Genomic DNA, 72089 nt, shown 5'->3' on the forward strand with positions numbered 1-72089 from the left:
TTCTGTTTCCATCTTTGCCTGTCACTGAGAATATGATACCTATCACCTGATTTTTCTCTCTGGGCTACAAATGGTAAAACAATATCATAAAACAAGATCAGTAGATGCCTACTATTTTAAAATATAAGGATCTCTCAGTCATATTTTCTCTGCATTGATTTAATTCTCACTAAAAATAAACTTCAAAATAAAAGATAATTTGATTTTCAATTAATCCATTTTTTTTCTTTTCAGAAGAAGACAAATCAATGTACTTTGATTGCTTTGACATTTTTACCAAATGTAAATTTGGTTAAATCTACCCTGTCAACTGATGTATTCTGATCAAAAAGACATGAAAACTAAAAGCAAAGTTCCTGGTCAAGTTAACCTGTTAAATAGCTTGCAATTATTTATTTGTCTCTAATGAAAGCAGTTAGCTTTACTGACTGTTGAACATATGCTGCACTTTAAATTTAGTTGCTTAAATACATTTGCACTGAAACCCCATGCAGAGACTGGAATAGGAATATCTACATCACCTTCCCACCCCCATCCTCCCAAATTTTTTCCCTGGTAGACAGGCACATAAAGAGCATTTTCCAGCATGGCAATCCCTATGTCTAATCCTGTTTGGGGTGGGTCTGGCTCTGTGGTCCAGCCAACTTCCACATGGGACACAGGAGTCAGGTGGAGCTGGGTGCAGCACTGTCCCGGGGATCCCTACCCGGAGCTCCTCCAGCAGGCCCCGAGGCTCAGCACCCCAAAGGAAGACAAGGAGATGCGGGAGAGCGGCTGGCATGGCTCGGCTGCCCTCGTGTCCCTTCTCTGTGCACAATGGCATCACAAAGCTGTTGATGGGGACGTCCCTCCCATTCTGCTCACCCTGCTTTGTCTGAGCCATCTGCCTCAGCGCTGGTCGCAGCACCCTGATTCCTCCTGTAACCTCTCTGCAATAAGCCTAAAGGCTTCCAAATCACCTGCAAACAAGCTGTGCAGGGTGAGAAGCGAGCAGGCTGCCTCAGAGCCGGGGGTGCCGTGGTGAAAACTGACCACCCCTTTACCACGGGAGAACAGGGCTGTGGCTGCAGTGCTGTGAAACCATGAGGTGCAGCAAGCATCGCTCCCAGCCTCCCGAGCACTTGCTGTTTGTAAAGTTGTTCGTTCAGGTGTGAATCCAGAGGTTTTGAGAGCCAGGCAGATTCCCTGTTTGATTCCCATCTCTCCCTCCCTGTGTGGTACCCCCGTCTTTTCTGCTCACAGTGGTGTGTACGTGCTGAGAGCATCCCTGATTCGGAGTGAGATGTTTCAGTCCAGGGCACCCAGAACCCACAGTATGTTTTGTTTGCTACTTGCCATTACATGATGCCTGTCTCTTTGATCAGTCGCTGTCACAAGCTCCCATGTGAATCTTCTTGAATGAGCAAGTGAGTGAATGTACCTCAGGGATAGATGGTTTTATGAGTACGTTGCAATTCCAGCTGACTCAGACCAATTTTACTGTCACCTTTTATCAAAGGCAGAAATCCAAACTTATGAAGGAAACACAGGTAAGATATGAAAGCGTTCTTTTTGAACACATGGGCACATTTACTAAATGTAGAAATACAGATATACCTACAGATCAGCTTATCATAACATGTAGGCAGGAAATATGTTAATTTTTTTAACTAGTTAGTTCAATTAATAATTTACAGATGGCTATATATTCATTAGGCCATTAACTTAACAGGTTAACTGGAAGAGAAAAATTATTCTAATTTCATCTAATCGTGAATACCTCCTGGTTACTCATCTAGTGACAGGAAAGGAATTGCATTATTTTCTTTTAAAGATGAGGCATTCAATGTACTCTGACAAAACATGGCTCATATTGTCACACTGAAACCATCATTACTATGTATTTTTCGAGCCTGCATTTCCACAACTGACAGCTCCGAGACAACCGTGTAAAGAGCATCATAAATAATAGCCCCAGCAAGGGCATATGCACTGTGCTATCACTGTCCCTCGTTAGTGGAGTATTTACATTTTATGAATCAGTAGAAAAAAATAATTGTAACTGTTGAATAATTTTAACTGAAGGCTTAATAATTTTTGGAAGTACCAAGATTTCATCATGTTTTGTGAGAGCCAGCTGCACGTGCTTTGTACTTCCCTGACGCCTGTTCTGTGTTTTCTGAGCGGTTAAAAAGACAGAGGGAAGAAACAGAGACAAGTTCCCCTGTACTGAGCTTCCCACATCTGCCTGCTTGAAAAAGTACACTGATAGATGGTGAAATATAGTTCTCATAATTTTTTTAACACGGAAGGCAGGAGATGCAATAGCTTTTAGACTACACTTTAACCTGACTTAGAGGCAAAATGCTTCAGTGCATAACTAAAGCAGTCCAACGGAAGAAAATGCAAATCCCACAACCCCCTGGATAATTAGTAACCTACCCAGCTCTGAAGTCTTTCTAAATGTTGCATTAAATAACTACATGGAGTTCTGATTAACCATTAGATTGCTGACAATATTTTTCTTCCTTTGATTTGCATTGGCATCTTTCTGTCGCGGGAAAAATATTTCACATGGATTTTTGTAATTTATCTCAGCTATTGTAATTTTCTGCTATTGTAATTTTCTGCAATTATTCTAAAGTCAGTGACTTCAAACTGATTTTGCTACCTGAAAGAATATGACCTCGAAGTGTGTCTAACAGTATTTTGATAGCAGGAAAACATAAAAATTAGAAATACAAGCAGTCAACTTTACACTGTAAAGGAAGTCAAACAAATCCCACCTCTTGTGTCTGGGAAAACAATCAATTTTCCAAGGGAGTTGCTCCAGACATACCACTGTTGGTTTTGGTTTGTTGGTTTTTTGGGTTGTTTTTAATATGTTATTGATTTTTTTGAACAGTTGAGTATGGTTTATAATAGCAATAATCTGCATGAAGCCAGCCATTACACAGGATAACACCAAGTTTACAGAACATTAGATTTTGCCTTTAGTAGTTAACTGAGAAACTAGATTGAAAGGTGGGGGTTAGTTTTTGTTCATTTTGTTATTAGCAATGAGTGACATTAAGGTGAACATTACTTGTGGATTTCCAGGTGCTTTTGGAGTGGGGGGAAAATATAAATGATCAGCTGTCCCTTTATGTTTTTTTAAGGCATTAACTGGCCAGTAGTTTTGCAGCTGGATCACATACAGGCTGCTTTTCATCAACTCATTTAAGCATGTGTTTACTTCCTACTGGAGCTGCATGCACTGAAAATTAAACATGCGTTTAAGGGCTTTGGCTGAATTAGGTTGTTTAAAAGAGCTCTGGTTCCTAAATGAGTTGTGGCAAGGGCTTATTTGCATGTATCCTAACTCAAAAAATTGGAACCTGGTCTTCATGTTTTCCCCTGAAGCAAGTAGAATACTGGCCAATTTATCATGTGCATTAGATGTGAAGAATCTGGGGTTGTATTCAATTCTGGTATTATTAAAAAGCCTTAAGATATGAGTATTAAAACTATGAAATACACAAATTATTACAAAAGCATATTTCAAGTGTACCTCACTGCAGGGTGTAGCTGTCATCTTCTCATGCTCTGATATCTGCCCTGCAGCACTATTTACTGGCTCCATCTCTCTTTTGCTGCTTTGTATTTTTTACCTTCTTTTTAATAAGCATGTTGATTTCTAACACACTTAGCATTCAAGTTTAGTGAGAATATCATGTTAGTTATTGTTGGTTGTAGCTAATGTATTATTATTCCTCTTGTTATGGAAAGTGAAAGTCAAGATTTTTTAATCCTGTAACCACAAAACTATTTATGCCATAGTGTCGTCTCTTGTACTGTGTCCTAATCCACTTCCACAGAGTTTTGAAGGGTTCCAGAATAATTCTGTTGTCTTATCTCCCTGCTGGTTGTTTCATTTTATTATATATATGCTAGTGTTAATATTTTTTATAAAAAAATCCAGTCATTATTATACAAAGCATAGCAAAATCTCATATTCCCTTTTTTGTTTAAAATATGTTCAAGTTGACAGACAGGTACTTACAGGTACAGACTGTGGAAATGTCCAGGCTTGGATGTGCTCTGATCCATAGATATGAAATACTACAATAGTAATAAAGATAATTTGCAATAGTTTGATTTCTGCTCTTCAGTCTGAGGTGCTTGGTTCAGGCCTCTGAGCTCATTTGTCTTTAATCAGCACCTGTAAAAACCTACAGGTTTAAGGCAGTCATTATGCACAGAGAAGGCTTTTCTTCTTTGTAGAAGCCTGAAAATTGAAGCAGCGACCATGCAGCTCTCAGCATGTACAAAACTGAAATATATTGTGTGTTTCTTGGGGAAGTATGGGGTTCAGGGGGCTTTTTTTCAGTTTTTGTTTTCACTTGAATGCATGATATGCACAAGAGGTACCACTCTTGCAGGATATATTGCTAAAAGAACTCTGAAAGCCAAGGGCCAGTAAGCTTTTAGGATCTGTCTATCAAGTCTGATATTTTGGCCACTGTAACTTGTAGTCTTTGACTTTTGGCACTATTTTTGGTAACTTTTTGGGATTAATTCAATGGATTTAGAAAAGACCTCTAGCATTCAAATAACTTCAAGGTAGGTGAAATCTAAGCCCTTAAGAATTACATATTGGTTGTTAAATAGTTTATTATGACATCTCAAAAGCTGTGTTTGGATGAACTTAGTGGAGCTATTAATTACTTTCTGTACTTATTACTATTAATATCATTTCTATAAGCCTTGGAATTAAAAATGTAAATAAGATATTAAGCTGTCTGAGTATTTAAAAGGTTTAAGGGAAAAAAGGCTTATTAGGCTGTTTAGTGTTTAAGTGACCTCCAAAGGACAGATAACAGAGCAGACCAGCAAAATCAGACATTCACTGCAAAATAAATTAACTTGTTATTATCACATATTAACACATTATATATCCCTCACTCAGCCAAATTGTGATTACATGTCTGGAAGCAGTAAAAATATAACTAATTTCTCCATATTTTTATTAGAATGCAAATATGTCTACATAGAAGCAGGGTGATTTGTTGGTGGGTGGATACCTTGGATACCTTGATTTCTTTTAGACTGCAGAGTAAAAGCAGAAAAAGACAGGAGAGATAGCACAGCAGAAGCTATGAATTTGGAAAGAGTAGGATGCATTAAAAAAAAGATAGCTAAATCTATAGAGGCGAGCTTTGGTTAGGTCCACATCACATTAGATTTTGTTGCCAGCCTAGCATATTTTCCATACTGAATATATTTTAAATCTGTAATTTTATTCATTAACTGAGAGCTATCAGCTTCCATATAAAGTGAAGCCATTCCTCTTGCAATGGCTGCACTTCAGAAACAGTCCATGCCAAAACTGGAGGGAAGCATTGCACAGTCCAGCTAGATAAAAGCAGATTAGAAGACATATCTATCAAGCAGAAAAACATTTGGAAATAAGTTTCAGGGTAGTTCAGTAGCAGCTGCAGGAATCCCTGGATGAAAGACCATTTATGAAAATCCAGCTAATCGTGCAAAGGTGAACATCCAGTGAGGACACAGGCACTGGCTTGTGATGCTACTCTCAGGAACCTGCCACCTGCTCCCTGGCTGGGAACTTGTGAGTTCTCAGCAGCTCCCACCTCTTTGCAAAGGCAAAGAGGATCACGCAGGTCCCTTGGCATAAACCTGATATGGGGTGTGGACTAGTCGGCCTTTTCAGCTGTCAAGTCAAGGAATGGTCATGTTGTTGTGCAAAAGCTTCCAGCTCTGCAGGGACTAGAATTCTCTGTCAGGTAGCCAGTTCTTTCCATTTCACAAGCACTGGAATCTGTCTGCAGAAGGTGTGTCATGGGTTAGCAAGCATAGTCTCAGAAGTGATGTTCTTGCAAAGGGGTGCTTACAGCTTCCTCTGTGACCTGACAGAACCTATCAGCTGGCCAGTTTGAATATGGACAATTTTTAAGCCACTTAAAATTGTAACCACCTCTGTGATCCACACTTAAGAACAGACAAACCCCAGGCAGAGCCCTCTCTCGTTTCCAGTGCTGGGACAGGTGGCTGCAGGCCCCATGTGGGACCGGTGGGCCCAGCCCAGGCCCTGCTTGGGCCAAACCGGGCCGGGCCACGGCCATCCTGGATCCGGTGAGCCCTGTTCCAGTTGTGGAACCCCCCCACAGCTCTGCTCTGTGCAGACGGAGTGGCCCAGCTCTCCCTCGCCAGTGCAACCAAGATTCAGCTGAAAGCTGCACCACTGTCTGGCAAAGATCATGTGAGCAACAGCGATCAGTGAAATTCCAGCTGCAAGGCCTAGGTGAGATTAACCCTTTTAGTGCTGTGAAGAGTTGAAAACCTGAGGGAAGAGAAGGAGGAGATGCTTAAAGCTGAAATTCTGTTGTGAAGCTATGATATATCAGAGTATCCCGTTGTAATTTCACGAAGATATGGGGGGTGGAGTGTTCGATTCGTAAGCAAAAGCACCTGTGCTGAGATAGGCAGATGGTGACGCAGCTGTAATTTCATGAGAAGTTTGGACAGAGAGAGATGGAAGCAATGAGGACTTTTGCTCCAAATGGAAAGGAGAAGACCTCAGTTCCTAGATATGCTCCCAGAGGTAGTCCTAAAGATGAAGATGAGGAGGACCCTTTGCTCCCAGGGAAGGAGGAGGGGAGGGCCTCTAATCTTAGAGATGAAATGCTCCCAGAGATGGGTGAAGAGAACTTTTGTTTCTGAACGGCTCAACCTTAAAATTGCACCCCAGTAGCTCAAGATTGGACCCTGAAAAGCAGTTGTGGGAAAAGCTGCAAGTCGGGGGAAGGGACTCTCACATGATGCAAGCAGAGAACCAACCCGGGTGGCTGTCTCATTGTGATAATGTTTTCATAGCATGAGCACGAGAGACTCCTCTTCCTAAATGAACTGAACAAGGTTATTATGGAAGTGGTAAACTGACTGAACATCTCAAGGGCTGTCTTTTTACATTGTCAGTGGGAGAAGGGAGGAAGGTGGGGGGGAGGAGAAGTGTTCTGAAGGTGTGGTATGATTTTATTTTTTTTCCTTTTTCCCTCTTTTAGGTCTGTTAATAAACTTTATTTTCTTTCAAGTTTGGCACCTGCTTTGCATTTCTCCTAATTCTTATCTCACAGAAGATAAACAGTAATGAGCATTTTGGGCCAAACCACTACACTAAATTGGTGTTTCTGCCTGCTTACAAACCGAACCCGCTACAAGGTGTTATAGTCCTATGGATGAATGCCTTGATCACTTTAACTGAAAATTCTAATAAATCACTGATTTTGAAAACCTTTTGCCTTTGCTTTTAGGCAGAAAGATGAGATTCTAACTTTGGATTCTTAATCTGAATGGAAAAGATTAAGACATTTCAGATATTACTCAGTTTTTCAATTTGCAAATCAATTCTTATTCTATACGTTCAAATATACAGTTGTAAAATTAAGTATTAAATTGTGATTTTAAATAGCTCTGGAATTTTTATTAATTGCCACGCTTGCAGCATTTGAATTCTTTTAATCTGTCAGTATATTAGGAAAAAAGGGAACATTCAGAGGAAAAATGGAAATATTTTTACTGGAAATTATGTGCTTGTGTTGAGAAAACAGAACGCAGTCTAAAAACCGAGAAAACCAGGGCTGAAGTAAATTCCCTGACGAGCTAAAGAACTCAGAGGCAACATGGTTATCTTTCATAAAGGAAAATATTGTCTCTTATTGAATCTGATGCATAATATAAAAACTAGAAGATTCCTCTAGTGCCTAGATGATTGCTGTTCTCAGCAGCCATAAGAGAGACAGGTCTTTGTCTCTTGATCTCATTAAGGACACTCCAGGTTTTGCTCAGCCCTTGAGAAAAGAAATGTTTCAGACTGCTCTGAAGTGATTGTTTTATTGCCTGCAAGGAAAGCTGTTTACCTGGGATTATATTTTATGCAATCATATAAGGATATGACACAAGATACAGCAAATGTTGGAGACTTGGAGTTAAAATCTGATAATGCAAATAAATTGAGGGATGTGGAGAATGTTACACGTTTGGAAGGCCCAGGCTTAGCTATGAATGCCTTTCACCTCTGTTTTTTTGGTCAAACATCCTTTTAAAACTCTTCATATACTTCCTTGGTGCATAAATAACAACGACAAGTCAACATCAACCATCTGTTGCACATTAAGAATTTTAATTTTAATGCATCCAATGATGCCCTGCTTAATGGTCTTTTTGACTGAGTTGCCAATATCAGCAGGATGAGCTTGATAATTGACAAGGGCATGTAATTGATTGTCACAGGTGGAAATGTACCACTCATTACTGTGTACACTGAGAAAAGCACCTTCAGAAATGGCTTGATCTCTAAAACTGTAAATAATTTTGGCTTTCAAGGATGGAATTTGGACTTTGAGGCACTGTCAAGGGCCAACTGAAGGAGGAGGAAAATGGTCCATTGAAGAAAATTAAATCTGAGCTGTAGTCTAGCCATAAATTTCTGGCAAAATATCTTTTCTGCAGATCCAGTTTTCAGCAGCAGCTTTGACAAAGGACAGGGAGCAGCAATGGAAACTCAAGAGCAGAGCAGGTGCCTCCAAGAAAGTGTCAGTGCTGTCATTGTAACCAGGATCTTGTGTCTGATGACAGTTGAAAAGGCAGTATGAGAAGAAAAAAGTCTCGTCAGCACTGGAATTGCTTTTCAACATGATGTTTGGCTTGTTCCACAAGGACAAAGGGGAAATATGCATCATTGCTCATATCCCAAGCTGAACAGAAATGGGAAATTCTGCTACTTTTTGAAGGGAAAGTGCAGGCTTTCAACTCCAGTACAGCAAAATAAAAGAATAACTTTGCTTCATTTTTCTCACCTTCATAAATGGAAAACTGAAAGAGCAATAAAGTAGTTTTCTTTAAAATAAACTGGCAATTTTTTTGCACCCACCTATTAAAATGCCTTTTCAAACTAGGAGAATCAGACATGTGCTAAGCCCTTTCATGTTCAATACACTTCAAAATGTTCAAATGGCTGAAGGGGACCATGTTCTTCAAGATTTTCACCACATATGGTTCACCAGTGGAAAACATCTCTCCTTACTACTTGTAATTTCCCCTCACATAGCAAGGTGGTATCTTCACGGTGGAATTCAGGAGCTACAAATTACAAGGGGAGGCAGGAAGTGTCCGAAGATGCCAAGGCAGCATTTGTTCTGAAACTGGGAATAAGATATATGACCTTCCTGTCATGTCCAGGAATGATAGATAAGTGAAGTGGGCTAATGGAGCGACACAAAAGTGCAGTGTGAGCTATTCATCCAAGAAAATGTTATCTGCATTTTAATGTTATGGGTGGTAGCAACCTTTGAAGCTGGTTTAAGAAAATAAGTTTTGGAAGTTTTGCTACTTCACTGTAATGGATGACACAGCAATAAAGTCAGACCTGTTACAATATTGGGTAGACATACTTCCATGAATTTGGGCCAATACAGCCTGCAGGATTTTCTGAGATTTTCTTTTCCTAGAGTTTTTGTGGCATTCTCTGGGTAATTATAGATGCACGATAGGTTCCTTACTGGGAGCCTGCTTCCCAGTTTAGCAGGTTTTGCTTTGGGTAAACATGGCATTTTTACTCGTCTCCATCCCCCATTAGCCTAATGATGGTGAGAAAGCTGCTCTAAAGAGAATCCTGCAGTGCACCCTGAATTTCATCATTAGTCTGGAAGTTCATTTATCAACTAAATATTTCAGCTGAAATAATACATTTTCCTCTCTGGCATACTTTGAAAGAGGCTCTTAAGCTTAACTTTTCCCACAAGACTGCAACTACCGTGACACATTAGGGTCAAAGACTTGGCTAGTTTGACCCTGACTTGCTGAAGTTGTTGAAAGTGACCATTTTGTTGGCATTAAAAGTCTGCAAGAAGCTCACAGAGCAATCAACACAGCAGCCTCCTGGCTCATTAATATGCCATGTATGAACTTCCTTCCATTTGCATCCCTGATGTGGTAAATGTCACCACCCAGATTCTGGTGCTGGGACATGGACCTGAATGGGGTCTGTGGAGCATTCCCAGGTGCCTGAGCCTGAGACTTTTGTTCTGTGCTAAGTGTAAGGGGACCCCAGAGCTGTGCCTAACTCTCACCATTCACAGAGCAGGGGCACAATTCCTTCAGACCATTGCCCTGCTGCAATTCTTAGTGCTTTTGTCCTGCCCACATGAGGTTCTGCTCTGGTCTGTATAGGTTCCTAGAATTCATTGGTGTCCTGTACTTTTAATGGCAATCCAAGTAATTCTTTTCCTTGGGGCATCTTTTGTGGCTGAAGCCTGTGAATTTGTTTTGCTGAGCTTATCATTTCCCTGATTTATCTATATATACTTATTAATCCTACTCTGCATAATAATTTTAGAAGAAGTATTTTCTTCCTAGTGGAACTGGCTTCCAACAATTGCTTTTATGTAAGAATTTTTTGAACAGTGGAGAAAGGAAAAATTCTTTATTTTAAACTTTAAAATGTCATAAGTAGCCTTATTTTTATAAAAGCTGTCAAAGTTTTGTGAATCATGAAGAAATTAGTAAGTCTGCAACCTGTTTGTAGATGTCTTGTGTGGATCATTGCATACATTATTTTTAATGGACAATTTTACCACTGTTAGCTCAATCAGCACAAGAATTATATTTCTCAAAGCTAAGACAACTTGGACACATTTTCCAAATTTCTTTCCAACATGTTGGAAGCAAAGCAAACTGCTGTGTTTACTGAAGAGGACAGCTTTCCTGTGAGAGTTTATTTTTATTCCTCTTCTTACCCAGTTACAGGGAAAGATCCTATAATTATTGACTATCTTTTAGTGGTGATTTACTTGGCGAAGATTGATTAGCACAATCAGTCACTCTAAAGCAATTTTCATCACCAAATATTAGATGGTTTCTTCTCCTGCTTGATTAGCAGTCCTGCTTCAGGTTACATGGTAGATGTAATTCCATAAACACGGCTTGCAAAGTGTTGTTATATGAAAAATCCACATCTAAATATAGAAATTCTTAAATATTTATAGGTACTAATTGTGTGCATCCACATGTGTACACGACTGTGTCTGTATATATGCATATGAAGGAAATCTTGAAAATGTTGAAAATGTTGATTATACTCTAAATATGGAGCTAAAGATTTGGATTCAGAGATTAATCTTCCACATGTGTACATGAATAATATTTTTTTTTGATCTTATCATCCTGCCCCAGCATAATCTGGATAAAAGAAATTTTAAAAATCCTTATATATGCTTAGCAGATAATAATTCAGATTTGTCCTTAAAAATGTAGCTAGCTTAATACATTTTGGCTCAGGAAATGTGTTGTGCTGGTTTTGGTTGGAGTAAAGTTCTCCACCCCTTATTCTGTACCATTTGTGTCATGCTCAGATCCTACACTATCCAACAATTTAAAGGCATATCCAATACAGTCTCCACCCCTGACCATTTTGGGCCAGGCTATAGAGTTTAACATTACAATTAACTCCTTCCCTTGCTCCTAGCCTTCCTGTTATAGCGATTTCATAACACTTCACTCAAATTATGAATTATTTTTATGAAGGTTTCGTGTAAAACCAGCGAAAACCAGCCTATACTGTTCAGACTGAGTTGGCTTTTTTGGGTTTTGTTTTTGGTTTTTTATTTGGAATGTTTGCTTGTTGAGCTATTCTGTTTTAAGCTTTCAGCTTTAAAGGCTGCACTGTTTGTCTGTTTTCTAGGGCTGATTTGGGTGAACTGCTGCTCCAGCTGAAGAAATCATATGTAATTCCTATCCTAAATCTTCCTCAGTTTGGAAAGAAAGCAGAAGCAACTATGCTCAAGTGTAGATTTAGCAGAGCTGCTAAAGTGTCTGCAACTCTAGGTATTGCAAGGCAATGTGCATGGTATGGATCAAATAATTCTGCTCACTCTCAGAGCCACGTAAATAATACATTTGCCTATAAAAATGTTATATGTGCATTAACAAGAAGCCACATTTTATGAGCAACTGAACAACATTAATTTTGTGTTTTGGTGCAGTTTCCTCTGCTGTGCAAACAGAAGGGCGAGTGAACTGCAGGAACCTGCCCAGGAGGCACAGAATATCTATCAGATGGGGGGTTCAGTGCCTTGAGGAACTTCTTAACCTGCGGCCGACCTAGAAAAAGGAAAGAGACTTCTACTGCCAGACCCTGGCCTGGGGCAGCAGTCTTCCCTCAGCGAGAAGCTGTGGTTGTGCTGAGAAAGGAGAGGCTGAATGCAAAGCCTGTGTAGGGGATGTAGGACTTGGGAAAGGGATGAGTTCCATGGGAGCGGCAGCAGGGCCCTGTCTGCCACCAGTGCTGGCAGCCAGTGTGAGGAGCTCCCAGTCTCCTTTGGTTCTTGAGATCAAATTATTTCCTGATTTCCCCAGAACTGATTTTCCTGCTGGGTAAATTCAGTCTTTCACTTTGTCTTGACTTTCCTTTCAGTGCCTTGACTTTCTGTTCAGTTCAGTTGGAACTGGCTATTCAGTTCCAACAGTGGAATACAGGATTCTAGACCAAAATTTTTTTATGAAGCAGAAATGAAAGCTTTTTGAAAGCTTCAGTGCACTTTCTCAATTTTCAAATGGCACAAGTCTTCCAGTCCATAGTTATGCAGAAGTGAAACTATCTCTATCTGTCTCTCTATATATCCTACTCTCCTGTAAATCACATAGGCAGGTAAACCCAGAAAGACAATCTTTCATTTAAAAATCAAAACTGAGGAAGGCTGCTGTTTTTTTCTTGAGTTGATAAACATATAGCCCTGTTTTCAGTGAAAACTTAGTTCTGTTTATATTTCCTGTTGTTCTGCTCACTCATATCTACTGTAAGAGTTAATGGAGTTGTAACTTACCACATACAATAAATGAACACGAGAAAATTATGTTTTCATGCAAAATCACATAACTGATATCTTACAAAATACTGAAAAAAGTTCATACTTTTGCAAATGTATCTAGACTTACATAAACACCCAGTACCAGAGGAAAGTGTGTAAAAATTATTCCCTCTGATCCGAGGACAAAAACTGCATGTTCGCACAGGAGTCCAAGTCTGAATTCTTGTTTACCAAGGAGCAAAAAAAGAGTAAGGCTGGTACAAATTCATTATTCTAAGCATGGTACCTGGCTGTAAAATTATAGATAGAAAAGCTTGAGGAAAGAAAACCAGATATGTAACATTTTAGAAATGTAAATCTGTTGTATTACCGTAACACAAAAAAAACTCCAGTGACAGAATTATCACAAGGAAATGTTATTATTCTGTGTAATTCCATCATTCCTTCTGACAGACAGGCTCTAAGTCACTACTGTAGAACACAAGTTAACAAAGAGAATAGGAAAACTTCTTGAGTCTCCAGTGCTTCATTTTTTCAACTTCTAAATGCACAGGATATTAGGAAATAGAGCACTTTTGATAATGTAGGAGATGTCAGTAACAGCTGTCATGGTTTAAGCTCTGCTGGAAACGAAGCTACACTCAACCACCATCTCTTACTCTGAGCCCACTGGAATGGGGAAGAGAATCAAAGTAAAACTTTTACCTTGAAACAAGAACAGTTTCATAATCAGAAACAAAGTAAAATACAGTAATAATGGTAAATAATAATAATGATAATAAAAAGGGAAAAATAAGTGATGCACAATACAACTGCTCACCACTTGCTGACCAATGCCAGACCCCCCCCTTCTGAATGCAGCTCAGGTCCCACTTCTTATACTGATCATGACGTCACATGGTCTGGAATATCCCTTTGATCAGTTGGGGTCACCTGTCCCAGCAGTGACTCCCCCCAAATTCCCAGTCACCCCAACTTCCTCGCCAGTGGGACAGTGTGAAAAGCCACAAAGGCCTGGGCTCTGTGTAAGCCCTGCTCAGCAATAACAAAAATATCTCTATACTATCAACCCTGTGTTCAGCACAAATCACAAACACTGCCCCATACCAGCCACACAGAAGAAAATTCACTCTACCCCAGCCAAAATCAGCACATGAGCATATTCATTTCCAACAGTAACCTCTTTGCAGATTTTTTTTTTTGCAAACTCTCACCATTAGAAGCAGTGATGGTAGCAGGCAGCATGCAGCAAGGTGAGGGTTTTCAGGTTAAGCCTTGTTTCATTTCTGAAGCAGCTAATCAGCTCTGTACCACTACTACTATACACATACCACAGGTTACAACCCCTTAATTTATGTCAGGAATTTGTCTGAAAGCAGTGAATGCATATAGAAGGACTGCAGAAGTTTTTAATTAGCCAAATGAGAGATGCTGAGATTATTTCAAGTAGTATTTGCAGCAAATCACTGTATTCCAGTTGAACAAAACAGAAGAAAACTCACTGATCTGTAATGATTCCTGTTTCTTACAAAAGCTTTGACTATTGAGCTGGAGAAGATCTCTCAGATCACGCAGTACAACCTCCTGTGCGGAGCACGATGTTCCTGTACAGTAAGCCAACAAGAAATGTACCTAACTTATTTTTGAACACCATTAGTGAAAGTGACTCGGGTTCATCAGTAGAAAGCATTTTTCCATTATCTAATTGCTTGTCTGCTAAGAAATGTTTCCTTTTATCTAATTCTGACCTTTTATTTTTAAACCATTAATTCTGATTTCATTTCTAAAAGGAAAGCAAGCAGTTATTCCTTTAGCTTTCTCTTCAGATATAAGCAACTGGTAAATAGCTTTAAAGACAATTAAGCAATGCCAACTTAGTGCTCCAGTTCCATGATATATGATAATCACCTTTTCCATGGCTGAGATTTAATTGAGATAAAAATAACCCCCAAAAACCAAAAAACAAACCAATCTGGATAGGTATTTGCTTTCAAAAAAGATCTTCCAAGTAGTCAAAATGAAAATATTAGACACAGGAGTCAAACCCAGTCTTTATAAATAATGCATTTTCTGCTGAAGTGAGGGACACATATAGTTTTTGTTAGATCTGAGTGGGTACTTTCAAAATACTCCAGCAGACCAAATATTGGAAATCTCAATTATGTTTTTGCACTGAAGAACATACTAATAAATTAGATTTACTAGCACAAAATCCTGTGATAAGCCCTTAAATTCATTTGACTTCTCCCTGTAACTATTACAATTCACAAAAGCAGGAACTAGAAAATGCATAACCAACTGCTAATTCAGGTCCTGAGCTGTGTCTTTGAAATGTGTGTTGTAAGCTGCAAGTTAAAGACGATATCAAATCAGGAAATAATAAGTATCTTTTATGACTGGTTTTCATTGTGATGCAACTTTTGCAGGAAACCTTTTAAACGAGAGGCAGGAAATGAAAGTTTTCTGCTGTAGAACACTACAAATTCCCATCTCCATGAGTGATTAGGAGCACTGCCTGATGTCAACTGCCAGTGTGGTTGTTTATACTCTGCTCAGCTCTCCTTTTAAGTCCCAGCCTTGTATCATACTATTTTTTCTAAACTCATTATGGTTGGGACTAAAATGTGCCTATAAGTCACAACATTTTCCTGGAGACCATCTGGTGTCCAAAGTCATGGGAATGTTGGCTGCTCTGCCTGACCTACCAGGCCATTAATCTTAAATGTATTGCTCTTCATTTAGTGGAGGAGAAAATGAAGTTGAGTGTCTCCTTTGGTTTCAAAGAAGAAAAATTTAAAATAAAAGAAAGAAACATTTGAAATAGATGTCAGAATAGTTAGTGATAATATCTAACCCTGTGGGCCTGAGGTTGAGAGCTTAAGAAGCTTGTTTCTAATTTTCAGATGAAGGATAATTATTACACAGCAAGGCTTGAATTAAAAAGAAAGAAAAAAGAAAAAAACACACAGTAAAAGTTGCAACATGAGAATTGGGACAACAGAGAAGTGATTACAGAGAAAGACCTCTTTTGTTTTGGTCACAGCTGGATTTTTAAAACAGATCTTCCTTTCCAAGGAATGAAGGTCCTGCCTACTGCTATGAGAGGTTCAATCCTGCAACCCATGTGCTGCTGGATGCTTCCCCTGGAGCCGCCTTCCCGGAGCTGGGGGTGTTTGCCTGAGAGCCCTGGGCTGGGGCTTGTACCTCTCTGAGGAGATGTACTGTGGTATTCCTGCTATTGCAAAATGCTCTGTTCCTCCAACAAAAAGCTGTCACCAGCAAGTGAAAAACAGATTTCTGCTTCCTTCATATGTGTGACACCCTGAGCCTCACCAGGGGCTGCAGTCACAGCCACCAGCTCCATATCCAGCATCTGCATCCCCTCCTCTCTGCATGGATGGCTGGGGGTGTCTTCACCCAGCAGTACTTTGGGCTAGTTTTCCTCTTTCTCTTCAACACAAACCTAACCCATAATTTTAAAGGTGCCCAGAGGGGTGGTGGAGAACTGTTTCTTGCATGCTTTAAGGAGAATTCCAACATGTATACAATGCTCAGAGCGAATTCTTTTTATCCTCATTCTATGGGGAACTAAATAGAGCACTTGTCTGCCAGTGCTAGTATTCACATAATCAGACATGGTTACTTTGTTTGTATTTATTTTAATACAGTGAAAAAAATCACATTCTTTTTCCAGAAGAGATTAATTTTATTTTAGTTTGGTTTTGGTTTCCTTTGGGTTTTGTTGTTTTTTTTTTTTTTTTTTTGAGAGAAAGTATCATATCTCAAATTGGAAGATGTACACTTAAAGACATTAAAACACTGGAAATAATACAGCAACCACTAATCCAGCAAGAAGTCTGGGGATTATTCTTAAAGACAAATAATAAAGCCCTATTTTACTGGTGATGATGCCAGCTCTAGACAGACAGTGACAGTTGAGTATCAGTGATGGACAAAGCAATTTCTGTGTGTGTATACATAAGCTGTAGTGAAGCCACCAGGACCTGGTATTCTTTCCAGTTGTTTTAATTGGGGTTTTGCCATTAAAATTAGCAGACTTAGGCACCTAATCATGATGAGTCTGATTGTACATATCTACAAGAAAGCATTTAAATAAATAATATGCTTAAGCCTCTTCAACTGTATCAATATCTGACACCCAATCAAATGTTTTTAAAGTGAGATACCCACAGATCTTCCAAGCCTCTGCTAAGTGGTTGTTTTTAATTAACTAGAAGATGTGTGAAGTTGCAAAAAGATTTAGAATATTAAAAATATTGAAAAGAGATGCATTAATGAGCCTACCATTGGTAGTATGCATAACTACCACTGGTACCTAAAAATATATGCATACTCACTTACCTGCACAAAATTTCTGCCATTAAAAAAGATTCATGATGTGCCATTGTTGTGACCGTCTTTACCTGTGATCAAAGTACTTTCTGTTATATCTCTGGCATACTGAATTCTAGCATGGGGAAAAGCACTTAGAAAGGACTCAGATGTGAGGGCCAAAACTGTTTTAGAGACCGACACTTAACAGAAATGATGATTCCTTTTTGCCACGCCAAGTATCATAGCTAAGCACTGCAATCTATTTCTTCATTGTAACCATTTGATAGCAATCTATGCTCAATGTTCAAGTCTAAAATTATTAATTCAACTATTATAAAAGAACTTTGGCTGACAGACAAAGTCTGATAGAAGATAACAATACCAGGATCCCTGCTAATAGTTGTACTTCCTGTGGCTAAACTTATCTGAGTGGGACTAGAGTACCAAGGTGGTCACAAGAAAATATACTAATAATGATTCATTTAAGGGACTGAAGTTCCTCTCACTTTGTGCCATGGGATGTGCTTTCCTTCCCACACCTTTAAAATGTACAGGGATAGTAGCTACTCAATGATAAACTAATTTCTTGCAAGAAAACAAAAGTTTACTATCATTGCAAGTGAGCTTTTTTAGAGAGCCTGAAGTATTTGATCTTGTTTTAGGAGTTCCATAAAAATGCAGAAAGTTACAAAATTAATAGTCAATTGTGAAAATTTATGCCATTTATATACAGGCCCATATATTTGATTTGTTTATCTTGAATTATATCAAGGTTAATAGAATTATTCTAAATCTCATTGCCTGTGAATGCAATTACCAAAAAATTGACACGTAGGTAAACAGGAGCCTTTAGCAGGTCCTACTGCAGGGTACATGTTGCTCTATAAGAACCTCCCTGCAGAAGTGCAGACATTCATTTTTACCAGTGTTTAAATTAAATGCTTGATTCTGAATTACAATGGCGTAAATTGAAAGAAATAGTGGGCATCAATGGTATTCTTATTATTATTCCTACATTATGCATACATCTGGGGCTTTAACCAAGACAGAAGAACATTAATTTCTGACTCTTTTCTTCCTCCACTGAAAATGTCTGGTATACATATGTATTTATAGACAGTTTATAAGCATATTATATATATGTTGTATTTTATATGCATGTGCATACATACGTTAAAAAGTAAAGTAAAACCATGAAATATTAAATTTTCCATTTATTTACACTTTTTTCCACAACAATAAGTATGTGAAAAGGTGTTTAAAAAACCCACTGTAATTTAAAATAAATTATAAGGCAGTTCCCTCATCTAAATGAATGCCTGTGTTTCTGGAAAAAAATAGATTGCCTTTTTAAAAGGATGAAGGTACCTTCTGCTGTGACTAATCTTATCCAACCATCTGAGAAAGCCATAGCAGGAAGGAGTTTATTGAGTGTAATTATTCAGTATGCAGGTAGCAGTAAATAACAAACACAAGCTTCTTAGGCCATAGAGTCAATAGAAGAAATACTTATTTACTGAGGGTTTTGGCAAGTCTGTTTTCAGAGCAGAGTCAACATTCAGCTCTTAAGAAGGGCGCATCATTATCTGCTGTTGAAAGACTTTGAACTAACAAATTAATATTGGTTTTTTTGTCCCTGTATTATCACTCTTAAATATAGCAGAATATGGATAATATAGAGGTCTCATTTTATGAAATATAAGAACTCCTAGTTCTTTAAACAAGTTGCTAATACAATAAACCAATTCTAATTAAAAGCTTCTGCTGCATTATCCTCTTCTCTGGCTGTATAGGACGTATGTAATTTCAATTACAATATTTTGGAATCTATCAATTCATCATCTAGATGGCTATTGTCAGAAGCTTTATGACCTAGAGATATAGGATGGCTAAAAATGTCATTTAGACTTCATGGTCCCTCTGAAAGGAAATCAAGTATTCATTACATTGATCCCTTCAGCATAGAGAAAGGGAGCCTAAGTGTGCCTTCCAGAAATTTGGCATATGCAAACTTTCCTCTCTTCCTTTTGTTCTGCTCCTTTTTTGTCTTCTTTGGCTGCTTCAAACAGAGAGATGAGTCTTCTGGTAAGAGGTTAGTCCTTATTTCTTGGCCTCATTCTTGTAAGATAAGAAGTTACTGGAAATAGTCTGTCGCTCTTGTTCCCTTGAGAAAGAAACTTCCTATTTTTGTCAAAGGTTCTTTCCTGTCCCTCACTGTATCAATGTCTATCAATTCTAAATTATCTTCCAAGGACTTGAAGACCCTTTATAATTTCATTTTAATTCTACAAACATTTGTCACCTTTTCCTTTAATTCCTCAGTTATGTAAATGGAATAAAATAATTTTCAATTTTTAATAAAATATTTTAAAGGATATTTTATTTCTTAGTACTAAAAAAGTTTTTCTAAGCACCTTTATTATAGAAACCAAGAAAGCTTAAAGTAACTACAGTGCTGATAGCATCACCTTTTTTTTTTCACTTCTTTCAAAGCCTTGAAAGATTTGCACATATATATCACTTGAATATTTTGCTTTATACTGTCTTGTAGATTCTTCAGGGGACATGTAAAGAATTTATATGGCTGATAATCTTATAGACAATGCCACATTGCCTAGTATTCAGAAAGCTTGACAAAAAAATTAATGTGTTAATGGGCTAGTGAATAGTCACACTGGGGTTTTACATATTTTCTTCCTTGTGTGCTGGTATTTTTGATAGTGGTTAACAGCTGTTCAGATTGCAATTTTATATTTTAAATCAAATTTAATCACCTTTACCTAAATGCAGACTCAATTTTTTCCTTCTTCTTTATTTCTGACACCACATCAAGAAATATGGAATAATCCCCCAGTAACAGCATTTAATTCACAAGTGTTCAGTGGGTTTCGAGGTGACCTGGATGCATTATTGCATGATATTTCATCTCCTTCATTCTGCCTCTTTTGCATGACATATCTATTATTTAAAATCTAGGCTGGTGTCTTCCCATATCTTTTGCAGTTTTGAATGTCTTTCCTCCCATAAATATTCTTTGCCCTCCCACTTTATGGCTTTTCATTGCCATGATATGAGCTTAGTCCCATTGCTTCTCTCAGTATTGTCATCCTCATATTTACAGCCTCGGTGTTATCAGATGTGGTATCTCCTCTGATGCTCGCATATACAATCCAGTGCTCCATTTTTATGTTGTTTTGGTTTATTTTATACTTTCAATTGAATTACAGCCTTCACTAGAATTAGACTTTGACAACTTAGGATGCCTTTCATCTATTATCTATCCTAGCCCATATTCTTCTTAAAGCCCTACACTCACAGTTTGATCTCACTGTGAACTGCATTAAAAAAAAAAATCCAGGGGGGTTTTTTTGCTCATTCCATTCTCCTTTGAACATTATATTTTTAATATGATATGCCTATTAAATGAACACTACTTTTTGCATCTTTATGAGTAATCCATATTTTCCATGTCAGTGATTGAGAGCATACAGACTATCAGGTGTCCAAACCTTTGAATTCAGTAACACCTGTGTGTATCTGAGTTTCCACAACTGACTACTCTTACCATTGTGAGAGGGATTACAAACACCATTGTATTGCAGTGACATTTCCACAGTTTCATGGCAGCACTTCAACCTTGCTGCCACTTCTTGCACAGCCTGAATACCTCCTTGAACATAATAATTCTTTCCATCATTTTGAAGGTATTTCTGGTGCTCTATTTTTTTTTTTATTTTTACCGTTTCTGCCCAGTATCCTTGACATTTTGTCCCCACCCATCTTCAGCTTCCACTCCAGCCTTTTCATTGCATTTCTCCCTATTACCTCCCCAACATTTCATCAGCTCTCCTCATAGTTAGCAGTTCAAAGGGATTTGGAAGGCTGTTGCATTTTCTTTTAATTTCTCTGTAGTCCCATTCCAAAGAAAAAACACACAGTTCTGAAGCATGGAAAAAAGGCAGAGTTCCCAGACACCTGAGTAGGCAAGGTCAGCCTGATCCAGAAGCTTTCATAAAACCTTATTAAACTCCTGCTATGCATTAGGTTGTTTTTTAAAGTGCCCAAATGCAAATGTAACAGCTACCAAAAGCAAGAACAAATCCATATGGCTCATTAGTACAAAAAAATAAACCAATGCATAGATTTAAAGTCAGAGTCATCATTTCAAAGAGATGTGAGATAGAAAGACTCTTGAATACTGGACAGAAATTATTGTCTCCAGATTGCATGGCTGTTTCTAATTCTCACAACAGTCCTTTGTGTCCCTCCCCACACTGGGAAGTACTTTTCTTGCCATAGAATTCATCCATTTTAATTAAGTAGTCAATTTGTAAAAACCAACACATTTTGCTACTACATTTTGAAATTCACATTCTTCTTGCTTCTTTTGTGGAGTGGGAAGAAGAGAAAAATTCACTATGACAAACCCAAATTTGCATAGTTTTGAATCCAGAGACATGGAGTCACTCCAAGTCATTATGGAGGTGCTAGTTTATCATGTCCACATGCACTTGTTCATACACAGCACCATCTGATGCTTTTGTGCAAAACAGAAATATTGGCATCGAGTTAAAGTTGACGCAAAATTCAGCAAGTTTTGAAAATAATTATGGCACAGACAGTTTGGATCTGATCCCAGCCTTCAAGGATGTCACACAATTTCCATAAAGCTGGAACTTATTAAAAAAACAAAAAAAAAAGAACCAGCCCCATAAATTTAAAACCTTGTGTGGTCATATACAACAAAACAGTGTAGCTCACTTAAAATAGCAAGGAATGGAGATTTATGGGAAAATACTTCAAAATTAATTTCTGTTTTCTTTGGTAATACCCAGGCCAAAATCCACAGCATTTAAAAGTTTCTGCTCTCTGCTAGCTTTCTTCTGGCAGCCTGTGAGACTGGTTCCAGCCCTGTTCTCTGGCAGATGGAGCACAAGGAGGGAAACATCTGCCTCCGTCTGCCAGGGCACTGAAGGCATGTCTAACCTAAAGAATGTGAATACTCCTTACAGAGTGGGAACTGGCGCTATAAAGCACAGAAAGAGCCTAGACAGTATTTTCTTCTCTACCAAAACAAAGTGAATTGCTATAGATGAGAGGGTGACCCAACACTGATGTAAAATCATTGGCATTCCCACAGAGAATTCCCTGTCAGGCACACTATTTCAGTGGGGAGGCAGGGTAGTGGGATAGGTGTGATGTAGGCTGAAAAGAAGATCCAACTCTTCCAACCAACTCCCATCTCGCACCCTTATTTCACAGTGGTGGGAATCACTTTGCTTTCAGTATAGTGTCACTCTTCCTAGTTGGTTTTTAAATCCCAAATGTCATTTTTAGAGAGCCAGACATGCGATGTAACAGGGCCATGGAATGTTTTCTTCCCATCCCCCTCTACTGCCAACCTGCAGCTGCCTTCAAGCAGAGGCAAGCCCTCAGCACTTGGCTCCCTGGCTTCTTAAGGCTCCTTGTACATTCAGGCTGCATCCGTTTGTGAATCAATCCCTTCATCCTTCGCACCAATGGGGCTCTTCAGACAGATGAATCCCACTCAAAACAGAGAGGCAATTTCCAACCCACATTTTGGAGATGCAGGGATGAACAGTGTGAAAGGTCTATAATGGTTCATCTCCAAATGAGCAAGACATCTGTTCTGCATGCCTGTGCAGGCACTGCTTACAGCCAAGGCTCCAGCAGCAGGGCAACACCAGCCACGCTGCTGCCAGCAGCTGGCTGCCATCCCACTGTGGTCCCGTAAGGACAGAGAGCTGTGGGGATTATAAAATGTTTCTGTAAGTAATAAATGAAGACGGAAAACCTCAGTGCAACCTTGCACTCCTGAAACTGAAAAGGAAGTTGACTTTTTAAATTTATTGATTTATAAGAAGCAACACCAAAACACAAATATTTCCCCCTGTGAAGGGATGAAAGGGGAGAAAGGGGAATGGAATGATACTGCAAAAGGGCTTGGGTTATATATTACCAGTGCTTGTTCTAAACTACTCTGCATTCCTAATGTATTCATCTACTCAACTCAGTAGGAGATTGGGGTATGCAAAGAATCTGGGATTGGGTTTAATTTTCATGCTAGTCAAAGTGATTTTTCTTCAATCTATCATATACTGTATTTGACATATGGCTTTTCCCTTGATCAGTAATTGACTGGTACATGCTTTGTGCTCCAGTGAAGGTAGATTTAATACACTGGACATCAGATTGAGCTATTTTTGTCTTTTGAATGACAAATTTAATTTTTGTAAGATGTATTGTTCCATTGTTTCTACTAATTTCACATTCTTCACCAGCTCTTCGGTCCATCATTTCATAACTAATGTTTTACTTCAAGTGAACAAGGATCCTGAAAACATCAAAGGTGACTTGACATCTCTCAACAGATCATGACAGCCTCTTTCATTCTCCATATTCCTTAATGTGGAGACATCCAGTGAAGGAAGAAACACAGGACTGTGGTAAATAGACTTAGTAAAAGTGAGTCTCTGTTTTTTCAGTGACTTTAAGAGTGGAATTTCACTGCCCAGATTAAGTGGACTAGGGGATTGAGCAATTTACTTGGCCAGCTAGTGGAGAGAAGCACATGTTAAAGGAAAATGTAAGTCATCTTCCACAAGAGAGCTTTAATTTATTTTCTTTATCTAAAATTGATTTTTCGAGTCAAAATAATTTTTCTGGTTTCATTCTGAATCTTGTTTTTATGTGTATTTTTTTCCTTATGAAAACAAAGCATTTTGGTGAAAAAAAACACTTAAAAATAGATCTAGAGAAAAGTCCTAATAAATATCCATTATTTTCTCAATCTTCTAAAAAATAATCACCTTATTTGCTTTGCATTCGATTCTGTTAAGAAATGAAGTTTTTGAGACTTCTCAGTACAAACCTTTATTGGCTGTGTTTCTGATTGCAAGCTTCCCTTAACTTTTATTTTCACTACTTCTTGTATGACTGACAGAAGCCAAATGAAACTTTTACTGGCAGTCTTAATATGAACAACAAAGCAACTGGAGCTGTGCAGCACCACTTCTTGGCTAAAAACAAGTGGTGAGTGTACAGTGTGGAGGAGGGAGCAGGAGGAAAGGGAACTGCTAGGTCTCAATTTTCTTTTTCTTAAATGTTAAACATGCATGAAGTTAGTCTGACAGAAGAGGAGATTACAAAAAATGGGTGTAAAACACTTGTTGTAGATTCTCAGGGTATCCAAAGAAAGGCCAGACACAGTTTAAAAAAAACCCAGCCAGATGACTGTCCTTTCCCTCATTTAGGAGAAAGATCTGAACCTTTGCTTGAAGGCAGCACAAAGACTATGACAGAAATTCTGACATTTTATAATAATACGATAGCCTTGCTAGACTAGTAATAGGATTGTCCTCAACAATCAGCCATCCCCTTCCTCATCTGCAGTACTACTAAGGGCACTACAGAAAGAGAGGAAATGCAAGGGGACAAAAGGGCTGGAGTTTAGGGAGAGGGAACTGCAGGACTGCTGCTGGAGGACAGGCCTGGTGCCTTTTTCAAATGCCAAATGGACCACAGGAAGGTAAAACCTGAGGGAGCACAGACCTGGGATGGGTCACACCTGGAATAGCAGCAAAACTTCCAGGCTTGGCTGTCCTTCCCATGAGCAGGAGAGCTAGAACCACAGGATGGATGCTGGGGGGAAATGGTTTTCTCGGTGACCTTCATGTTAACCAAAGTAATCAAAGAGCACAGCAATAGTGCAAATCCTGACTTCTTTCTGTGTTTCATAAATTCCCATTTATCCCTTTTTTCAAATGCTGATTTTTTTCATTAATTTTAATTAGATTAGCTCTAACATTGAAGTTAGAAGCATTCTCTTAATATAGCAGAACAAAATGAACCAGCTTGCTCTCTTTAAATACTTTGTCATTTAAAGTGGAGTACTAGGAGAAAAAAAAACAAAACACAAAACAAAACAAAAACGAATGTCACATTACAAATGCAATGAAAAAACAGCAACATCAATTCAGCCAATGAAAAATACATTTCTGTTGATGCTCCAGGGCATATGAAAAGTGCTAAAATATATGAGTGAAGAAATGCACTCAGTCAGATGTACAAATGACGACGATTTGGGGATAGATTCAAAACATTGTGAAAGAAATTCCAACAGGCATCAACAAGCAGAACAAATATACTTTCTCAGATATGATGTCTAGGAGGTTGCACAGTAGCTCATTTGGTCATATGAGGTGATGATATATCAGGAGATAATATTTCTACAATCCCAGCCTCTGCAGAAAAAAAAATAAAGAAAAGAAATGAAAAGGATATTAAAATTTGTAGCAATGATGCTCCTCTTCTCAGTTTTGGATGAATCAGTCACATTGAATTTTCTGTTTGTCACTAGCTTAACCATATATTTCCCCTTGGTATGAGTTTGCCACCTGGTGCAAAGAGTAGTTTCTACTCACCTTTTTTATTTTCTTTGATATGTCATACTCAGTTTCATCATAGTTTTCAAAACACATTTTGTTTTCTTGTATGGACATAACACTATTTTCCATTCCTGCTAAGATAAACTTTTCACATGCTTTTTCAGTATCTGCCTCATTTTTTTTCATAGTGACTATGCACTTTGTGTCACCGCCAGTACTAAACCACCCAAGGTTTTCTTCTGCCGCATAGTGACAGGTTCACTATGGATAAGGGAAATGCAGCAGCTCTTAGGTGGTGCTGTACTTCCCAGTTTGGGTGCTATTTGGCTTTAAAGTCTAATTTAAAACCAAGCATGTTAGCAGCAGTGACCTCAGTCCATGCATAATTCAGACCCCACCCCACTTCAGAGAAAAATAACTGAACTGCTGCCTCAGGACTCCTGATATTATCACAGGGGCTGGTGCTGAGATAGCAGCAGAACAGCAGAAGTCCCATAGAAACCAACATCTTGCTTGCTTGGATACTTGGTTAAAGGTTGCAAGACTGGAACCTTCCCAGGGGACCTCTGTCACACAGCTTTTCCTATTGAGTCTGCAAAAAATTGATAATAGAGGCAGCTGTGGGACTGGGCTTTGACTGCTTACTGCTGCTCTCCTGTAAGAGTCTTGTTCATGACTGAAGGGGAGAAAGGCTTGTCTCCCTCACTTTTCCTTATGCAGTTTCCATCATATTCAGGCCAATTCCTTCAGCTCTTTGACTTGGAAGGACCCTTGACAAGGCATATGCTTGTTGCAGCTGTGACTTAAGGCAGCATGAAGAGCAATTCTCCACAGATTTGCAGGGGACACTGAAACAGAGAGAGGGGGAGCAACCAATGCACTGGAGGGCAGGACTGGGATTCTGAAGGAGCTGCTCAGGCTGCAGTACTGGTCTGGTAGGAACTTCACAAAGGTCAAGGATGCAAATGCAAACCTTGCACCTTGGAGAGGATTATCCCACACACCAGTACAGGCTGAGGTATGAACAGCTGGGAAGCAGCTCTGAACAAAAACGACCTGTTGATCAAGCTGGGCAGTGAGGTGAACAAGCACCAGCAATGTGCCCGTGCAGCAAAGAAGGGCAACAGCATCCTGGCTTGCCTTGGCAAAAATGCAACCAGCAGGTCCAGGAGAGTGATCCACCACTTCTATTCAGGATTTGTGAGACAGTTTCTAGAGTGCTCTGTCCAGAATTTTGGCTCCCCAGTGCAGGAAAGGTACAGACATGCTGAGTCAGGCCTGCAGACAGCAATGAGGATGGCCAGAGCACTCTATATGAGAGAAGCTGAGAGAGGTGGGATTGTTGAGCCTGGAGAAATAAAGGCTCAAGAAGATCTTAGTATTTCCTGACCCAAAGACACAAAAATGATGGTGCCAGCCCCATGAACTAGTACAATAGAAGAAGTAGTAGATCACTTTTATAACACCTTTATGTATCTTGGAAAAATAGTATTCGTTGGAAATACTTTGAACTAGAGCTGTTCTATTTCAAGTTATATGCAGAATAACATATTGTACTTCAAAAGATATTGTTGTATTGTTGTTCCAAAGTGTGGCACTTAGAAGTGTGGAAATGACAAGATTAAGATGGATTTAATTCATCTGTTTCTACATGTGCTCTGACTAACATAAAGGGTAGCATACTAATTAATACATGAGCATGAGCTATGTTTCCCGAGGATCCCTGCCTCTCCAAGGAAATGAAGCAGGCAGACAGTAGGTCTTAGAATCTTTACTATTTATTCACTGCATTTTATCTCTAGACTGACTTGAATAAAATGGTATTAATTCTCTTGAAATACTTTTATGGTCTTTGTGACTTTAGCATATGGCTTCTCATAAACAGTAATGAACATCTCGGTTGGATTTAGAGATGGTATATCTTTTCCTGTTTCCTACGAGAGATTTCATGTACAGACTTACTGAGATTCATTGGAACTGCCCAGTTATGGTAAAAGTGGTCAGTGCTTTGCATCTGGATTTTGGAAATATTCAACAAGCTTTTAATATCTTACGTGTTAGAAACATCCTTGTAATTGATTTCATTTTCCAGTTTGAGCTCCAAACATGAAACCAGGTAAGTCATTCCAACATTTCAAAAAAAATTACTTATTTGTACAGATGAAAGGTGCATTGTGTGAAACTGCACTGAACCACAACTTATGTCATCAGCAAAGGTCAGGTCTTCCTGGGGACAGAGGAGATCCTTATCACTTGAACTAATAGTTTCAGTAGCTGTTCCTTCTCTGGACTGACTGCCCAGGGAGACAGGGCAGACTTCTGCAGTTGATTTCACATCCATTCACCATAGGAAAAGAGACAGTCACAATACTTAAGTCAAAGACAAATTTTTGAGGCAATGGTGCTTGTTACTTTGTTATGAACTCTGCTACTTCAGCTTTCTCGCTGTCTTTTCCCATTTTGCCTCTATTCACTTAATCTTGCCTGTCCATTTATACTGTCTCTACCTTCTTTCCAGCCCTCCTTGCCCTTTGTGAAGCTCAGGTTTCCAAATCCTTGAACACCCAGTGTTGGATGGTACCTTAGGACAAGTGGTCCCACCATGTGGGCTGTTTTTCATAAGCTCTGTGAGCAGAACATCTTTGAGGAGGGCTGACATGTCCCTGTTCCTTTTCACTCCCAGATGGGCTCCAGCAGACTCTCCCAGGTACACTGGGAACAGTGGGTGGCCAGAAGGTGGAGGCTGGAGCATGCCCAAGCATCCACTTGCTGATACATCAGTCATTCAGACAGAGGAGCTGTAAATGGTTGCAGCACAGTCAGGGCAGATGAATTCTTTGGAGACTGTAAGATACAAAAGCATCTCTCTCGTGCACAGCCCACTGTACTGAGGTGTGCAGGTCATGCTTGGGTTTGTTTTTGGGGGGGCTGTATGTCAATCTTTTGCTTCTCACTGAGAAAAATGTTGAAGTCTTTGGGATTTTTTTTTTTTTGGTAGATGGTGAAAATGCCTATTTTTCAGACTACATATGACTGAACTTTAGTGTAACTTTTAAACAAAAAATCAACCAGAGGCAGGTATCTTGTAGAGGCAACTCCAGCCCAAACAGCAAAGGTTTAATAAAGTAAAAACTGAGTTTTTGCTGCCAGAAAGTACTGGCAACATCAACTATAGGTGACAGTGTTATCTCTGTATATCATATCACAAGTTTTCACATATTCTAGCAAACTGTTTACTTCTTCTCTCCCTTTTATATGAAATACTAGACCAGAACCACAATTCTGCACTTCATGTGGTTTTGAAGTCTTTAGCTTGGCACATCTATGTTGTTTATCAATTATTGTTTAAATCCTTTCTAATTTTTTTAAATTATTTTTGCTATGTTCTTCCAATGCTTAACACTTTATGTTTGGGAGGCAATAGAAACATGACTCAAACAAATTGGCTAACATATTAGTCTGGTATACACCTACTGAAGTGATACCAAATATTTTTTAAAAATCCCAAAAAACAACAAACTCTGCCAAACTCCAACCCCAAATTTCTAATTTCTTTCCAAGTTCTAGCAGTAACAGGTCAAGGAAATGCATTTCTTACTCAGGATTAGTGACAGACTGGCAGTAGTTGAATTCACAGATACCTATGGCCAAGAGCCCTTTAGAAATACACCCAACTTCTGCTAACATCATGGTCTTCATATGCACTGTGATACATCTACTATGGCATCAGAGCACTGAGCTTTGGTGGCTGTGCTTCTAGCAGAGGAGATAACTAAAATGAAAAGGAGAAATTGTTGCAATATTCTGTAAGTGTTCTCTAACATAACACCAGTGGGAAACCAGAACTAGACCTCAAATGCTAACTCCTACGAGCAGCTGTAAGAGCAAAGCTGTTTGTGCTCCGAGAAGTTTGTCATGTAAATAATATTTTTTCTTTCTGTTTCAGCCTTAAACTGTGAACAGAATGAAATGAAACTTGGAAGGAAGTTGTGCAAACCACTAGGGTTTAATCCTGCACCTTTTGAAATTAATGTGAGCATTTCTATAGTTGGTAAAAAACAAAAAAAACCCCTAAATACTATTAATAGGGATATAATAATTAGCACTTATGGGCAAGATTTTCCCGGTTTCTTCACTAGATGATGGCTTTCCTGGCTTAATTTTTCTCTTCCTACTTTACAGTTCTCCCTCAAACGTAAGTAGCAGCACTTGCTTTAAAATCTGCAGGTTGTATCTTCCTGCTCTTCTTTTTTTAATAATCCTTTATGGACATCACACTCCACCTTCGTGCCTATGTGTGTATCTTGAGGAAGAGCTGCTTCAGACAGTGAATTATACTAGTACCTTGTTTAATAACTAACCTAAACATTTGCCCTTGACATTCTCAGCACCTCAGTGCTAATTAAGCAAAATAAACAAAGACCAAATAGAAACCGGGCAAAGTACTTATCCCTTCTCAAAGATTTAATTTGGGATCAGCAATGCCGCAGAGGGAAGAGGGAACGGCAGGTACGTCCACACACGAATGGTGAAACGCTGAATTATTTTTTTAAACCCTCCACTAATAACTTATGATTTAAAGGTCACTCCAGAAGAAGAATTAAGGTCAGGAACCGCTAATCCTGCATCCGAGGCGGCCTTGCCTTTCGCCCGGTTCCTCGCCGTACAGATGCCGCGGCGGGGCCGGGGGTGCGGCCCGGGACCCCCCTCACTGCCCGGCCACGCCCGCGGGGTTGCGGCACCACCGCGGGGCCGCCGGGGCACAGCCGGTGCCTCTCCCTCTCCCGGCGCGGCCGAGGCCCCCAGCGGGGCCGGGGAGGCCGCTCGGGGGCAGCGGGAATCGCTGCGATGCGAGGCGAGGCGAGGCGAGGCGAGGCGAGGCGAGGCGAGGCGAGGCGAGGCGAGGCGAGGCGAGGCGATACGAACGGCTCCAGGCGCCGCCTGCGGCCGCGGAAAGTTCCCCAAAGTCGGCCCCGGCGGGGCGGAGCGGGGCCGAGAGGGGCCGCGCCCCCGCCCCTTCCCCGCGGAGCGCGGGCCCGGCCTCCCCCGGCAGGGGCGGGCACGGGGAGGAGCGCGCCGGGCCGGGCCGGGCCGGGCCGGGCGGCGCCGGAGGGCCGGGGGAGCTGCTGCACCTGATACACCGGGGCGGGAGCGCGGCGGAGGAGGGCGGGAGGGAGCGGCGCTGCTGCCGCCTGCGAACGCCGCTCGCCGCCGTTAGACAGCGCTGGTCTCGCCGCTTCTCCCTCCGCCCGCCCCTTCTGCGCGGAGCTGGGCTCTCGCTCCTGTTCCCCTCGGGGCCGGCGGCAGCGCGTCCTCCTCCTCGTCTCCCCTGGGCCCCATGGCTTCGGCCGGCAGCGGCATGGAGGAGGTGCGCGTCTCGGTGCTGACCCCGCTGAAGCTCGTGGGGCTGGTGTGCATCTTTCTGGCGCTGTGCCTGGACCTGGGAGCCGTGCTGAGCCCCGCCTGGGTGACGGCGGACCACCAGTACTACCTGTCCCTCTGGGAGTCCTGCCGCAAGCCCGGCAACTTGGACAGCTGGCTCTGCGAGTCGACGCTGCACAGCGGTGAGATTCGGCTGCCCCGGCTGCCCCCGGCCCCGCTCCGCTCCCCTCCGCCGCCGGCCCTTGCTGCCTTTCACCCCTCCTCGTCCGCCTCCCGCTCCCTTGCCCGCCCCCCGGGCACTGAGAATTCCTTCCCCTCGCCGTGCGCTGGCTGACCCACCAGCATCCCCCGAGCCGCCTCTCCTTCACTCTTGTCTCTTTCGGGACTGTATCCCAGCCCGTTCCCGGGGCCAGCCCCCACCCCGGACCGGAGCAGTGCCCGGGGCCGTGCCCCGCTGTCCCCGCTGGTTCCCCGCCTCGCCCGCTGCCGCTCCTGATCCCTGCCCGGCTCCCCGCGCCGGCCGCCGCTGCCGCCGGCAAGAGTCCCCGGCACCTTTGTCCACACGTCCTCTGCACCCCTTCCCTACCCGAGCCTCTTCACCTGTCCCCATCCTCCTCCTCCCCGTCCTCCCTCCAGCCTCCCCGGCCCCGACTCCGCATCTCGCCGGCGGTCGGGCTGGGGCGGAGGCGGCGGCGCTCCCAGCGAGCGGCGTGTGCGGGAGGGGCAGCTCCGAGCGCCCGTGCTCGGATCGTGCCCGGGGTGCGGGAGATGGGAGGCTTCAGTCAGCGAAAGGGGTGACTGGCTCCGTATCTGCCGTGGCATTCGTACAAAAGATCCCGAGTTTGAACTAGTTTTGATTATTTTTTCCGTGTGGTGGCTTCCCTGTACAGTGAGAAACTGTTTGGGATCGAGTATCTTATAAATCCCCTCCGCCCTGAGAAGACAGACTTCCCCTATCTGAGAAGTCTCTGGTCTTGGAAAGTTGGGGTTCCTAAACCAAAACCGGTTGCTACTTTGTCCAGAGTGGGGACGCCTGGGCTCGGACTCTCTCCATCACGCCGGGTGTGCCTGTGTGTGTCTTTCTCTAGCACGTACTGATATTCCCGTCGTCTTTCACGCTCCTTTGCCTTCATGCCACACTCCCCGTTGTGATTTCTTGATGCTCATTCGTTCTTCACCTTTTTAAGTCTTTGATCACAGATTGTTATTTTTTTAACGTCATTTCACTGTTTCTTGAAGTACTTCAAAAACGGGTTGTGAATGATAAAAACAAGCTGCCTGTTGAATATTTTTCAGTAAATTCTTTTGTAGTACGGTAATTGTTTTGGTTTTCATGGGTGGTTTTATTTACTTTATGCCTGATAGCAACTTCTGGAGCCCCAGCAGAGACACTGACAAAAGCAGCCAGCCTCCCCCCACATCGTTTTCATCCCCATTCCTGTCCACACACACTTGCATTGATAAATCATCTGTTTGGATTGCTGTGCTCTTTGGTTGGGTAAATCATGTAGGGACAAGATGTGTGTTTTGGGAAGTGAAGCAAAGGACTGACTATATTCTCGGTGTGTTTTGTTTTCCTCTATTCTCTGAAATCTTTGTATAGGTTCTGGGAATTAACTGATCTCTTTTCGCGTTGGAATTACACAGGTTCCTTTGCTGCTCTGCTTATTTTTTTTCTGTTGTGTGCAGTAGTGTTTGAGGGTTTAAATGTTGTTTGGGATTTTGTTTTAAATAACATAAAATGAGTTGTAAAGAAATATCGGTTTCAGTCAGTTACCAGGGTATCTACACAAAGTTTGGAGTGCTTTCTTTTCCTTCCCTGGTATAAATGGAAATTTATGTAGGAATGTCAGCTTCTATGTGTCTCCTTAGCAACGTGAATCCTTTGCCCCTTCTCCCTGTCTCCTGAAATAGTATCCCCTTGATTACAGAAAGACTTTTCAGATGGCTTGAATGAGAACTTGCTTCAAATCCCCCCCACCTCCACACACTTTACTGGGCTCCCCCCTCGATCCATCTCCCTGTCACGCATGCGTGTGTACACATACATACACACAAAAGTGGGACGGGAAGAGAAGCAGGACAGCTTATGGAGCAGCATAAAAGGACACTAATCTCTCTTGTTCCTCTATTGGTCACCTATCTGTGTCTGGGGAGGTGGAAGATGAATGGGTGAGGATGGATAGGAATGAGATGTAGTTTTTGTGGGATGCTGTGTGTTGAAAATCTGATCTGTCCTCTGGTGGTGCCTTCTACTATCATGTGCACAAATTCCTGCCTATCCAGTTTTATTCAAGTTCCTTGAATGTGCTTTACCCATTTTCCTCAAATACTGTCCAGTCTACTGGAGCCAGGTTTCACAAGCTACTGTGGAAGAAGTGAGTGATTGTTTTACTTAAGGTGACTGGAATAAACCCTTCAGTTTCCTCATGTTCAGCACAGAGTACTGCACTCTGACCAGACCTGAAATATGAGAAATTGTACTGTTTTCCTCTTGCCTTCTGCTAGTGTGTTACAATGCCATTAAAGCCAATAGTAGGGCTTCCACTAAGTTCCCCAAGTTGGATTGGGCTCATATTTGAGACCATTTTGTGTGCTGGTGTTAATATTTTAAGTGCACTTCCCTCCTACATTGTGAATCCAGCAAGCGGTATTTTGGAGATAGTGGAGAGCTCCCACAGGGAAAGCTCTTTTAGCTTGATACCAGTGCAGGCAGCTTTGCAGCTAGCTGTGAAAAGCAGCAGTACACACAGGAAAAAAGGCATCTTCACCCATGGTTTTAAGAGATTTACTTCATCATCCCTTGAAGGAGAGCACCTCAAGTGGCATCATCAAGGGCAAGCTCATGCTAGAAGCTGTTAAAGCATATTCGAGGTTTAATTAAAAACTTTTGTTGTAATTAGATGTAGGACCCCTGACTGCTGTCAGAAGGTCAGCTTGGTAGTGGAGAGCAGAAGGAAATGCACAGAGTTTGATTGCATTGGTTGTTGTAGCAGCGAATAATCTCGTTTTCCCTTGAGCCTTGCTAGTGCTTGGAGCATGTGTTCACATTCATTCTTTCACTGTTCCAATGGCTTTTTTGTAACTTGCAAGCTCAGATACGACTTTTAAAGTTGTGTAAATACTTCACAATATTGATGGTTCAAGTATGTAAAATAGTGAGTCACATTAATTTTTTGACATATGAAAATTATTCAATATCTCAATTTGCTTTTCTTTTTTTTCTGAGTCTTTAGGGTCTATGTAAATCACCCATTAGCAGCAACTTCAGGAGAGAAAAACTAACAAAGTTGCCGGTGTGGAAAGCTTCGTTATAAAATCTTGAAATTCAGAAATGCAATTGTAAAGCTCTGAATTTTTGTCAACTGTCTGGGCATATAACTATTTTCTGTGATCAAAGCTTACCTTGGCTAATGCATGAGTTGTCTTTAGACCAACTGTATTTTAAAGTCCTGTGTCTTTAAACAATTTTTTTTTATGCCTTATTTGAAATGCATTATATCTAGTTTGTGATGGTTTATTTATCAAGAGTTATATATGAATATTTATTCCTGTCACAGCATTAAAATTAAATGCATCCTGTGTAAACTGCCTGGTGTATCTATACCTGCACAGGTACTTGTCTTCATCCTGCAGATTAATAACAGTAAATTTGAATTTGTGCAATAAACTGCAGCCATTATAGTTCTTTAAATCAAAGATACACAAATGTGGTGTGGAAGAAATAAAGGGCTCCATAGAATCTGACCTGCAGGTAAACATTGTCTATTTTGACTTCAATACATGTATAAGCTATTCATAGAAAACAATGGCTTATTTGCAGCCTTTCAGTTTATTGTGAAAACGGCATATATAAAAATGCATTTGAGTGGTTTTGATTAACTGTATTCATTCTGGTGAATGTGGTGGTGGTATATGGCCTTGTTACTTTACAACCTGTGGATTTCTTTATGCAACATTCAGTTTTCTTCAAGAATATTTTGCTCTTTTAGAACTGTCCATGAATGTTAGAAAAGCAAAACACTGTCAGGGAAATACATGCAACAGGGTCTCTGAATGTCTATTCAACTTTGTGATGAGCAAACAATGAAGGTAAGCTTAGCTTATAGCATAGTGCAGTAAACAACTTGAGTCTAGTTCTATGCTTGTAATTTTGTTCTAATTTGTTCTTAAAATAAAAACAGCATCACAGGCTGTTCATTCGGTAGCACTTCAAGGGGCTTAACCTTAATTACACAGTAAATGCAGATATCTGAATTGGCATGCCAGAATAGTCTTGGGTGGTATCTCCTTGTTCAGAATCTAAGGAGCTGTTCCAAGGGGAAATTGCTAGCTGAAAAGCAACTTCCTCATTAGAAGATCTGGATCATTGCTCAGATTTGCTGTTGACATGTATTTGTAAAAAGCTCAGTGAGGCTGGTAGTTTGCTATAAAATAACAGAGGAGCTAATGTAATTTTACTAACCTGAAAAAAGTGGCTCATACAGTGTAAGGAGGAATTAATAAAACATTCCATCTGGTTTTGAAAACTAGTCTGTCATTTTGTGTATTAACTCTAATAATCATCCCCAGCACTTTTTCTGAAGGTGGATGTAAAATCAAAAGCCATACTACTTTAAACTCAGCATCTAAGACTGAGCAGGCTGATCTAACTTTGAAGTTGAGTCTGGCTTGAAGGTTGGCCCCACTTTCCATGGGGAGCTGAACTGGGTGACTTCCAGAGGTCCTTCCCAACCTAAATTATTCTCTGAATCTATGATGACTGATACTCTGTTTATGCCTTATGTCTATCTGGCTTCTTCAAACTGTGTGGAATGCCTTGAATTGGCTTAACTACCCCTCACAGCAGCCCCGATATAATATTTTAAGGTATGCTCCTTCTCTTACAAATGGATCAGTTATTTTAGCCTCAGACTTCCCAAGGCCATGGAGACTTCCCAAGGCCATGGGAGCAGCAGATCCTGTTCAACAGTCTGGACCTTTCAGTATGGTGGGTGCTACCATTGCAGCCACCCTTCTCCAGCCAGTAAGAGACATGCTTAGAGCACATTTGTGATGTTTGGGTGAGTTCATCTGATCAAGAGTACCATACACGTTATAGGTGGTAATACTCTAAAAAAAAAAAAAAAAAGAGAAAGAGGCTTGTAGCTATAGTGGGTTATTGCTACTGCTGTTGTCCATTGCAATTTTAAAATCATTAATGTTTCCTGTTGCTTTAAGTTTTGTTTATTAAATATGAGGTTCCTGGAGTTAGGGATAATACAAGTAGTTTTAATATTTGATGAGATTTTTATATTTAGAATTGCACAGAGAGTGGTCTTGCCTCTGCTACTGATTTGTGGCCCAAGATGACCACATAAGATTCAGGGTAACAGGAGGATTGGTAAAGTCCATCCAGTGTATTGCCTTATGTGTTCCACTTAAAGCCATCGTTCAGATGGGAAGTACTCCTCAAACTCTTTTAAATGCTAATTGTTTTTCTCAAGGAACAGTGGAATGAGTTTGGAAAATTGCAGAAGATTGCCAGTTTGCTGGAAGAACATTGACAACGGTGGGAAAATAGTTTCATTCTGGTTCCAGTGCAAGGCATAGTACTTCACATTGCTAAGAAGTAGTAGCTTATATAGAGGAGGTCAGAAGTAGTGAGCTTTTTGTGAAAAGCTTGTATAACACATCTCCCACACTTCTCTCCTAATGGCAAAGTTCTAAGAGTTCCAGGTTTTTGTGAAGTTCTCTAAGTTGTGGGTGTATGCAGTTGTTTGAGGGTTTTCTATTATTTGTATTGAATGAATGAATATCCAATAATTAAAATGACATAGTATCAAGCTAATCTCAGAAGAATGCTGTGTATCCAATAGAGGAAATGCCTGAGTACATGCTGTACTATTCTGTGAATGAATTATAGATTACATGATTTTCTGTAATGCTGTGCTTGTCTTGAAGTCCTCTGTTGGCGAAAGCGATGTGCAATGCATGTTGCTTTTAAATGGTAAAATAAAGATCTATGTAATGGCACCACTTAATTCTTTATTTGAAGTTGTGCTGTGTTCAAAGAACTTTGTGATTTTAGAAATAAAAGTGGGCCACAGAGCAGACATACAACATACTCCACCCCAGCCCACATCTCTACGAAGTATATATATTTCATATAAATAAGGAATGCAAGCTTTATTCTTCAGGAGAGATGTGAGATGTGTGTCCATGGGCAGACGAGCAAGCACCTGCTACACTGCAAGTTGCTCATGCATCTGCAACCTCCCAGGCATTTAGACCATTTTGTTGTCTTGCTGTCTCTTTTACACAGCAGTAGAGTTGCTTACCATACTTTTATATATATAACCCAAGTGTCCCCTGCACTCCCAGTGGCATCTTTGGGTGGAAGGTGAGGGGCACTGCTTTCCATGGAGAGGTGAACAGTCTGCATAGTGGCTGCCTAGTTATTCCCCCAGACTATCAAGCACGTCCTTTCCAGGCTGAGGAGGGTAGGTGGCAGAGCACCTACTGCCTGGAGCATGCTGCCAGTGGGCTGTTATCTTGCCTGGAACAACATCTTTCTCTCTCATCCCGTTATGTTGCTCCTGGAAAAGAAGAAAGCCATAGGAAGTGCCCAAGTGAGAGGGTTGCAGCTCTGTAGGTGGCTGCTAAGGCCTTTTTCCTTCAAAGGTGAGAGAGCCCTGAGTCTGGGCTGCCATGCAGTAATGGTCAGCATTCTTATGCAGCAGGGGAAGGGTGCATAAATGGCAGCAGAGTGTTGGAAGGCACCAGTTAGGTAAGAGGCTCTCTGAAGCAAGACTTGGATTTGCACAAATTTGTTCAAGGACCTCATAAATCTTTTTGTAGCTTGCATCTAGCAGACAGAAGAGGAGAGCAGTTGCAACCTACCCTAGCAGTCAAGAAATCCCACTGGGAAAAGGGAGCAGAGGTTTGAGGTTAGAGTCTGGAGGCAGAGCTGGGAAACAAAGACCTTGCAGCTTCTGAGAAGCTCTCTAGCCCCTGGTGTATGGCAGCTAAGGAGGCATCTTGCCTTTCCTCCTTCAGTGGTTGGCTGCCATCGTTACCCATTGGCATTCTACACCTCTGTAAGACACAGGGTCTGCACCAGAAAGCTGTTTTTTAAATGTCTCTCTGCTTGTTCTCTTTTTCTTTGACTGATTCTAAGTGACTCTCCACTCAGCATCAGGAACACTAAATCATCCTACAAGCCTCTCATACAGTAAATGCAAAATGACTGACGCCTTATGTGGAGCCTCTGAATTATCCTTAGGAGGCACTTAGGGATTTTGGCATAAAATGCCTAAATTTCTCTTTGGGTGTTGTCACTGTCCTGGTGAGTTAGAGCTATGGGAAAGTCTTCCTGTTAATCCCACGGGTGTTGTTGGGTTATTGAGGGCTTTGTCCTGCTGCTGTGTGTGGATGAAGACAGATTTCTTAGGGAAAATGTCAGGTCCACAAGCAGCTTCTTTTTAACGTATCTGTGATGTCACATAGCTGTTTCATGTGTTTAAATTTATGGCTTTTAGAAGGAAGCCTCGGTGTAAAGTGAGTTCTCTCTTAAGGAAATTATACTTTCAGCCAGAGCTGGCTGGTTCCTGTAGCTCTGGTAATGCTTTTTAAGTGTCTGAGTGACTTGAGTAGCCACATGCACAAGTAATTTTCATACTTCAGAAAAATCTTATTCTCAGTCCATAAAATAAAAAGGAAATATAAAAGCCAGAGTATGTGCAGCAGCCAGCACTAGTAAACATACTATACTAATCAATGAGCAGAAAATACGTATTTATTGTCATTTTTGTACAAGGCTCCACTGTGAAAAGCTGTGGCTAGAGCAAGTTGTGGAGGTTTGGTATGGATCTTGCCAGACAGCACTTCTGTCTGCAGTGTGCAGAAGTGTCCATTGCGGGATCCCAAGGACTGTACTGCAGGCTGGCTGTACAGGAGCAGAGTGTGGACCCAGGAACTTACAGGCTTCCCAGCTTTAGCCAATATCCCTGTCACCCAGGGCAGAATTCTTCTGAGCAGCTCTTTGAAGGCCATCATTTTGGCTCAGGTTGAGGCTCCAAAGATGACCTCTGTGGAGTAATTTGATGTGAGAACTTAATGGCCCCTGCTGTACCTCAGCTTTTCCTCAGAATTCAGTGGACCTTTGGCTTCCACAGATGCCTCTGCTCATGATCCTGCTGAAGAAAGAAGAAATCATACTGACCATGCAACCAAAGCATTTTTAGGAAATAGAGTTTGCCTTATGTTTTTATATATACATTATCCTTTAACTTTTGTTGGCTATTTGATGTCCAAGTTTGAATATGAAGCAATTAGGAATATCTCTAGCTATCCTATTTATTTAAGATGATTGTTAATGGGTTTTATTTAATTATGTGTGGGTGCCTCAAGTTTCTCTGCTTCACACGTTCTTTCAAAATCATTATTCTTGATTTTAAATACTGTACTGCAATTTCTTAGAGTGTTTATTGTCTGAGGGCAGGTACTCAATAAGTGGAAGCTTTGCAATGAATCAGAAAGACTTAGCCAAGTGTTGTGTTTTTGTTTCTTACCAAGATTTTGTTTCATACTAGAAGGTCAGTCATTGCCTTCATTATGTAACAGCTGCGTGCATTTTGGTACTTCAGCCTTTATGAGGAGAGGACTTGGTGGAGAGCCGTTGTATGGAAGAAAGGAAAATTTGATTGTTTCTTAAGAAATTAATTCAGTTCACGTGCACTGTCTGAAAGAGCCCTATACACAAATGCTTCACATATTCCACAGTATGTTTCTATGCCCACCACTTCTTCTTTTACATGGTAGAATACCTTGTCAAAAAAAAAAAAATTAATTTTGAGGTACCTGGCTGAAAACATGACTCCAGCCTTTTGCATTGATCTTTCTTGTGTTCAAAAAAGGACCTAGTTATTAAAATACACATTTCAGAACTTTGATGTGTTTTATTCTTCTTTTATGGCTTTCCCTGATTTTACCCTAGTAGTGAAGTATTATTTCATCCAAGAAATTGGGCAAATAGAGCTGCTCTTAATTAAAAATTACTATACAGCTTAAAGCCTTGGGTCATTTCAGGGAAAGAAGGGAGGAGGGTTAGAAATGTCAATGTACGGTTGACACTGTGCCTCTGGATCACTAAGAAACAGGCAGAATTTCCAAATAGCAAGGAAACCAAGCTGTCCTCCAGAAAGCTGCTGACTGTTGTATGAGGAAGTAAGTGAAAAGAAGCAGCAGCAGCATGGTTTGGGGGCTTATTTTTTTTCTTTTTTAAACTAAAGATGGTAATTTTAATAAATTTTTCACCAAGTATGTATTGGAAATATGTGTTAAGTGCCTAGGTTCATATTTATATATATTTCCAAATACTGAAACCCACATCCACAAACTAATGGGCAGATTGTTATAGTTAAAAATATGCAAACACTATAATCGCTGTCAGAACTGCAGTATATATTTCTCATGGTTATAGACACTGGGATGCTTCTTGGGGATTTTCAGACCTAAAAATAGGATACATTAAGTGAGGCTTTTCTTAAGAAATCTCTCGAGTTACTTAACAATTGTCAAAAATGTCTTAATTCTAGTTTGGATGGGATAGGTATTAGTGTAATTCTTAATGTATTGCAAAAATGGTGGAACACTGAAAAAATCTAAAGTTATCTAAACCAACAAAGCAGTCTTATTTGGGCATGACATGAGGTCACAGTGCTTTTTAAAGTCTAAAATTTATTAACATTTGTGTGAGTTTAACTAGCTTTTTTACTAGTTCCTAATATTTTTCTTAGGTAATGGATGTGTAGTTTAAAAAACTGTAGTGGTGTACAGTGAAAAAGACTGATGTGCACTCTTCAAGTGTAACCAAATTGTGTTTTGAATGCAGAAAAGTAACAGTTATCATCTATAAGGTTCCATTATACTTGTGGTTTTGCATATTTCTATCTCTGTGAGAACAAGTAGTCTCAGTGAACTGCTGAGGTTCCTGAACTTACAGTTCTTATTAGTAACTTATTTGCAAGATTGGTGCATGCCTAGAAGAGGTACAAGCATATTCTAGATACTCTGAAGTAGGTTTATGATGTTTATGTTCTGTGTACCAGTAGCACTATGTAACAGAACAATCTGCTGATCCCATTTTGGAGCTGTGTGTTGTATATCACTCTTGGGTAGTCTGAGGAAAACTACAGATCTTTGTTACAGAAAAACTGTGTTCACTGTATGTGTTTATATTGTAGCTATCTGTTTTACAGGCTGTTTGAACTTCAGAGGTAGTGGTTCTGTTTTCTTTGGATCTTTCTTTTATTTTTCGTAAAGTCCAGTGGCATGGAAAAAAAAAAATTCTGTTAAGTTGAAGACCCATGCAGAAGATTTTGCTTTCTTAATCCAACATAAGCTTTATTTTGTCACCAGAGCAAATGGCTTTCAGAATTGAAAGTTAAGATTTTTCCAAGATGACGAGATTTAAACATGTAGTTACTATGGTAGCCAGTATAGGAAAGTTTAGTCCTGTATTCTTTGTGCAGTTACATCTGACCTTCATGATGTTCTTCAACCAAAGTCCCACTTGAGCTGCAGCTCAAGGCAAGGGCTTGTAGCATTGTATGCTGCTGTGAAGGGGGCTAAAATAAACAGGCAATTCCAGACATGGTGGCCCAGAGCATAACATTCAATACCTGGTCCCCAGCTGGTAGTGAGGAACAGTAAGAGCCTCGGTTTTGTCCTGCTGTCAGCATCACTGAGTAGGTTGTCTTACTCAAGAAATTAATTTTGTTTATCTAAGTCAGTTCTTTTTTAGTTGGGAGTGTGGGTGTCTCCCAACACTCATTTGTCCTTTTACCTCCCACATCAGTACTATAGTAAGGTAGTTTGTTTATTTTTTAACCTTTCTGAAATCTGTATATGTATATTTGTCCTGGAAGTTAAACTATATTCTAGCCCCACACTTATATCATCTTTGCCTAATTTATTATCAGTTGTTTGGTTGTTTTCCAGTGTCGTTTTAGAAAGCAGTGGGATACTCAACTTATTTTCCTTTTAGCTGCTACTCCAGTGTTGTATGCCTTCCCTTTGCATTAGACTTTGGCATCTGATCAATGCAAAGACAACATTTAATATTCTATTATTTGTAGTGACTTTCAAGAAATTTTAGTTTCTGAGTTTTCCCATCTGACCCTTTGATTTATTTCATCAATTTTGTATGGCTTTTAACTTTGGTGTGATATGGATTTATGTGGCTGGTCTTTGTACCTGTGCAATTTTCTAGTGCAAGGATTCCTTTCATATTGTTCCAAAGTGGTCCATTCTGTTTATTTATTTCTGTATTTTATATCTGTAATGCACTGTGATATTGGAAGAATCCTTTCTAAATCATCAGTACACTAACCACTTGGTGTTTCTGAAGACTCATGTTAAAATTAAAAACCACTCTCCGAAACATCTCTGTCCAATACTAAAATCATATTTCCGTCCCAATAATGATAGCATAACAGTGGGAAACACAGGAAACTGACATTTGCTTGCATGCTGATGATAGAATGAAAGATTGTTCCCAGCCTTGGGGTTTAGTCCAGTAAGAAAACAAGGAGTAAAATAGCTTGGAAGGTTGAGTACTTAGTAATTAAACTATTAGTAAAGAACATGCCTGGATTTCTGAAAAGAATGAAAATAAGTGAGTGTATTTGCACAAACACACCTTTAAAATCACTTTCTTTTCAAGAAGTGCTTTTATAGCTTTTCTATTCACTTTCTTTTAATCTCCTTCATGCTTTTTCATATAATATGTGAAGGCTTTTTGGTGATAATAGCTGCCAGCATTCCATTCCCAAACTCCAAAGGTGCACTGTCTATATCTTCAGCAGATTAGATTCCTCTTGAAACTGGATCCACTGTTTATTTAAAACAGTCCTTTTTACTCATTTTCAAAAGAGGATGTTCATTTTGTTGTTGTTGTTATTTTAGTAACCCTAAGATATTTATTTTGGAAATAATTAATCTTACTTTCTTTGAACTGTGTAATGCATTTGGACATTGTATTCTGAGTATCACATGACTGCTAGTATTTTCAAAGTAATGAGATGCAAAGGATCCATAGGTCCTTTTCCCATGAGCTGAATTTATATCATCTTCCTTGAACTAGTAGAGATAAGCAGTAAATAGTGATCTGATTCTTTTTCTTGATGCCTGCTACTGGAGAGAGAAAAGGTCTTAGATATTCTTTTGGGAAAAGAGACAGCCCAAAGCCTGTGCCTTTCCAAAATCCCACAGAAGCTCTTAAGTTAGATCTTGGATGTTGTATACACACATCATGGCCATCAGTTTACAAATGGATTTTGATTTATGTGACTTAAGACTGCAAATATGTTGTTTATAACTGCATCCATTATATATGAGAATAACTAGAAAATACACTGGGCCAAGTGCAGAGGTTGCTTTTGGGGGAGGAAAAACTGCCACTTGAGGATAACTGACATTTTAAAATGGGCTTGAGATTTGACTGGGTCTGCAGCTAATGATTGTTACTGCCTTTGGAAAGTCTTGACTCCCATCTATCTTTTAGTGCTGAATATATATATATCTATATATTTTGATTCCTTTGAGCATCTCCTCAGTTTTGTTACTCATACTGTGTGGCCTTGGTACTTCCCAAGGGGCAGGTGTGTATGATGAGGCTCCATGCATTTCCCTTGCTGTGTCATCGTAATCAGCTCAAGCAGAGGTTTGACTTTCACTCTCTTTTACGAGAAAGTTACAGCAGACTGAGGGTCAGCTAAAATGCCACCAGCTAATCCCGAGCCAGCCTCAATTTCTCATTCTAAATTGGATAAAAACCAGGGGACCAAATTACTCAGTTTTACTTGAGACAAAATCCCAAGGAGGCCAACTAAGGCTTGAGTAAGCGTGGGAGGTTGTGGCACTTTGCTTCTGAGTTACATCTGTTTTATAAAGGTGATTCACTAATTAGGGGAAAAGAAATTCAAGGCACAGCTCTTTATTTACCTGAGCCTTGATGCAGCCTCTGTGTTCCTCATATTGTGCTGTTTCTGTCAGGCCTGTGGGCTTGTTTTACTGAAATTGTATTATTATTTTTTTCCCCCTCTTTGTTTTTTTTTCCCCCTAGACTGGCAGATAGCTACTCTGGCTCTGCTGCTGGGTGGTGCTGCCATTATTCTCATAGCTTTCCTGGTGGGGCTGATCTCCATCTGCGTGGGATCTCGGAGGCGGTTCTACAGACCAGTTGCAGTCATGCTCTTTGCTGCAGGTAAGCACTGGCATCATTAACAAGATTTCAGGAGAGCAGCTGAACTTTTGTGGAGGGAGATATGTTGTAAGGTATTTGAACTTTGATAGTGTGCCCCAGCCAAACCCTCTTTAGCTATTCTTATCAGAGCCCTCAGAGTGGGACCAGGCTGGAATTACCCTCACTGGCTTCACCTGCCCTTTCCACCTTCAGCTGCAGCACATCAGCCCCAAGAGGGTTTTTAAGCTCCAGTCTGAAAGTGAAAGGTGGGATAAGTTTATATGGGCTCATTGTCTTCTGCTGTCTTGTTGTTTGGATTTCCTGGACTAACTTGGCTGCTGATCACTGGATGGGTTTTGTTGCTGGCATCATCTTGATGCTGCTTGCCTGGATCAGGAGCCCTACCTGTTAGAGCCCTCAGGAATTCATCTAGGACTGAAATGTAAACTGGGCTAAATTGGAAAAGAATTGAGAAAGAAGAAGCTGAAAAACTAAATACCAAGACAGCAAGGAATAGATAAAAAAGGACTGTGCTGCGCTGGATTAAAACCAATCATATTATCAGAAAAGTGTGTGCAGAGCTCGTGGACAGAATAGAGAAACCACTCAAGCAATGTGAGATCTCATGCACAGCAGTTGCAAAATGTATACGTACTGTATCATGTAAAGGTTGTAAGATGTAAAGTAGAGTAGCATGTATAAGTATGTATAGGCAAATAAAATGTGTAAGTAGTGTATTATGCATAAGTAAGTAAAATGCATAAGTAATATATTAGGTATAAGTTGTAAAAGGTATGAGTAAGTAAGATGTATAAGTAGTGTGATATGTGGAAGTTATAAGTTACTGTATAAGTTATGTATAAGTAGGTAGAATGTATAAGTAAGCAAAGTGTATAAGTAGGGTATGATGTCAAAGTTGTGAGATCTGTGAGTGGAGTGTATTTTAAACAATAAGAAGCTTCTGTGTAATCATATTGATTCATTGATCAGAAGGTATGAGTTCCTGCAGAGATATGCCTTGTTCTGCATGCTAATTCAGAGGTGTTTGGTTACTTCTGTGTTAACTCTGGTGAGGTTTCTCAAGATATAAGTTCTGCACAGCATTAATAATTTTTGCAGTTGCACTATTATTAGTTCATAAACAATTATTTATTTGCATTATATTTATTATTTTGTGAAGTACATGCAGCAGGGGAAGCTACAGAGGATAAATCTCAAAATACCGTTTTTAATCTGTGACTTTGTGCTGCTAGATGTCCCCATTTTTTTCTTCATGCAAAGCCATCTTTATTTTAATGTTCTCTTTTTTGCAATTTTAAAACAGGGAAATTAATACCCAGAGGTGAACCCTGGAAGCTCTACATGTGAAAATAAATAGGATTATCTTGCAAGGTGTTTATATATGCCCCTGTGCCATAAGGAATTAATTTCCTTGTCATCTCAGTTATTAATTTAACAAGCTATCACTGTAGTCCCTGTTTGGTTTTAAAAACATAAAAATGGAACAGTTTATATAAACTATCACAAAATCTTAAGGGAAAGTTACGAATCTGAATTGTCTGTAAGACTGGTCCAGTGAGGTACAATTACAATATCAAATCATCTCCTTTTATATATTCTGGTGCTTTGGGGCTTCGTCAGCATGGATATTTCAGATTCTCCTGAAACTCACCAAGCATGGTTTGCCTTCATCCTGTCACTCACATCTGCATTGGAGCCAGCAGTTTAAGCCCCTTCTGATAGCCCATAATGAAGAGGATGGCAGAATCTTCAGGATGTATTAAAAAAAGCCACTTAGGAGGATATGAGAGGATGAGAGCACAGAATTGGAGGGAGTTTGGGATGAAGCAGAACTCCGGGAAGGCTCCTGCTGCCCTCTGCTGATAATGTTGCCTTGATGGAACCGAGCCCTTCAGGATGCTCTTTTATGTGCTCAAGACATATTCCTAGATTACATTCATTTGCTTTTAGGAAATTAAAGCAACCTACAATCAGAGTCCCTGAGTGGAAATCATCTGGTTTTGTTCTATGTGTGGCATTGCTTGCTTGGTTAAATGAATAAAGGTACTGGTGACATTGTTTTAAAATTTAGAGTTAATTCTGAGATTATAAGGCATGCTGGGCAGTTAACTTTGAAGGAAATTGGGTTATTGAACTTTTGTAGTGGTTTCTTATTTGGTTTTTGGCTTAATTTCCCATAATGTTGTGTGGTAACTTGGTAATTATTCAGCTGTACACACCTGTCTTGCCATGTTGCTCATTTAATAGTTAAGTTTGTACTAAAAAAAGAAACAGCTTTCCCCAAGAAGATATTTCCTCAAATCCTGCTGTTTGTGTTCTCTCCTCTGCATAAAATTGCTTTCAGTCTTTACTAAAAGGGTTGATGGTGAGGGGGGTTAATGCTTACTTGAATTTAAGAGGAAATGAAATTGGTCCTTTAGCTTATGATGGTGTTCACATCTTCCCTTTGCCTCTGTGTGTGTGCATGTGCGTTTTGAACAGCCATAACCTGAAGCATATGAGAAGAGAGATGATGAGGCCAAGACAACCTGCCCCATTCTTCTTCATTATCTAGCAAATCTGAGAATCCTTTTAGGATTTGACACTTATATTGTTAAAAGACATTTCCTACAGATTTTTATCTTTGATGTCAGCAATATGTAGAGATGAATATGGATGGCACATCTTGAAAGAACTATGGAAAAGAATCCCCCACTGAAGAGGGGAAAGTTAAGATTGTAGCAGTTTGTGCCTTATGCAGCTTTCCATGGAATCAAGCCTTCATCTGTGGATTTCACAAATCTTTCAGGATAAACGCCACCCTGACCTGTGAGTGTGTAGACAAGACCAAATATTCTGTGTAACTCTGGTTAGGAGTCTATCAGCTGCCTCTGGAAAAAGGGCACAGTATGAATTGCCCAGAGACATTTAATGATGTGTGGGTGTTGGGTAGAAAAGGTCTCTGTGTGGAAGAAAGGACAAAATGGAAAAGTTATTTCCAGATGCTTTATAGAGTCCAAACAGTTGGCTCCAGGCTATTTTTTTTTCCTTCAAGTTTTGATTTATTTTTATTTTTTTTTCTCAGCTTCAGGTTTCAGTTAGCAACTCTGTAGGTGAGGGAGAAGATTGACTGACTAGGACTGGAAGAGATGAGAAAGAAGGGGACCAAAAAAACCAAAATTCAACCTAGATACTGAGAATAAGCCAGCAAGTAATGAAAATATGTGAATGTGTTTTTATAGAGCTGACAGTAAGTATTTTAATGTTGGAAGAAGAGAACACCTCAGGTAATGGAAAAATGTGGAGCAACGGGGAGGTAGTTGCAAGAACTCTGGCATGGAGCCACCTTGGCTCATGTGGCTCTTTGGTCTAGTGGAGGTCACCAGCTCATGTACCTGCCAGGGTGTCTTAGAGATCATGAACCAAACTGTTCCTGAAAACTGCACCCTCAAAGTGCAAGCTCACAACCTTTTCAGTAGGAGTTTCATGATACACTTACCAGTTAACTGAGTGCTAACCAAGTCTTAATTTAGGGGCAGAAAGAGAAAGTGTGCTTGCTGAAAGTCCATAAAAGAAAAATAAGAAAAAATAAAGATGCTTGCCTTTTAGTGCTGTAACAAATGTAACAATGTTTGGAAGAATAACCTGTTGATGTCAGCAAGCTTTTAACACATTTCACAAGATGCTTTCACATGCAAGCTAGGGAAAACAGTGGCTAAGTGAAAAAATGATTGGTAAGAGAGTAATATAAAATGGTGGCAGATAATAACTGGAGAATACTTGGAGGATGTATCTTTTAATTCATACAGAGCACAGTCCAGCTGGATTGTGTCCTTAGTTCTGTGCTATTACCTGTTTTCATAATGATGTGGAAGACGGAATGAAAATTTACTTGTCAAATTTTACAGTGAAGCTAGAAAAAATTGCAGATACGTTGAAAGCCAGAATTTGATTTTGTGAAGTTGATGGAATGGTCTGAAAAAGTAGGACTGACTTCAGTAGGGTGCAGTGCAGGCTGCTACAGGGCAGCAAAAAGAGTAATGATATCAAAGAAATACTGTTGGGGAAAATACTCTGTAGGTCATGTACTCCAATCTCCTCAGTGAGGCAGGATGGTCACTAACAATGACAGCTTTGTCTGGACCAGTTTTGAAGAAATTTAAGCATGAAGATGTCACAGCCTTTCCAAGCATGTTCTCCTGGGCCCATACTACCTTCCTTATGATATTTTTTTTCTTTGTTGATGTCCATCCTGAATCTCTGAGATTAGTGTCCACTCTCATTACTGCCAGCTTGCATGGCACTACAAAGAAGAGGAATTTTTTTTTTTTTTTCTGTCATTGTTGCAGCTACATTTTCAGGTAATCTTTGAAACACCCAGCACTTACTGATGAAGTGCTTTACTCATGTGAAATGAGTGGGAGGTAGAGAACAGAAGTACAGAACTCACTAGCCAGCACCAGCATTTTAATAATTACTGATCAGTTAGAAAGCCACATCATAAATGCGGTTTTCTCTTGACATCAAAACTTATAGTCAAACATTTGAACAAAGAAAAAGATGACTGAAATTATATTTCCCTAGTTTTGAAGCATTTGTTACAATTTCTGCATGTTTAATATGATGAGTACATATAATTGCTTGTATTTCATGTGAATAAAATTAGTATTCCCGTTCCCATATTGCAAGCATCATAGTGGTACTCATAAAAATGGGTCTACATTTGAAGTGAACAATCAAGTTTGAGATGACTAGTCTTTTCTGAACAGCATTTGAGTAGCAGGCTTTTTAAGATTTCCTTTGCAGCCTGTTTTTTCTACAGGAAAAGACTTGTGCTTCTGAAGAAAGATAGTAGACACTTCCCTTAAGCAGGTCAGCATAGCATGGAGTCCCTTTAAATGCATTAGAAGCAGAGCAGTAGTTGCAGGCAGTGCTTTCAACTTCTTTTGGGGTCATACTGGCCATTTCTCATAACTCTGCTGACTGCTGCTTCTGGCTTACACAGCTCCCTTCCTGCTCTACAGGGAAAAACAGTGACAGAAGGCAAAATTAGTGCAAAGTGATGACAGTGCTGTGTAGGGTGGCTGCTCCCACCAGCCACTTGCTGCCAGCACTTCCTTTGAGTTCTACAATAGTGTATCTGGACCAATAGTAGGAAAAGCTGGAATCCTCACTATGGAAATGTCAAAAAAACTCTGTTGTGCATGTTGCTGCTTTAGCAACATGTTCCTCTTCCAAGAGAATCACTCTTTTTTTGGTTGTGTTTTGACAAGTCCAATCTGTAGACTGAAATTTAGCATACTTCATATGTTACACTGGTGAAGGTGGAGACTTTTTTGGTTTGCACTTGACACAGACACACGTGGAGCAGTTTCTGCATTGACTCAGCAGAGATGCTGCATCTCCAGTGCAGGAAGCCACTAAAGAAAAACTCATATATTTCTGTACATTTTCAGAAATCCTTTCTGACCTTGAATAGTCTTAAAGATGTGTCTGAAAGCTGAGCATATATTGAGGTGCTTTTGGGTGTAAAGATGCTCTCATTTTCATAAGAGTAGGTGCTTTTCCCAGTGTATCCTGCCAGAGTTTCTCCAGTGTTGCGCAGTATTTTGTGAGCTGAGAGACAAAAAATTATATTCAAATGGAATAATGTCAAGTAACACTTCAATAACTGTAGAATTAAAAAAAGTCCAGTGAATTTTGATATCCACATCAGAAAACGCACTGTGCAAACATTATGCAGATTGTCAGTCTTAAGTAAGAGTCCAAAGACTACTCTGTAGGCTAAGGTGGGATGAACAGAAATTACCAGTGAGTGTTTTGTAGAGTTTTGTCACTGAGGTTCTGATCAACATGGGGCATGATCTCCCCATACCAGTCCTGTCCTCAGGACAGGTGAGCACTTGTCTCCAGGGCTAATGAAAGGGGCCAGTTGGGCACAACTGAAGGGGGTGTGTGAGAGTGAAATGGCCAATGTGCGTCTGTGGATCTCAGAGACAGTGCTATAGGAAGTAATGATTTTGAAGCTCTTTAATGTCTTGGATTTGATCTATTTTATTACCTTCTTTCATTACAAAGTATTTCTGACCCACCCCCTAAATTCATAATAGTTTGCCGGTTTGAAGTTTAGTGACTGATCAAATTTTATAGATTCCTTGGTATTCTGTGTGAGAATGCCATTAATTCTGATTACAGAACACAGTAATGCATATGAAATGTGTGATTCACTGAGTCTCTACTGTCAGAGACTGAAAATAGTTCATGCCTCAAACATTGATATAAAGTTTTGCTCATTATAAAGAAGCTACAACTGAAGAAGGTTCCCTGAAGAGTGGGACTTTGAACTGAAAGTCAAACTGCTGATTAGATAAAGGGAAACCCATTGTTCAATCACCTCAGGCTGAGGGAAAGGTGTGCATCCCCAAAAGGCCAAAGCCACCAGCTGCAGCTATCCCCGGCTGAGTTTGGGTGGGGGGAGAGCACAGCTCACAGAAGCCAGGTTTACACAGACTGCACCCACCCGAGGGGGGAGGAGGAGGTTTTGGGTGCATGGTGCAACCTCTGGGGAGAGGCAGTGAACACCCATCCTCTGATTACACAAACTGGCCGAGCTGTGGAGCCCCCAACCCCACAGGGCACATCCACGGGACTTCCACGTGAGAGGCTCGGCCCCACAGGGCTGCACGTGGTGCAACAGACCCAGAGTCTGCTGTGAGAGACTGACCCCCACCCCAGGGGGACATGGCTGGATGTGCCCCCCCAGCCTGAGCATGTATAAACCCATGGGACTCTGTGCCTTCTGGGGGGACCTTCACCACCAAGAGACCAGCTGGAGAAGATCATCGAGGCACCAGTAGGACCCATGGAGGAGTGATACTCTTTTTATTCTGTCCCTGTCACTCTTCGTCCCCACCACCTATTTTCTATTCCTTTCTTTCTTCTTTTCTCTTTCTCTCACATTTACTATATAATAAAACCCATATTATTGTCACTGGCATGTGGTCTCGTTTGCACCTTAATTCGGGCAGAGGAATTTCCAAAGGACCTTAATAAAACTGGATCATAACATGTACTGATCACAAGTATAAATCACCTATGACAATGAATTATTTCTAGGCTAAGTAAATTATTTGATTCTCAGCTACATTTCTTAATATGTATTCTTGTTCCTTGTTTTGACTTTCTTATAATGGCAATAGAACAAGATTTGCTGTTATGGAAGGAGTAATGACTGCAAACTAAAAGAGAAAGGAGAGACAGAAAAGAATTTGGAAAATACTACTTTCACTGTTAATTTTGTGGACATTTGAAGGACCATCATTATATCACAGCAATAACATTTGTTCATCAGGAAGGGAGTATGAAGGAGCTGCTCTGTTCTCTATGAATGAAAGGAAGGTGATTTAAAAAGAGCAGCACTTACAAGCTAAAAGTCACCAAGAGCATTTTAAATGTGAATTTCAGTTATTTGATGTTTTCTTTGTTTTAGGGAAGCAAATTGAGGCTTCTTCTGACATTTGTGGTTTTTTTGTCTTTCAGTTGTTCTCCAGGTCTGCAGCTTAGTCCTTTACCCAATCAAGTTCATCGAAACGGTCAGCTTGAAAATATACCATGAATTCAACTGGGGCTATGGCCTGGCGTGGGGTGCAACTATATTTTCATTTGGGGGTGCCATTCTTTATTGCCTGAACCCTAAGAACTATGAAGACTATTACTAGAATCATTTAATGAAAAGAAAAATAAAAACAAGGATTACCCCATCTTTTCTAGCTCACAGTTTTTTTAGAACACTTGTGGAGCACCAAACAGTCTGCTCTGTTGATAAAATAGCCTTTGCCTTTTGGGTGTGAACACTGTAACCAGCTTTTACGACCATTTAGAAGAACTGCAAACACTAGGATTGCTGATCTTACATAGGCAGATGCTGCAAGCTGCTGATACATAAACTTCATTTTTCCTGACAACAAGCAAAAGGATCTACGTGAGAGTGATCATTGTGAGAAAACTGGTTGGAATGAGAATGCAATGCCAGCATCTGCTATTGCCTTCAGGGGAGCAGCTGGTATGGGCTCCATTTAGAAGTTTCCCTGTATCATAGAGGATTCAGATGTCTGATAAGCAGGCAATGGCATCTTGTACACTAGGCTGTGTTGGCCCCTTGTTACTTGCTCAGAAATGCTCTTAAGGAATTAGTTGCAAGTGACTGTGTTTAGGGCAATGAATGTAACTGGTTAATGACTTGTCTAATATCTGCACTCAACAGTCTGCTGGGAGAATAATAAAAAAAAAGAAAAACCCAAACAAGCCACCAACCCACACAGGATTTCATGAATTGGTAATTGACATCACCGTGCCAGCTGTAGCAGATTGTTGAAGGAAGTCCAAACCCAGAGACATGTGCTTCTGACTGTGTAGTTGGAAGTTGTCTCAGCTCTCAGTGTTTTGCTGGAGGGGTGAAGATAATGGGGAGTAGAAAAAGACCTGATCTGTCCCTGAGATCTAAAATGTGTGAATGAATTGTAGTTGTCCTGAGTACCCATTTAACTCCCAAACATCGTCATGAAAAGAATGCATATGGAACAAGTTCAGTTATATTTTTGAAAGGTATTTGTTAGTATAAATGAATATATATAATGCAAATATATATACGCAGAGGGAGAGAAATGCTGCATCTTAAAATAGTAATTTGAGGTGTGATGCAGTGGTTAAAATACTAACTTTGTACACATTCTTGAAGGTCTTGGATTGGTACCCCCAATTTTGGTTAGTGTTACAAAATAAACACACAATGGTTTGTCTTCTGTATATGCCCTTGTACAGACTCTGTGTTATGGGAAATGTTCAAAAGTTCACATCAATTTAAGGTCAAACTGGACAAAAATAACTTCTTGCTATTCCATGTGTAATATAATACTTTCTAAAAATTCTCTAAGGCTGTTGCAAATTAAAAAACTGCCATTTTTAAAAGTCTAGTTAGGTTGTGAGTGTCCCTGATCATCAATAATACAGCTGAGACTCCACCATGTACATGTTAAAACATTAGCACTTCAGGAGGTAAGCTCTTGTTTTTAAAAGATGAGTTTCTAATGGACTGTCTAATGATTATGTACTTCTGAGTACTCCTTGCTGAGTATGTCTCCCACTTAAAACATCCAGAGACTGTACTCATGAAATGAAACCCAAGATAAAATAGGGAGAACTCTCACATGAATTAAATCCGCATCACTTTTATTTTTGTTTACAATTTGCTTATTTGGATATTTTCAATTAATTATAAGCATATTTTTATACAATTGTAATCTTTAGAAATAACTATTTTTTTTAATGGAAAAATTTAAAATATATTCTATGTGGACCTCTGCACAAGCAGATATGCTGGGGTTGCACATCCACCTCTACACAAATGGTTTTGCTGCTTCCACGTAAAAGATTCCTGAATTACTCGGTGTTAAGATGGATCTCTTGTGTTACTGCTGGACCACCATCTGCAGGGTGCTGAGGGTCTGCAATGAGCAGGGGACCACAGGGCTGCCTTTAGGAGGTCATTGTGCAAGTATTGCTGGCTTGTGGAGATGGTTTCTGAAACTCTGGGATGCTCTGGAGTTCAGTCTTTATTACCGTGGCAGAATATTCCATATCGGCAGTCTTTGCAGAAGCAGTGGTGATTAATTAGATTAGATGGAGCAAAATGACAGCTTGACGTGGAAGGGATTGCATGGCAATGCCTGGAGAAAAAAAACGATGGGAGGAAAACTTGTATCCAGTTATTTTGCAGGCACCAAGAGAGCATTTGTAACTCTGCTTTATTTCCTGAGACTGACTTAAGGCAGATATTCAGTATATAGTTAACTCAGTATCTTTCTGAACAGCTGTGTAGTTCTTTTATTTAGCAGCATGGAGAACACTGTAGTTTGGCATGGGAATTAGGTTCGTGCAGAGAAGCCCACTGTGAGAAGATGTCTGTACCTTTCTAAGAGGATGGTGTTTTGGGGCTGGCATTGCGTGGCACTTTGTCTGTGCTGAGAAGAAGGCACAATGCTGAGCCCATACCGTAGCCACTAATTTATCAAATTATTTTTCTTTATGTGGAGTTTGAGCGAAAGCAACTGTCAGGCCTAAGGAAAATGCAAATGAATGGTGTGTGCTCTGCAAGTCACTGGCTGCTAATGTAAAAGGTGTTCAGGCAAAACAATGTACAAACGTGAATGCCTAAAGACAAGGTTCTTGATTCACATCTGAGCCAGAGATCTGATTTTCAGTCTCAACATCTGCTTTTCCTCTTGAAGGTAATGCAGTCTATTAGAACCCACCTCTCAGACTCCTCAGGACCTTTGTGTTTGGGCAAATAGTATGTGGATTTAGGTACCTACCTTTAGCTTAGGTTGCTACTGCAGTGTCTTTTTTTTTTTTCCCCTTTACCATTGCAAATTTTGGCAAGCATTCTGTTTCTCAGAACTGAACTAAAGGTAAATGCAATTTTGTGCTGATTTTTTTTTTTTAGCCACAAAAAAGATGCAAGTCTCTGTCTCGAGTGTACGCACGACAAATTAATAATTTTGTATGTTGTGCTTGTGTCATGTCATGACTTTCAGTTTGACTTTATCTCACTGGCAGAATGATTCTCTCCCACAACATTTTTTTTTTTTCTTCCAAATATATATGAATAAATATATATATATAGCAAACTTGCAAGCAGGGCTAGTTATTTGTATTTTTTAAGCTTAAAGTATACCGTCCGGTGCTGACAAGTACCCAGCACCTCTTCTGGATTTCTTGCACAACTTCGTTTAGCTTTTGTAAATTTTAAAAACAAATATAGAGAGACCTATGTGTTTGAAATATAAATGATATATATGGATTAGCATGTAACTGTATATTATTAAACATGCAATGAACTGACTGGTAAGTGAAGTCTAATCTTATGGCTAGCAATGTAATTTATTCAGACTGTATTTTTGTACAGCGCAGTGCACACTAACCTATTGCCTCTGTGTCCTCTATAACGCCTAAAACTGTGCCTAGAAATTTCATTTATGTCTTTCAAGGAAAAAAAAAAAGAAAAGATGACTAAATGCTTCATGTTGTTGATAGTATTGGTTTTTCTGATGTTGTTCTTTATTTATTTTTGAGAAGTGTATGGTATGTTTATTAAATGAGTCCATCAAAATATGGTTCATTTTAAATGGTCATTGTTAACAGGGAAAGATGGATTTTTTTTAATCTAAACTTTTAAGTTTGCAGTTTTAATACCATTTCTGCATTTCACGATTTTTGTAGCTTACATAAAGTTTTATGTGAAAAAGTAACTGAAATAAAAAAAAAAAATTGTTACACTAAGAAAATGTGCCTGTTTTGCTCTGAGTAGAAGATGTATGCAGCTCAGGTGGCATGGTTTCCTGAGAAGGAACAGGCTCCTTAGTCTAATGAATATTCCTGGTATTCAGTTATTCCATGCTAAAGGAGTCTTAGCAAAATACACAGAGGGAGAGAGGGAGAGATGGAGGGGTGTCATTGGCAAGTTCCTGTATCTCACCTGGCCATAAAGCAGTAGCACAGGGTGAGTTTCTGAGTGTCACAGAGCCCACACTGCCTTTATAAAGATGCAAGTATTGTAACATCAGAAAACCAAATGCTTTAAATGTAAATAACAAGACCATGTGTTGAAATGGGAATCTGTACAGAGCACCTTGTTCCAGTGGGGGAATTTATTCATTATATACGGGTTTCATTTTCACATTTCCAATAACTAATACTTTCGTCTATTTTGATTCTGAAAGCTGGGTTACTTTTCATTGTGAAAAAAAATAGATGCTAATTTTGAACCTTAAACCTGGTGTTGCAAAACCAGAAAAGCATGTTTAAAGCACTAAAGACATGGTACTCTGTTTTTTCTGCTGTTGGGTAATGTATCCACTGCATCACTGGCTGTGCCCCAAGTGGGTGGGCAGCAACCTGAGCCTGCCAGCAGCAAGGAAGAGGAGAATGGGAGGCGAAAGTCTTTCTTGGCTTCAGCAGATGAATGCTGAGTGAATACAGGCACAAGAATGGGGTGCAGAGTGGAAATCAACTAATGGAAAAGAAATTCAGAGCAGGGAGTGAGTATGATGGGGGTGGACAAGGATGGGAGGTGCCCGAAGCTTTGTTTTCTTTTGAAATGCATTGAGGGAAGATGTCCATAGGGAACTATGAATCCACAGTCACTGGGAGTGAGGGATCAAGCCTGGGCTGATGACAGCAGGTGCTAATGCTGGACAGGAGCCAGGGACATGTTATTGTTGATGATGGGTTCATCTTGGTGGAAGCAGCAGATGCCAGGACAAAAGGAATGGTGACTTCCATGTTTCAGGAGTGGTGTCTGAGCTGGGTTCAGTTCCTCACTGCTCTGCAGATTCTCTGCCTTGCAGCCTCCTCCCTCTCCCCAATGAGAGGGGAGGTAATAATTCACCTTTCTGTCAAAGTGAGAGTATTGGGACAGGCAGCTGAACCGTTTTGGGTATCTGATTGTGGTTATTTTGTGGTACCATGGATGTTATGTCACACTAAAGGGTCTGTAAAATAGGGCAGCAGGGAGAGGAGTTGTCTGTTTACCTTTTGCACTCTGGAGGGGATCTAATCCTCTACTGAAAGGAGACTGCCCTCCCCTGCAGTCGACCAGGCATGGATGAAGTTTTGGAGTTCAGGGTGCAATGAACAGAGGGAGCAGAAGTGAGCAATAAACAGGGAGCCCACTGGCTCAAGTCAAGGTGAGAGACACCTGAGGGAAGTAAGTGACCTTCCTGCCTGTAGAAGAAATACTCCCAGAGCTAAGCCTCAAGGGTGATAGAGACACAGAAAATACCTTAGTTTCATTCCCCTGAGAGGAAGTGGACTGCAAAGCAGCTTTGGAGGCTTTTGTGACCTCAAATCCTTAATGTATTCCCACTGAATGTGAGCTTCTTGTGGTGCTTTTGCCCTTGTAGGTGCCTTTGGTCACTATGCACCTTCTGAGCATCTCTCTGCACTGCACTGATAAAACCCTGTCCTGAGGGGGGATGTGGCCCACTCTGCTGTGACACTGCAGCTGGGCAGGACATGGAGGGATTTGGGATGCTCCTCAGTCCTGTCACAGATCAAGATTAGATGCAGACAGCAGTGTCTCCTGGTGAATATGAAACCAGCTGTAACTCTGATAAATCGTAACGGTACCATGGGGCACAGAAGAATATCTGCAGTGGCAGACAAACCTTGGTATATAACAATGATTAATGGATTCATAAATGCCCTCCTAAATATGAGGAGTACTTTCTGACTCAGAGTTGCTGTGAGCTTAAAATACCTTTGTCTTCAGGTTGGTCTCACAGGAGGCAGAATCAGAGCCATTTTCTTATAAAGTTTTTTCATTGAGAGCAAGTCAAGTTTCTTTCTCAGCAAATTTAATAATACTGAAATTATTTAAAATACTTAGATGTATTCAAGTTGTGAAACTGCAGCTCTTCTAAAATAATTTCTTGGCTAGTACATCTCTTTCAGGGTTTGGGGTTTTTTTTCCCTTTCTACTACTTATCTATTTTTCACATCAATCAGAAAAAGAAAGCTGAAACGTTTGAGCCAGTTCGAAGTTAAGAGAATAGGAGGGCAAGGCTGAACATTATCTTGGAATAACAGGACTGTTGAAGGACTAATTTCAGCTCTATCAGCAGATAGCTCTATAATGAAAGTGTCTGAAAAAAAGGTGAAATGAATAGCAGCTGAGAAAAAAAGGCCTCTCTTTCCTAAAAACACGCACTTTGTTTCTATCTGTTCCCATTTCTTCCCTTGATGCTGCAAGAAAAGAAAAATTTATTTCAGGATTTGTCCTGGTTATCTTTTGAAGTAAGTATGCTTACTGCAAAGCTGTGTAACAAATTAGTTGTTAAACTAATATCAAGAATTTCTAATGGAAATGTTTAGAATACCTAATTTCTGAGGCATAGTTGGAAACAAATTATTACATCAATAAAATTTGCTTGAGGGAAAGCTAAAAGGAATTAATGTATTGAAATAGAAAGTTCTAGCTGGAGAAAATTATTTTCACTGTGGAACATCTGAAAAGCTTTGCAGATGTTGGATTGAAAGAAACACTGCTGAATTTTTCTGAATCTTTTAACACATGGGCATTTTAACATAAAATATCATGCAGCTTGCAAAAGGAACAGGCAAAGATATTCTGAGAAGCTAAGTGTGAACAGATTGTGCTCCATTTGTTTGAAAACAACCCTTACCTGACGGAAGTGCAGTGCCATTATACTCCCTTCCAAACATCTTGTAATTCTAACACAGCTTATTTTTATGGCTGTTTTTAGAGCTGGAAGAGTGTGACAAGATGGGGGTTTAGGCCTCAGGTTTTAAAATGCCAGCTCTCTTGGGAACCGAAGATGCAAATCCAAACTTCACTCAGCTCCTGCCTTCATCCTGGCAAAGTAGATTTGATGCTGTTTGCAGCTTCCGATTCTCGAGTCTCATGCACTAAAGCTGAACCCCCAAGAGTTTGGCTGTTCCGTGTCTGGATAAAAGCAGTCTTTGCAGCAGATGTGGGAAGGGGGTTGGGAGGGAGCCGTGTCAATTTTCTCACAAGTTCTCACTCTGTCCCTGCAGTAATTTGCAGACCTGTGCATGTCTGTGGGACACGACTCTCCAAGCAAGAGGGGGGTGTGATCCAGCACCGCTGCTCCTGGAGGGCTTTGGCCAGCAGCTCTCGCACTGTGAACTGAGGAATGTCAGACTTGTCCCTGCTTGAGTCGGTGAAGGTCTGTGCACATAAAATGTGAATTGGTAAAGGTGTAGCCAGCTATCCTGGTGGTGGCTGACCAAGTCCACACCCCATTAAAAAATGATGAAATTGTCACTAGGCAATTCTCAGGGGCACATGTGTCTGTAAGAAATGACTTACACTCATACACTTCAGTTGATGAAGCTTTTTACACATGAAAAATTTTCTGAGGAAATAAAATATTTTATAATGTTGGCAGAGAAGGATATGTAACTCTCCTGTCTTAGACTTATTCTACAAACAGAGAAATGGAATATCACTGAACACATGTACATGCTTTCAAATGTGTACACTTAAAATCAGAATATATCAGTGGAGAGTATAGAATGCCATTCTAGAATGTTGTTCACACTTAGTTTTTAGCAGAGCTTAACAGAATATGAAGTATGGGATCATCTTAATAAGAAATTAGCAACAGAAAGAAAAAAATGAGGACTTTCACAAACAACTAGCAAGCGTAAAAGTTTCATTGTTCGTGGGCTACACACCTTTTCCCATAAAGTGGCAGCTGGAGAAGAATGTTTTCTCAGATTTGTGTTTTAATGAGGAAGTTTACCTTATTTCCTGAGAAATCAGAATAGATACAGGTTTATTTGCTTACAGCTAAGCTTTTTGCACCTCTGGTTCAATTTTGTGGGTCTCATGCAGCTGAAGCTCCTGAGAATAGTTACACTAGTTCTTTCAGAGATCCCATTTTTAGTACTGCAGCAAAAGTTTACAAAAAAGTCAGATCAGCAGCCTCTGCCTCCCGACACAGTCACATATCTGGGGAATTCAAAGCAGGGTTCTCTAGAAGCTGCTAATTGCCTGTCAATCATGTGCTACACCAGCAGTTCACACGTTTTTGCTATCAACCTAGCAGATTAATAGTATAACCCAAACAAAGGAACAAAGGCTAAACTGTTCAGTTGGGAAGGGTACTGTGTGGTCTTTTCAGGCCAAGATTAACAGAGAAACAGAGAAATGGTGTTCTTTGTAAAACTAAAGCTGCAGTGACCTTAACTCTGGCAAACAGACTGAATGAGTTCAGCACTATTTGCCAGCAAAACCTGAAACAGCAGTGCTTTAAAAACAAAAAGAAAACAAAAAGAAAAAAAAAAAAAAGAAAAAAAGAAAGAAAAACCCCAAACCCTATATTGAAAAATCTTTCCAAGCAAAATGAAGTAAAATTAAAATTAAATTGGTTTAACTTTTAGGAGTCAGCAGCATAGCTAAAATGATCTACAGAGCAGTGCTAGAAACTGTTGACCATTATGCTGAATATATTTTTAGTATCTGTGAGAGTCTATTTTCAGGACAAAAAACAGCACTGTTTAAAAAAAGAGTGTTTAAATTTTCCTCTGGTATCTTTGGGACTTGTATTCTTGGATTGAGGTCAATCAGAATAAGGGTACTATTATTGCTGAAATTAATGTTTTTTTTAGTTACTTGTATATTCATCATAGCTAGGCATTCCAGCTGAGACTAAGACTCTCTTGTACTAGAATTGAACCAACACCAAAGGCAAGACCCTGAAAATTTTCAGTCCCTCTATACTGTGGAGTTTCCAGTCAAATTCATAATTAAGATGGCAGTGAGATTTGTTCTTTAAGTAGGGCACTGCTGGTTGAAGAGAAAAGGGGGACTTGTGTGAGGAATGGCTGCTCCAAAAAGTGTTTTAGCCACCTTTATTGACATTTACTTGGTATTAATTAGTTACCATCTGGAGAAAAAAATTCAAGCTAAAAGAGAAAATATAGAAAATGGGACTCTGGTCTGTCCTGATTTATTGAGGCAGTGGCCTCAACAGACTGTACAGTGGATGAAAATGTGGAAACTAGCTTATATTTCAAAATATTTAGTTAGTAATTCTTGCAACTTTTGGTCTGAAAAATGCAAGTCAGATAGCCATCCTGAATGTTTGGCTTTGAAATTTCAAGATAATTTAAATTTTCTTTGTGACTCCTAGTGCCACCATTTTTATTCCCTGATTCAATGCACAATATTGAGAAAAGGATTTCTTTACTGCAACCCTATGGGTGGATTCAATTTTTGTTTTCTGTGAATATTCTGTAATAGTAATTTGAAATTTTTCATTGGTAGAGATATTTAGTTCAGTAAACTCATTCATTTGCCTATAAAATGTTGATGAGTTGCAAGGTACTCACTCTTCTTTAGTGAAGGATGCAATTAGTACTATTTCATTTTGTAGTCATAAAAAAATAGGGAACTTTCAGCCTGGAGTCAGAGCCAGGAGACTTTCAACTGCAGTCAGAAAAACTAAAGTAAGGGCATATATTAAATGTAGGTAGAAGAACATCTCAGATCTTACAAAATCAATGGAGAAGTAATGAACATTGATGAACATATAAAACTTGCAGAAAGTCTCATTTATTCATTGTGAGCTTCAATAAAGGACATCTCATTTGTCTGCTACAGAGCTGGAGCAGGATGGATTACATGACATAGTGAATATTTTGCTTTGTGTTTTATTGATCTGAGTGGGAAATACAGATTGCACTGTAGAGTATGAACTGGATTCAAAACCACTAAAGTCAATGAAAAGATTTCTTTTGGTTTTGGGGGGCGGGGGGGAGGGAGGTTAGAGCAGCTACCATCTGTGAAGTAGAAGTTGCCCAGTGAAGAATATTCTCTCTCTGGCCCAAATGAACCTTATTGACTCCCTACCCTTTTCTTCTATGAACCTAATCATATAGAACAAAACTAGAGTCTTTCATTTCAGAGAGGCGTGCATGTATCCTCCTACCTTGACTTCCATGGCTGCCTGTAGAACATGGGCTTAAAAAAGTAAATGAGGGGCAGAAATCGTTAGATCCTAGATGCAGATTTTTTCTACCATCTTAGAAGGACACTTCACAGATGTGGGTGTAACCCTAAAATTAACCTTAAATGTTAATCTGAATGATACCAAATGGACTGTGCATGGACTAGCAGCACTCAGGATATAGTCGAAGAAAAAAACCATCATATTTGGGAGACCAATCACTGGGCACTGGGAAAAAGATGAGGGTCATCAGAAGGAGTGTCCTTTGTCCCTATGACTGAGTCTGGTTAGAACGCCTCCAACAGGCAGAAATTTACTTTTCTCAGCCATCTCCCCCAGTGTTTGAAGAGTCTAAAGGTAAGCCTAACACTGAGGAAAACAGAGACCTCCCAAGCCAAATGCAGACAATGGGGACAGGTTGCTGTCTGCACAGACACTGATTTTAAACGTGTGCTCCCTTACATTTTTGTTCCACTGATATTTTGAGGTAGATATTTTTTCAAGAGCAAGTGTACATTAGGTAAGATATGGAATAATCTTACATTAGGTAAAATATATTTGGAAGAGCTACTGAACTTGACTTCCAGTTGCATCTCATTCTAACAGCAACTTCTTTGCAATACATACACAAAGACCATGAGATAGCTCTTTTTGTCTTTCACTCAGTTTTTTTTCCCCCACTTTTATTTCAAGGTATTGGAAAATTCTTTGTACCCCAGAGCAGCAGGACAAACTTGTCTTGATACTTGAAGGGGCACAAAGAATGTGGAATTCAGCTCCTATGTGCTACAATGTGCCCTGAAATATCAGTAAGATAAGATAGATACAATATTCTGTGTTTATCACAAAACATTAAAAATCACACAGATGTTCTTTGTCCTCTGATTTTGACAACTGTGGTTTGTTTTTAGATACCCATGATGAAATGTTCTAGTTAAAGGTATCCATATGCATATTTTTAAAAAACCCTTTAAACAGGCATTAGAAATCTCTCACTATGCTATTTAGTCTTTGCTGAGACTTGATAAGTCCTGCTGAGCTTTGCTTCAGTTTTGATATAAGTCATAAGTGATGTGTAATTTGTTTTAGAAACTGATGAGGTTTCATACATGTGCTGGTTTTGGAGGGAGTGTAAATTAAGGTGGCTGATGAGCATGTGGCTACTTGTACCTCTTCTGCTGTATAACTCAGTAGCAGAAATGCTCTTCTGGCAATAATAGAAAGTGCTGAATGGGTTTGTAATGTTTGCTTAATGAGAAGGAGAGAGAGAAGGAAGGCTTGGACTACTGCGGGGAAGAGGATGCTTTTGGCAAGACGAGTGATTGCATTTCAGAGCTGGTTTTCAGCAGGACCGTGGGTGGCACAGGCAAAGCTTTTCACAGGAGACTGGGCAATATCCTCTCTTCAGACTCTGATGCTGCTCCCCTTGCCAGGCCTGCTAAGAAATTAGAGATATGGTCAGATTTATACAAGCTGTCACAGAATCGCATTTTATCACTTTCTTTTCTCCACACAAAAGCCCTTTGTCTCTGCTGGTTTGTACCTTTCTTCCAGTGCATTGCTATCAGTCACACATGGGGGGAGCTGAGCTCTCGGTGTGTTAGATCCTGAGCAGCCTCATCAGACAAGAGGAGAGTCCATGAAAGCTCCTCACCTCAAGACTCAATTTGGATTTCAAACATGAGCGCTCACAAACGATATAAAATCGATCACCTTAATTGTCAATGTAAGCTACAGTCTAACCCTAAACTTCCTTTCTCTTGGCTGTCTCTTCAGCAATGGCAGAGAATAGACCAAACCTTTAATTTCCTTTTTTGCTTTTCAATACTTCTTGAGTATTTCAGTGTGCCAGAAGCTGCATCCTTTGATCTCTATCTACTTTTAAAATTTCCCACTACTATGGCACACAATGACTTTCTTGCAGTTCAAGTCTTGAAACAAGTCAAATCATGCTTCTGCTTAGCATGTTCTCTAAGTACCAGATGAGAAGGCAGCTATTATGGCTTAACCCCTTTTTAGTTATAGATCCAATAGTAACAGCCAAGAGAAGTGAGGAAGATTATATTTGACCCCATATGTTGTGAATATCTATAGTAAGCTCAAATACCAAGATAATAGCAGCTTCTCAGAGTATCTATTCCTGGTGTAGTCTGCACATTAATTTTCTGGGAAAGGTAAAGGAAATTGTTTTCTCCATAGGTTTTTATGGGGCTAGAGTGATTTATCCACTTTTCTTTCAAAAGGCTTGAAGTCTGTGAGGTCTTGAACCACCCTCAAAAGACTGCTAATGAACAATGTGAACAATGGAGTAAAAGCAAGGAAAGCAGAGAAAGCAAAGGAATCTACTATTATTACCTTTTATAAAAATTATTACCTCTTATTACATTTTATAACAATGATGAAGACTGCCAGAGTTAGTTACTGATCTTTAGCACAGAACCTATCCACACCCTTCACAGAATTTTTTCGTATCCTAAATGTGGAGAATATTTAAATCTGCATCTTTTCTCAGCATAGAGCAAGAGTATCTTCCAGACAACAGGGACACCACAGGGATACTTGATTTCTCCCCATGCGTTCACATCCTGGGAATGAGATTAAGTGGACTAGGTAAAACATTTATTCCCATGAGTTTGTTACTTAATTACTATCCCAACCTGCTGCAAGATCATCAAGCATGACGAGGAATGAGAAGAAAAAAAGTTGTCTTCTGTATTTTACATTCAGCAGCAGCCACATTGTGTTTATCTACAGTAAAAATGCTTGTGCATCTGCTTTCTTCCCAAGGCTTCAATGCATACTAATTATTTTCTCATGTATATTAACTAGGATTTTATAGCTTTGGTGCTTTGTGCACTGTTTCAAATCTTTATCCCATAACGTTTCTCCTATCTTGCTTGCTTAGAGCTGGAAATATTTTTTCATAAAAGTCTGGTGCAAATTCCTTTTTGTGCACGGGCAGAGTCTTATAAGTTTACTACTACAGCACACTACAAAGACCATATTGTTTAGGGGAACCTTATGTTTCCTGGGTGAAGTGAAATACTTTAGTGTACTGGGGTAAATTGCCTTGGTTTATGGTGTTTCCTTTGTCTCCAACCACAGGCTGGACAGGTCCCTCTATGAGTGCCAAGGAATTCTTTACAGGCCCCCACACTGATGACTAACCTTAATATCACACATATTGGGTACTCACAGTTTACAGATACTGCAGGTATTTGAGTGATAATGCAGCTCTAAGCTTTGTCCTCATTGTCCTGGTTCACTTCCCACCATTCTTTGTCTCTGCCTTGCTCTAATTGAATTCCTAGCAGTACATCACCTTTTTTGAAACAATTCAGCACTCTTTCATGTATCACCCTGGTATTTATTGAGATGTTGGCCTGCCTTTTTCGTATCAATAAGTGAGAAATGTATATTTTTTCCTGTTGTTCATAGACAGAGAAAACAAGCATACCAAGTCATGATTAAAGTCAGCAGTTTCCTCCTCTCTCTCCTCATTTAGCCAGCACTGGAAATACCCTTTTTTATATCACTGCTTGGCCTAAATAATATGTAATTCACAATTGGTATTAATACTGCATCTGGCCATTACACCTTGCTTTGCTTCAGTAGTTCTTCCGTGGTCCAAGGGTTGCCTTTATTATTGCCTCAGATCAGCCTGAGGAGTGAGCCTGCTGGAGAACTGCAAATAGGATTCCCAATCCCCTCCTAACTGTTCTGACATATTATCCAATCTTTGCAAGCCCATAAAACTTTAAATGAGAACTACCTACAAATTTAACTTTACAATACAGTCACACTTTGCTGATTTTGAACTTTCTCCCCACACACATGCAATTCAAACTGATCCAGTTTTTAATTTATTGTGGGAATCAGAGGGTGAGGATAATATATTCACGGTAATGCACTCAAAGTGTTTATCATTGCTAGCTAACAGCTGCAAGCTTACCCTAAAGAGGTTTTCACACTACCTGGTGTAGTGAACGGGATGGGGCTATACATGCATTTGGCTGGGCCAGTCACCCCTTTGAAAGGCAGAGTCAAACCCCATGGATTCTGTTTTAAAACAAATGCACTCAGTCTGTGGGCACCCCTGACTGGTTGGTTGATTCAACATACAAAGCTTAAAATGAGACTGGACTCTGGAAATTCTGTAAAAGTATGTGATGGGGGCTTGCCATATTTCAGTGTCGTATGGTGTTTCTTCTGCTTTGCTTTTGCATTACTTTCATTCCTACCTTCTTTTTCTAGTCCTACACCCTGGCCATGGTAGTCACACACTGTCACCTATAATAATCTGCCACTAAATTGTCTTTTTTGGGGTAATTTGAGAGAGCTGTGGATTTTCAGAAGTTGCTTTACCTTTGTAGAATTATGTCCATCTCCTTCACTATGAAGAAGAAAGAACACCCAAAAGTTTAGGGTTACCCTAAAGATTCAGGGAGCATATGTGGAGTTCCAAGATCTCCCCAAAACTTCTTGTGTGGTTCTGTGAGCATCTCTTTGTATCTTTTCACATTAGTCTTCCTCATTCTTGTGATAGGTTGATGGTTTGGTACCTTTTTAATGAATTAGGTTAGGAGGCAGCAGTAAGAGGTTACACACCACATGATCAGATAAGCATACTAAAGAGGGCCCAATGATTATCAGACAGAGCCCATTTCTATGGGTAAAACAAACCAGAATTTTAGAAAACAATTCTGCAGACAGTTTAGGTAGAAACACCAAGGTGCTGATACACTGAGATGTACTTCATTTACCTCTTTTGCTTGTTGAATCCAGAGCTAGAATCACAGAATCATGGTCATTGTAGGATTTGGAGGGTGTTCTGGAAGCCTACTGGTCCAGTCCTTACTCATAGAAGGGTAACTCAGACAAGGTTTCTCAGCTGCAAGGAATAACTGCAAGGATGGAGTTCTCACAGCTTCACTGAACCTCTATTCCAGTGTCCAACCACCCATTTTCCTTGAGTCTAATTTCCTGTATTCCATCATGTCCGTGGTGCCTTGCATCTTTCTACTGTTCCTCTTTGAGAACAGTCTGTCTTTAAATCCTGCCATTAAATAGCTTTAGACTGCAGTAAGTCCCTTGACCTACCCTTCTGTCTGGGCTTAGAAAATTCACATCTCTCAGTTTGTCCCCCTGTGCCAAGTGCTTCACCCCCTGGACCACCCTGGCTGGACTTGCTCTGGGATGTCCATGTCCTTCTTGTGCTGGGGAGCTGAAAAGTGCACAGTGCTCCAGTTGTGGTCTCAGAAGTGTTGAGCAGAGGTGAAGGACCACCCTCCTGGACCTCCTGGTTGCACTTCCACTAGCCCAGGGTGCTGCTAGTCTTCAAGGGCCCGTTTCTGGGTCATGTAGAATCACCAGGACTCAAAGGCTTTTTTCAGCAGAACTACTCCCTGATCAGTCATTCCCTATTTTGTATCTTGTGTATTGGGCTGTCCCATCCCAGGTGCAGGGCTTTGCTTTTGATTTTATTGAACTTAGTGAGATTCTCTACCTTACTGGGGTTCTTCTGGACTGAAGCCCTGCCCTCCAGTGTATTTTACTGTTCTCCCCAGTTTGGTGTCATTTGCAAACTTGCTGAGAGCACTTTCTGTCCTATTGTCCAGGTAATTAATAAAACTACTGGACATCATTGGCTCCAGTGCTGGCTCCTGAGGAATTAGTTTGTCTGGTTACTGGCCACTAGATGGACTTGGAAGTCTGGAGATGAACCTTTGAACCAGGCTGTCCAGACAATTTTCCAGCCTATTTACTGTCTGTTTTTCTAGTCCATAGCTCTCTAATTTGGCTATAAGGTTGCTGTAGGAAAACACACCACAGCCGTTAATAAACCCAAGATAAACAACATCCACTGTTCTCCCATCATCCATCCCAACTGGTGGATGACTGGTAGAAGGCAATCAGGTTGGTCAAGTATGATTCATTCTAAGTAACTCTGGTTGTTCGCAGTCACCTTCTTGATATGCTTGGAAGGAAACAAAAATTAAAGCTTTACGCCTTAATTTTAGTGAAAGCTGAGAAACTGGTACCAAAATCTGGCTAAACACTGACAGAGCAAATCTACTGAGCTATTTCAGAGTAGAACCATATTTTGCTTTGTGGTGGAAGGAGTCATATAACTACAGATGTAACTGAAGGATTTGGCAACAACTCCAGAATGAATAAGTTCAGGCTTCTTATACAAACACAGAGCCAAAGTCATACTATCAACTGATCTGAACAGATTGCATTAGCTGAGATCTGATACCTTGTATTCAAGGCTTATAATATTTGTACAGCTACTGAATTTTCTGAAGTGTAAGGATTGCAGATAATTTAATTTGTAATTGTAGTCCATTCTTAATCTTAACTGCTTTCTTAGGCTGTTATATTTAAATTCATATTCCAGAACTTCATGTTCTTTATATGAATGTTTGTTTTAATTAAACAGGGTAAGTGTTTGCTACTCTGAGTTAAATTCTGAACCAAACAGAAATTGGATTGTGTTATCTCTGGGTGAATGTCTTTTGAGATAGTTCCTGTTTGTGCTGCCTCATTAAAGTTGTCTAGTACATATTTAGCTGCTAAAAAAAAAAAAAAAAAAGAAGAGAGATCTTATAAGTATTCCACTTAAACCCATTTGTCAGGGTTTTCTCACCTTGTTAATAATTATCTATACTTTTAAAATGTCAGTGTTATAAGGTTAACAAATCCCCCCTTCTGCAGCAAGTGTATTTGAGGAAGACTGAGGCGAAGACAAAACCCTTCCTTTCCCTGTAAGTCGCTAAGGAGGCACAGGCTGCAGCTGCACCTTATCAAAAGCACTGAGAACACCTTATTAATTCCTTCAACTTTTGCAATGCATGACTTATGCTATGGATTTTATTCACATTTAATCTATTTTTTAAGGCTAATTCACAAGAATTCATTGGGATTTATTTCTGTATGTGTGATTGTTACCTAGGAAATAGCAGTGAACAGTCTCACTGTTCTTTCATGAGAACAGCATGTGCAGTTAGGCAGCAATCGTTTAGTTTCACTATTGGAAAATGACTTTTTTTTTGGAATGTTGTATCTTTTTTTCCCAATATATTTCTAGAATCTCTCTTAGGTAAAAATAACACTGCTGCTACTTCTCTAAACACCTCCAGGTAAAAAACCTTTGAGAAATGAAATACAGGCATGAGGCATCTGTGTGTTTCAATGGTGTGTTAATGTAAAGTAGAGTCAATTCAGCTCTAGGCCAGCTGTTTATACCAGACTCAAGTCAGAGGTGGTAAAAAAATCTTTATGTTCACATGGCCATGCAGCAGCCTCAATAAAACAAGTCCATCTACTGTCTAATTTCCAGTGAACAGGTGTTAAATTAATAAAATGTTGCCACAAGTGCAAATCCTTACTTTTCCCTGCCTTTCTTTAGATGCAAGAACAGGTATTTCAGCAGAAGAGTAACCCAGGACTGTGGGCCATGAACAGTCCTGCCAGAAGTTCAGGAGGTGTTCCTTGGTCACTGTTAAGCCATGTTAGCTGGTGTGATGGTCTGCTCCTGTAGAAGGGTGAATTTTCCTCCTGTCTAAGGAATTAACAACATAGTTCCTAGATCTGCTCATCAAGGTCTGTTAATATGGCAACATTCTTTCTGTAGGTACCCATTCTTAAAAATTTGGCATTACAGTTTTTTCACAAGTGTCTCCAGGTACAAAAGCTGAGAAGTCCACCTGAACAGATCTGAAGAAACACCATTCTTTAGAAAGTGAAGCATGGCTTTCCATGAAACCCTCTGACTGACCTCCAGCTGAGTATCAAATATAGCATAAGAGCATTAGGAGCAGTCACTGTGAAAACTCTTTGTTTTGATATAAAGTATTTTATAGAAGTGGTGATATATAGAAGGGCTGCTGTTGATGTAATATCCAAGAATAACACTCTGGCTTGACAAACCATTAGCAAAGCTCTGGTGTGGACAGAGCAGAAAATGAGCAGAAAATTAAAACACCTGGCCATTATTCATTAAGAGTTTCTCAATCCATCATGTAAAGTTTCACACAGATACCTCACTAACTACAAGGTTTCTTTATATTTACAACTGGTGGCAGAGGTTTTGTGGTCATTCTGCAGGCAGAGACATCACAGCTATGTAAGGCACACTTCCATGTACTGCTAGATGGATGGGGGGTGTCTGGACAATCAGACTAAAACCACAAACAAAACCGTGTAGCTGCTTATGAGGCAACTTGATGAAGTACTCTATGTAAATTTATTTAAATGTCTGATCTCCAGCTCTTTGTTTTGTTTCATTTTAAGCTGAATAGAGTGACATAGATGTAGAGGAATCTTTGCTAGCTACTATAAATACCCATTGTGAACATCTTTATGTGTGACTTCTATTTATACCCTTCTCTATTACATATCCTCCCTGCACTTTTCTCCCCTGTAGTCCTCACAATGCCTCCAGCACTCTCTGTGACACCTCTGTTGAAGGAAATATGTTGATTGTGGTCTTCCAGTGTACTCTCAGAGTAGTACAGATCCTGCTTCCCTGACACAGGACAGACTTGCTTCTGGCTTCCCTAAAAGCACCAATGGATTCCTTCTAACTCAGAATGTTCTGTAGTTCTGGGATTCTGATAAAGCTTTCATTGTCTCAAACAAGATCCCCAGGCAGATTTGGTTTTTAAGGGCACATTTTCTTTTTGACAGCTTTATTTTTTTTGCTTTTGCCATGAGGTTGCTGGGATAAAATTTCATTCTTAAGACACTTGTCTGGGTCTATAGAAGCCAGATTCAATCTTATGCACTTTTTCAAAATGCTGAAGAAACACCATTGCCTGAGAGAAATACACTTGCTTGTTTTTTCTTCCTTTTAATTCCCAAATGGGGGAGATAATGTTAGACTGCAAGCAATAACTGTGAACACAATAAAGTAAACTCAGCTTTGTCCAGCTTCCTTTTTCCTTAACTCCTCTTTAAAATAGATTTTTTTCTGCCTCCGTCTGTTAAAAAATAATTATTTCCTTGTATGCCCTTGAATATTTTGATATTACAGTTATCCTGCAAAGTGCATACACTTAATTGGACTTAGGAGAGGATGAGGAAATATATTATGGAATTATGGTGTAGGTTTTTTGTGTCTTGTCTGATTGAGTTATTTGTCCCTAATGAATGTTTGTTCCTTAATTGTGTTAGAATTATGACTTATTATAAATTAATGCATTATAGTCAAGGATCTTGATCTTTGTTATTTCAGGTTTTTTTGGGTTATGGGTGATTTATGATGACTTCTCAGGGTCTTCTATGCAGTACAGTTCACTTAACTGGGAGGGTTACAAATCTCTTGCTGTCTGCTATAGTGCAGTGTGGTGCCCTTAGAAGTTAAGTTGCATTTCAGCATATAAAAATCAATTGATACCTAAGACTGGCTTTGCCTGCAAGTTGGAGTACCCTGCAGGTACAGAGTAGTATTGTAAAATGTAATTCTGGTTGTGTGACTCCTGTATGTCTGAGTCATTCTTTTTCTCTTGCTCTGCTGTGGCCATTAAAGAAATCAATCCTAATTCAGGGTAGATCCTAAAGCATATTGTGCAAAGCTTTTTGAAACTGGCTCTTAAAACAGAAGGTGATATACAGCATATCAACATAATGTTGTCCTCCAAGCAAGTGGCACTTACGATCACCTAATTGCATTTTTTTCCTTCCATTGATGTGTGTTGGTTCTTCTGAACTTAAAATACAATAATGAAAAAAAGATACCCCCAAGAACATTTTCATTTCATTCCATTTCATTTCATTTCATTCTCTTTTTTAACACTGATTGCCTTTGATTTTCATCCAGAAATTCTTGCAAAATTCGCTATGTTAGATTATCAGTCTTGTCTTTCTTTTGCAAGGCTTAATGGGCTCTTATTTAAAGAGCTTGCCTAATTATAGATACCTACCTCACCTCCCCAAGTATTACTTTAAAATTAAATGTAGTGATTTCCCCCTTTTGTTCTAATTTTTCTTTAGTCTGTTCTAAGTAACCCATGAAGTTTTTGATTCATTGGTTGAATCCTTACTTTTTCTGTAGTATGTCATCCTTTCTGTCTGGATGGTTCAACTGTTCTGTCGCTTTCAGTCTATTGTTGTCCTGCATGACAGTTTTGGGAGGTGATGCTGTTTCACTTTAAACAAATTCCACAAAATCCCACTAGGAATTTTACTGGGGTCCTAACTCATTTGGGGGTTTTGTTTGTTTGTTTGTTTTTCTTCAGCACACCATGCATTTGAGGGCTGATTTGGGGCTCCTGAAAGGTTTCTGACCACCACCTTGCGCTACAGCAAGAAAGCCTGGGCTGTAAACAGATGTAAC

General features: G+C 39.9%; 1 protein-coding gene across 3 annotated transcripts; it reads left to right on the forward strand.

The window, feature by feature from the left end:
* The first annotated feature begins 30696 nt into the window (after positions 1-30696).
* Positions 30697-54235, forward strand: TMEM47 (transmembrane protein 47). Of its 3 annotated transcripts, XR_011155574.1 has the most exons (4): positions 30697-31152; positions 44079-44219; positions 45840-47027; positions 47284-47355. XR_011155574.1 is itself a non-coding variant. In XM_069031697.1 (3 exons), exons 1-3 carry the CDS (start codon positions 30927-30929, stop codon positions 45980-45982), a joined length of 510 nt encoding a protein of 169 aa, XP_068887798.1. In that variant the 5' UTR covers positions 30697-30926; the 3' UTR covers positions 45983-47355. The 3 variants fall into 3 exon arrangements, 2 of the variants coding, with proteins under 2 accessions (XP_068887798.1, XP_068887711.1); XM_069031697.1 differs by having other exon boundaries at positions 45840-47355; XM_069031610.1 differs by lacking the exons at positions 45840-47027; positions 47284-47355 and adding an exon at positions 51738-54235 and having other exon boundaries at positions 30702-31152.
* Positions 54236-72089: the final 17854 nt, after the last annotated feature.

The sequence above is a fragment of the Aphelocoma coerulescens genome, chromosome 1 (genome assembly GCF_041296385.1).
Source record: "Aphelocoma coerulescens isolate FSJ_1873_10779 chromosome 1, UR_Acoe_1.0, whole genome shotgun sequence".
NCBI classification, from domain to species: domain Eukaryota; kingdom Metazoa; phylum Chordata; class Aves; order Passeriformes; family Corvidae; genus Aphelocoma; species Aphelocoma coerulescens.

Excerpts from the sequence above, each read along its gene's own strand:
- TMEM47 (XM_069031610.1), top strand. The coding sequence starts at position 30,927 with ATGGCTTCGGCCGGCAGCGGCATGGAGGAGGTGCGCGTCTCGGTGCTG. Across the intron at positions 31,153-44,078 it reads CGAGTCGACGCTGCACAGCG|ACTGGCAGATAGCTACTCTG; the intron begins GTGAGATTCGGC and ends TTTTCCCCCTAG. Across the intron at positions 44,220-51,737 it reads AGTCATGCTCTTTGCTGCAG|TTGTTCTCCAGGTCTGCAGC; the intron begins GTAAGCACTGGC and ends TTTGTCTTTCAG.